General features: G+C 45.7%; 1 protein-coding gene across 1 annotated transcript; it reads right to left on the bottom strand.

Annotated features, from left to right (window-relative positions):
• Nucleotides 1-12,147: 12,147 nt before the first annotated feature.
• LOC119171580 (phospholipid-transporting ATPase ABCA3) lies at nucleotides 12,148-47,699 on the bottom strand. Its single transcript, XM_075885153.1, has 17 exons — nucleotides 47,595-47,699; nucleotides 42,538-42,786; nucleotides 41,606-42,029; nucleotides 39,937-40,205; nucleotides 38,182-38,482; nucleotides 37,141-37,441; nucleotides 35,344-35,497; nucleotides 32,134-32,418; nucleotides 30,152-30,433; nucleotides 24,933-25,490; nucleotides 24,017-24,584; nucleotides 22,709-22,837; nucleotides 20,068-20,407; nucleotides 16,935-17,187; nucleotides 15,216-15,568; nucleotides 14,104-14,455; nucleotides 12,148-12,381 (listed from the first exon to the last, which is right to left on the bottom strand). Exons 1-17 carry the CDS (start codon nucleotides 47,697-47,699, stop codon nucleotides 12,148-12,150), a joined length of 5,157 nt encoding a protein of 1,718 aa, XP_075741268.1.
• Nucleotides 47,700-60,948: the final 13,249 nt, after the last annotated feature.

Below are 60,948 nucleotides of genomic sequence, written 5' to 3'. Positions count from 1 at the left end.
AGGTAATAACCGCGGAGCCGAACTACGAGATTGAAGTAACTAGAAGAATAAGAATGGGGTGGAGCACATTTGGCAAGCACTCTCAAATTATGACAGGTAGATTGCCACTATCTCTTAAGAGGAAGGTATATAACAGTTGTATCTTGCCGGTACTTAGCCACGGAGCAGAAGCCTGGAGACTTACAAAGAGGGTTCAGCTTAAATTGAGGACGACGCAGCGAGCAATGGAAAGAAAAATTGTAGGTGTAACTTTAAAAGACAAGAAGAGAGCAGAGTGGATTAGGGAACAAACGGGGGTTAAGGATATCATAGTTGAAATCAAGAAGAGAATATGGACATGGGCCGGGCATGTAGCGCGTAGACAGGATAACCGCTGGTCATTAAGGGTAACTAACTGGATTCCCAGAGAATGCAAGCGGGTTAGGGTGAGACAGAAGGTTAGGTGGGCAGATAAGATTAAGAAGTTTGCGGGTATAAATTGGCAGCAGCAAGCACAGGGCCGAGTTAACTGGCGGAACATGGGAGAGGCCTTTGTCCTGCAGTGGACGTAGTCAGGCTGATGATGATGATGATGATGATGATGATGACCTCATTGCTCATTATGCACCAATCCACTAATGATAAAGAAGGAAATATACTGGGCAATCCTTTGGCCCTTTTCGCTTTTTTCATCACTTCCCTTCACTTTATTTCCTTAAAGACCCCCGAGGGGGTATTACATAAGGGGTGGGTTAACAAATAATTTTTTTTGATTGACACGGTTTTTCGTTGCGAAAGATGTGCAGACAGTTGGTCGAAAAATGTTGATGGACAGGAAATGGCCACGACGTCGTGGGGAAGATCATTCCAGTCGTTTGCAGTCCGTACAAAAAAGGACATAGAAAAAGTGGTCGTTCTAATGCGTGGACGGGCAACTTGAAGTGAATGTCAAGTGCGGTGAGATATGCGGGCTGGTGGAACAATGTAGGGATGACGAAATGGGCTGTGAAAAATTTTTTGAAACAGGCAGAGGCTGGAAATGCGACGGCGAACGTCAAGGTTTAAAAGAGCAGATTCTTTTTTGAGGGATGATACACTAATATTATAAGAATACGAAGAATGAATGAACCTAGTAGCACGGTTTTGAACTGCCTCAAGTGAGTCGATGAGATATGCTTGGTGTGGGTTCCAGATTGCAGAGGCATATTCCAATTTAGAGCGAATAAGGGATTTGTAGGCCTGTAACTTGACGTCCTGCGGGGGGCGTGCCGAAGGTAACGTTTCAGAAAACCTAGGGATTTGTTTGCAGATGATATAATGTTGGTAACATGCAGGTGCCAGTTAAGATCATTGCACAGGGTGACACCGAGATACTCATATGATTGAACGTTTTCGAGGGCGACGTTAGCGATTGAGTAAGGGAACAAAGAGGGGTTGCTACGGCGGTGGAAAGAGACTGTTTTACATTTGTTAGGGTTAAGTTTCACAAGCCAGCTTTCACACCAGTCCTGCACGTGGTTAAGGTCATCTTGAATAGCGGTTTGATCTGTCGGGTTAGTGATTGAGTGATAGATTACACAGTCGTCAGCAAACAAACGGATACTGGAGGAGACATGCGAAGCTAAATAATTAATATAAATTAAGAAGAGAAGGGGACCAAGAACGGAGCCTTGGGGGACACCTGATGTTACTGGAAGGGGGTTAGAGGGCACGTCATCAATTGAAACAAACTGGGAGCGGTTAGTTAGAAATTTCTCAATCCAAGCTAAAACATCGGGATGTATATTTAAAGATCTAAGCTTCATTAGCAGTCGCTTATGAGGTACCTTGTCGAACGCTTTCGAGAAATCCAGAAATATTACGTCAGTTGGTAGGTTAGTATCTAGACTTGCGTGCAGATCCTGGACAAAAAGGGCTAATTAGGTTTCGCAAGAGTAAGCGTTACGTTTCGTCCTTCTCTGATTTATTTTTTTATGTGGCATAGCATTTCAATTAGATTTAGAAGGTACAGTGTGGCCAATCCCCCTTGTGGGCAGAATAGGTGTCAGAACAAAACAAACCAATTAAGCTATAGTGCTCGAAACGCCAATCCCATGCAAAAAGCCAGACAAGACGATCATCTGCTTGACAAGTCAAAATTCTAATAAAAACGTCATTTGTAGTTATAGTGCAACCACAAACCGGGCAAAATATCGTGCAACGAGGTTTACCGTCTTCTGTTTAATTTTTCTTCTTCCTCGTGACGGCCCGTTCACACGACAGCCAGCAATCATCATCATCATCAGTCATCGTGCATTCGTCGCACGCGCACGCATTCTGAGGGGCGCTTGGGGCGGTTGACGCATCGACGCCATCGCTCACCTATTCGGCCTTCGGACGACGACCGTCGAAAGATCGTCGCTAAATTGCACCCCACACGGGATCCCCGTCATTCTAAATTTTTTTTTGCTTCGGCAGTGAACCTGAACGAGTACCGTCGCAATGGGTACCACAGTGAAGCCGGGATCAGTGTACTACTTGGATCCCGCGCAAGTCAAAATGCAGGAGGCCGTCGGCGGCATCAAGTGCGTCCCGGTCGAGGCCTACTCGGGGCGCTCGAGGAAGTCTGTGTACCGGATGGCCCCTTCGTCACTGCAGCCTGGTCGCATCCTGCAACCCGTGTCCGGGATGACATTGCCCGATGGCTTACAGTGCGACAGTTGCCTGCCGCAACGCCGTCTACAGCAGCTCTCCTCGGAAGACGCCAGGTACGCCACAGTCATCGGTACAAACGAGCCGCAGATCGTGCGCCTCGTGCCGCAGGGTAAGAACGTGTACCTCGAAGAAGTGAAGCCCTCGTCTCAGCTGCGACGCTCCAAGTCGGCTCGCCAGAAGCTGCCCAACGTGGTTGAAGTCGTGGAGAACCGAGACTGGTATGACAAGATTGCGGTGGCCGAAACCAGCGAGTCCGAGGCGCCTCTGGAACCTGACACTTGCCCCGAGTGCTTGGATGAACTGATGCGGCGAAATCGTGTGCCGTACCGGCAGCCGGCCTACGTGAAATCGGCCTACGTACCGGAAGCTGGCCGTCGGGAGTCGCCTGTCTACGTGAAGAAGGTGCCCACCTCCAAGCGGCTGTGTTCGCGACGGTCGCCCTCACCGCAGCGGGCGTTGTCTCGCGACCCTTCGCCATCGTCGTCCCCCCGCTGCCCCACTTGCACGGCGTGCAAGTCGTGCGGCACGGTGCAGAACGACTCCAGACCTGTCACGAGCAAATCTCGGTCGAGAAAGTGGTACGAGTAGCAGCAAACCGCAACAGACGTCTGCCAGGTGAACATGGGATCAATGCTTTGGGACATCTAGTCAAGTTAGGTAGATGCCCGTTGCCTTGCAGCTAACAAATTAAAAGAAAAAGCGCAGCAAATTACGAGCAAGAGCGTCTCCTGGGAAATATAATTTTTGTCTGTGCTTGAACAATTGCTTCGTGGTCTTTAATCGAACTCGTTTTCACTTTCCCGATAGCATGCATTATACTCATTACAATATCATCAGAATAAGCGGAAAGCGAGTTATATTAATAGGATCATACATTAATGTCTCTGAACTAGACTAATAATGGTGTACTCATTTCTACAAACATACTATATGGTACAAAATGCTATTCGACAAAGCCGATCAAACTGGTTTTCGTTTTCTTTTTTGTCCGGAGGCTGTCCGCACAAGCAAAGTGCTTGTCTTTGGCGCACCATGACCTGCTAGAATGTGGAGGTGGCGTTTAGATCTCTGTAGTAGTTGCTATACAGCTGTAGACATCTGCACAAGTATTCGAAGGCTGCGTTTGAAACTATATATAGTTGAAAAAAAAAAAGTCGCATCCCATGTACCATGGGAATTGATGTTCCATGAAGCATGCGGAGAGAAGGTGACTGTGGTGTAATTTTTTTTATAGAGCGAAACGTTACGAAATGACGCTAAAGATATCTCCAAATATTGTGGCACGTATTCATATGTTGATCAGTCGTATATGTTTTATGCAACAAGGTGTTTACAGTTGTGTAACGACTAAAAGCGGTAAGCTGACTAGACCAGACCAATACCAGAACAAAACTGTACCACGACCAGAAGCGGTAAGCTGATATTTGGTACTTGTGCTTGCGAGGAGGCAGCCCTGGCTATAGTCCTGCGTAGACCAACTTCAGTGGATGTCGCTTAAGTACATCACTGTAGTTAAGCCGACGTGGCACCTGTAATATAGGAGAGCGTATGCAATGTTTATAAAATAGATAGCCAGCACGGCAACCACATTTGACGTTTCACTAACATTAATGCGATTTTCCACAAAGCAGTTTGCAGAATACTTCATTGCCACGCAGGAAACAAATGACTCTGCGCGTAACATAGGCTGTTTCAAGGTGCTCTAGAATGCGTAAGTGCAGTTAAGTGCCCATAACGCCATAATTATTCCTTATGGGAATCAGCGAAGGGCCTCTAAACGCCTCCAGATGGCACCACGCGAAGCTACGCGGCAGTTCACTTTGTTGATGGTTTTTCTAATGTTGGTGAATATGTATGAGTGCTTTTTAATGGGTAGGCCTTCAAAATACGCACTCGTTGCGCTATTCACATTGTACACCTATCGCGATTTTGCATTTCTTCCACGCAGTATTGCATGCGTCAGGAGACTCGTTCCGTAAATAGATATTCAGTGTATTTTCTTCCGAAGCAGTTAAAGAAATTGCGCGGATCAAGAAAGGCTGAAATTTTTATTATTGAATGCGAAGCAATTTTTTTGCGTGCTATCTATCTATCTATCTATCTATCTATCTATCTATCTATCTATCTATCTATCTATCTATCTATCTATCTATCTATCTATCTATCTATCTATCTATCTATCTATCTATCTATCTATCTATCTATCTATCTATCTATCTATCTATCTATCTATCTATCTATCTATCTGTCTGTCTGTCTGTCTGTCTGTCTGTCTGTCTGTCTGTCTGTCTGTCTGTCTGTCTGTCTGTCTGTCTGTCTGTCTGTCTGTCTGTCTGTCTGATCACTACGCATATCCATTCGGAATGGGAGGGGCCTATGCTAAATAAAAAAAAATCAGTGTATCCATGGAGTGATGACGAGTGGGGCGAAGTGGCCGTCGGTTGTATGCATCTGTCCGTTCATGCGTGCGTACGTCTGCCTGTTCGTTCATGCATCCATAAATCCGTCCGTACGATAGTGCATACGCCCGTGCTTCAGTCCGTGTGTCCACCTATCCGTCGGGCTGTGTGTCTGTATTTTTGTCTATCTGGCGATGAGCGTGAGCCGCCGCGGCCACCCGCCCCGCTTCGTTCATTGCCCCACAAACGATGCAACGAGCACGAGCCGCTGTGGCGCTTCGAGCCCACCGCTATGCTTCATGCCGTTGTCAGATAGGAAAGAGACGCGGTGCCCAGAGGCACCCTGTTCCAGAGTCTCACGTAACTTATCAACCCACAATCATCCGCCTGTCTGTCCCGTACGTCTGTCCCCGCCAACGATCCGAGACGTGTGGCGACGATCCAGGAGACTGAGAGAGGCACTCGTTTCCCGCGCATCCAGGCACAGCCCGCGCAGCAGCCACTCGGAGTCTAGTGGTACAGCGCCACCTAGAATATCTTCACACAACTGCAGTTCTTATGCACTTGTATGAGACCACGCCATCTATTATACTGTTCGGACGATACTGCCTTACTTTTTTCTTGTTTTCGTCTTCTGCTGGTTACGCCTGACGCGGGACAATGTTCGACTAAGAAGAGCTTCGATTTTACTAAAAAAACAACAAAAAACTTACTACGCTCTAATATAACACAGGAGTGACCCCTTAGCAACAATATATATATATATATATATATATATATATATATATATATATATATATATATATATATATATATATATATATATATATTTGTGAAGCATTATACTGTGAAACACGCCCTAACCAATCACTACAGTTAGAGATAGTTCGGAGCAGGCCGTATAAAAAATCGCACGCACAGGTTTAGGAAGCTAAATGTGAACACAACCGGGTTTAACGAAAACACAAAGGAACATAAACAATAATCACGGGAACATTGCAGAAGTCGAGGCTTCTTGAGACGCTATAGTAAGCGTGCAGTTGTTCGCTTAAACAAAAATATGACGACGTTTAATTTGATTCCTTGCGTTTCACGTTAACGGCAGGGCACATCTATGTAAGCAATATATACAGGGTACTCCAGTTACCTCTAGCCAGTTTTAAAATATGCCGATACACGCAATGACGACGCGTTAAAATGCATGTTGCTGACTGTTGCCCGTAGTGAGTCAGACTATAGTGTTCTGAATAATTGCCTAGTAAGGTCACTTTTATTAACTAGAGGGAGATAAAGATGCAAGGAAAGGCAGGAAGGTTAACCAGACGCACATCCGGTTTGCTACCTTGCACTGGGGAAGGAATAAAGGGGAGAAAAGAGGTTGCAGAGATGAAAAGGCACACACAATCATGAGCACACTCGGAGAGCACAAACAGTCTACAGGCGGTCGCTCAGGTTTGTTGACTTTAGGTAAAGTAGCAGTGCTTTAGTCGCTTTCTGCGCAACTGAGGCAGGTGCCCAAGGTCCTAGTATCTCCTGCACACAAAATAACTTTTTAAGCAACGAATAGGGGCTAGACATTTCAATGATTAAGTTGTTCATCGGTTTGCAAAACCTCCAATTGGACAGTTTCCAGCTTTATATCTGTTAAATTTTAGTGTTTTTCTACTAACTGCAAATGCCCGCGAAATGCAAAAAAAAAATTATACGTGAAAAGCCCGCTAGCGCGAGTGTGCACGATGATTCTAGTGCTCCCTAATGTCCCGCGTACGAACGACCATAGCATTTGCCCGATTGTGCTGTCTCGACAGGGCCGCAACGATGGCGGTGGAATTGCGATGGACATGTTTCGCTATCGGCCACAAAAGTGATAACCGCTGTGACTACTTACCACTGTTACGAACCGGTGCGAAGGAAGCGTATCGCACGCGGAACGTTAGGGAGCACCAGAATCACGGCGCGGGTATACGCGCGCCAGTGGGCTTATCACGTGGTATTTTTTAAAGTGTGAATACTCTTTATAAGCGACCCCAAACCATCCACCGCCGTCGGCGGCGTCCGCAGTCTTCTCTCTATCTTTAAAAGAAAGAGGACTTGGCGGGCCGCAGCGCGACGCTCTACCGAATAAGCCACGGACGCGACGCTGATATCGGTGTCAGTAACGCGCCTTATACCCCCTCGCCCTTCGCTCGCTCCTCCACTCTCCTCGCTCGCTGCAACTGCGCGCGCACCCCTCTCTCTCGCGCGCCCGCCTTCTCTCTGTCTCCCGTCGAGAGCGGGTCGTGAGGGGGAGTAAAGTTAAAATCTGGTAGCATTCGCCAGTGAGTTAACGTAAACTCCCCCGTGTGATCAAATTGCGATTCCCAGGAACCATTACACCATAAAGGCACCATAGTGTGATTAATAAATATAATAGTGCGAATTAATAAATACCCCTCATAGCATCACCCCGTGTATTCGCACTTAACCATGTTCACCCTCGGGGAAATGCTTTGGAGTTTTTGTATTTTGCGGACATGTCTAGTTTGCAGAAAACCACTAATAATTAACAGAGAGAAAGTTTGAAACTGTCTAATCAGGCGTTGTGCAAACAAATCTAAAAGTGTCTCATTGAAACTTCTGACCCATCTGTGTTGTTTGAGAAGTTATTTAGTGTAAAGGGTCTGAATAAACAATTGATCAAAACACAAAAAATAGTCCGATTCACTCGAGACAATGGTCAGGTCAGCAACATGCATTTAGTGGTGTCGTAATTGCGCGTGTTGGTGTATTTTTAAACTCTGGCTAAATATAGCTGGGGCAATATATATATATATATATATATATATATATATATATATATATATATATATATATATATATATATATATATATATATATATATATATATATATATATATATATATATATATATATCTATCTATCTATATATCATATATATATATATATATATATATATATATATATATATATATATATATATATATATATATATATATATATATATATATATATATATATATATATATATATATATATATATCCTGATGAAGGCCAGACTCTATGCCGAAACGTCGAAATAAACCACGTTTGAGACCGCTTACGGAGGATCTACTGGACTATATATATATATATATATATATATATATATATATATATATAATTGACATCGTTGAGAGCACTCTGCATAAGTATAGGTTTGATTTAGAATAGGCATGCATGGGCACTTGTGTCCGGTTGAGCGGTCACCTATTTCTCGAAAAACGCGCGCATCGAGGAGAAAGAAATTCAGTTCAGTTCGAAAATTTGTTTCCTTTACAGGCAGCATTCAACGCCTCCTTGAAATCAGGCCCAGCAAGCGAATATTGATTCCAGAGAAGCGCCAACGTTCCGAATATATAGTAGCGGAAGGGTTAACAATACGGGCTGAACTGTTTCTTATATAGAAAACGTATGATCGTGTTTCGGTGCTAAGGAAACCAGAGAATTGCTTGGCTCCAAGGCACCTTTCTCTTTTTCTTTCACGATGACAAGTAATTTTCGGTCTCATTCATAGAAGACTGTGATAGGTGTAGTGATATACCTATCACAGTCTGCCAGTGTGTACATCGTCGGTGCGTCTTTGCAAAATGAATTTTCGCAGGAGTTTGGCGCATATCAATGAAAGAGTAATCGTACTGCGCTTGTGCTCTATGTAGCGGAATCTGCGGAATGGCTATAGCGTTATCTTATCAGTTCCTGTAATGTCCCTGACAACTCGGGTTTCATCGAAACCTATAAGACCAAGTGATTGATTGATTGATATGTGGGGTTTAACGTCCCAAAACCACTATATGATTATGAGAGACGCCGTAGTGGAGGGCTCCGGAAATTTCGACCACCTGGGGTTCTTTAACGTGCACCCAAATCTGAGCACACGGGCCTACAACATTTCCGCCTCCATCGGAAATGCAGCCGCCGCAGCCGGGATTTGAACCCGCGACCTGCGGGTCAGCAGCCGAGTACCTTAGCCACTAGACCACCACGGCGGGGCAAGACCAAGTGCCCTATCGTAAGAATGCCATCCTATTCTGTGTTATATAATTATGAAGACAACGCGCTCTTTGGCCAGAGCACTTGTATCTGTATTGTCGACGGTTTCAGTAATTGTCGTGCGTAACCCGTCTGAAGAAACCAGCTCCAACTGTTTTCGATTTAGCTTTTGAATAATTAATGTCCAAATGAATTCATATCCTCCGTTTACGTACCCAATAAGAAAAAAAAAACACAGGTGAGAGGTGATCTTTCTGAAGGCAGGTTTCTTTCTTTTTCACAGAATTTTGACCAAGTACTGTTATAACGGGCACAGCGTCGACATAACGTTAATTACCGGCTACGATTAACACAGGTCAAGGGGAGCAATTATGACCACCACATGCTTGGAGGCTTGTTTAGATTTTGAGTGAAATAACTCTATTATGCATTGTGATGCAAAGCAGGTCCTGGTACTTCAGGGAAAAAAATTAGTTTAAAGAGCAAATATATTACAAAAATAACTTTTGTAGAAATAAACATTGAGTCACATTAACGTACTTAGATGGTCCTGGACAAAACAAAATAATCATTTTTGTAACAGCCAATTTTTTTTTTACATGGCACGCTAAACTGCGTCTAAAAATAATGCCCGGAAATAATTTAGTGCCATTTTGTTTCAAGCTGTAATATGTCAAGATATGTTATGGGCCTCAACGACCTGTGATACTCTCAAAATAATGTTTGTGAGGATGATAACGTACGTCACATTTACTTTAGTGGTTGAAGGAGGAGGCCTGGGAGGGGAAAACGTGTTATTTCTGTTATGACTCAAATTTATTCACCACGCGTGCACCATGTGGTGTACATAATGCGCATGATTGATTGATTGATTGATTTGTGGGGTTTAACGTCCCAAAACCACCATATGATTATGAGAGACGCCGTAGTGGAGGGCTCCGGAAATTTTGACCACCTGGGGTTCTTTAACGTGCACCCAAATCTGAGCACACGGGCCTCGACATTTCCGCCTCCATCGGAAATGCAGCCGCCGCAGCCGGGATTTGAACCCGCGCCCTGCGGGTCAGCAGCCGAGTACCTTAGCCACTAGACCACTGCAGCGGGGCCATAATGTGCATGAAGTGGTAGCTTAAACGTCGCATTGCGAAAGCTCGAGCGGCTTCTCTCCTCCATGAAATCCGAGAGCAGAAAAAGGAAAATAGTGAATATAACATACACATTACAAGAAACCACGTACAACAAAGGGGAATCAAGTGTCCTATAAGGGACGATGACGAAATCACAAGGAAAACAAAGCTCTTGTAAAAACTCAATAATAAAGGCCTTTAGCAACGCTTTTCCGGATATCTTGCGCAGGGTATCATAGGTTAAGTTGTATTTATGGTGACTGAAACGCAGTAAGACAATGTTTGAAAGTTATAGTTTGCTCACCGGTGCTTCAAAAAGCCCAGCGTTCAACCCTGGGCTTTTTGAAAGAGACATAGACAATCCCCTAACGTAGACAAAGACAGAGACAACCCCCCAACGTAAGAAGCAAGCTACTAAAAGAGAGGACCAGTACTAACACTGGATCGCTGTCTAAAAAATGTCGGTGGGGATCCCTCGGGATATCGCAGCTTCCACTGCGCGACAGATGAGCTGGCATTGGTCTTCTGGCTCGGAGGCACGCAGGAGGGACTCCCACGACTCTGGGGTGTTTGTGTTGTCCGTGTTGTGGTGCGTGCAAGTCCACACCATCTGTACGAGTGTGGCTGGAGATGAGCAATGTTAACACTATCTGTTCCGTAAAAAAATTGCTGTATAAGAGAGGGTGTGGGAAGCGGCCCCTCTGTAGTTTACGCCATTGGATGGCCTTGCGCTTTATCGTATACGCATCTTCCGAGTCGGTATTGCTGGATGACGTCGGTATAAGTAGCGAGTGGAGAGCTCTGCGACATACTGTCAGGGGAAGCGGTGCGATAAAAAACTACACTCGGCTCAGCTAAAAATTAGGGCGAGTGTGTGCGCCTGGGCGTTTCCGTGGAGCGACTCGTGGGGTGGAGCCCATAGGCCAGAGTACATTATTCCGTCCCTAGGATGACGTGCACCAAAGCTACTTCCAGAAATAAACCTCCAGGTGCAAGGCAACCCCAACCATTGAACAGATCACGTCAAGATTCTGGGCACACACCTACAGGAAAACGGCAGCAACACTATTTCGCTCCAGCGCATCGACCAGTCGGTAGTGCAGATCGAATGCCTTGACAAGTGAATCTTTAACAAGCATCGAGGTATGCGAGTCTAACCTACTGCCGCCCCTCGTTCAAGTCTTCATCTGCTCTCGCATCACTTTTCTGCACATTACCTACGTCTCACCCGGACCGAAAGCGAATGGCTGGACACGTCACTTCGCAAAGTATACAAGACGGCCCTCGATCTTCCCATGTACCCAGCCACCCATGAGTTTTTGGTTCTCGGCATCACCAACACCATGAGCGAGCTGATAAACGTTACCCTCTTCACCCAACATGAACGGCTCTCGCGCACACGCACTGGCCGAGCTATAGTGCAGAAAGTTGGAATCTCACCAACGAGGGCAACCCCCAACTTTGTGGACCTTACACCGGAATACCATCGAAGTCTCCACATTTCCCCAATTACCAAGCAGACGCATACGGAAGACCACGCTGGGAGACGGGCCGAATGTCTATTCGAGAAACGCTTCAGCGGACGTCGTCACGTAAACGGACTGCTCGAAGCCAGCGATAGTGGTGGTAGAACTCATCCCACACTGTAGCTGGTACACAACATGCAGCATTACAAACAGAAGCAGTCACCATAGCAAAAGAAATTGCCATCATGCTTGCGCTAGCTGATCCGTTTACCAAAGACGTCATCAGTGACTCTCAGCAGGTGATCCGCAACTATACGATGTCGGCCGTGTCTCTCACCAGGCATTTCACACCCGAATTTCTGCTTCCCCCTCCTCTTCTACATTAGCAGCGAGACAAACTTGCTCATAAAGCGGCACCATCAGCCGGACAGGCATGCACTTTATTGCTGTTTCTCACGCGACGGCGACGGCCACCGGTTTGACGTCCTCGTACTTGGCCATCTTGAGAAGCACGTGCTCCATAGAGACGTCACTCAAGATGACGTCGATCGCGCTGTCGCTTAGTTGCTGCTTCAGGTTGTGGGCGGTTACCACGGCGGTGCTCCACGGCATCTTCAACTCGGTGGAGTACTCCAGCGCCATTGACAGACGGCCCATATACACCGAACCAGGAAATGCTGCCTGCACCTGCGCGTGGTAATACTTGACATTTGGTGACAATAATATACATAGCAAGCTGTTCTTGTTTCTGTTGTAGCAACGAAAGAAAAAAAAAGACATGGGGGGGGGGGAACTCATTCGGGCACCAATGACCGAGGTGGAAGAGCTTTTTAAGCCACACCTGTTTCAAGGACTACAGAGTGGTCTCTCTCACACCTTCATTATCCTTTTTACAAGCGCTATCTGGTCCTCGCCATTTATTTGCTAACAAAAAACGTGGACTAAGAGCTGATGCTATCAGGATTTCGAGCTTTTTCACTACACGCTTATCTCAGCATGCGTAGCCGAAAACAGCCAAATAAAAGCGAAATCAGTTGACCGCGCTCGACAGTCCTGCTCGAGCCAAAGCAGAGCGGGCATGCGACTGCATAGAAAATCACTGTGAAGAAAGCTTGCAGCCGATATAGTATGGTGCGATTGAGAGCTCATTTCCTCGTGCTGTCACGTTAAGGGATTGCTGGAATCACAAATTGTGTCAGCCGAATAGACTGAAAACGCTAGGAAAAATTGCGTGCTCGTTGACCAATTTCACAGATTCTTTAGGGGCTATTAAGTGTGCTATATTTCGTCGCATGGGTAATATATTTGGGGCTTTTCACAATGCACACTCGTGTCGCTAAAAAAAAAAGAATATAGTAGAAGGTTTATTCTAATCTACGTAGCTACGTTATCAGCCTTTACTGAGCCAAATGGCTCCTTAAAAGGCCTCATTGCGAATTTTGATTGCTCGCTTAGAGGAGGTGGGGCTATGGGAACTACGCATCAGGCTATTTCAGCCGGCAGTAGGGAGGTTTAGAATACCGTTTGTAAGCGCTGCGGGCGTTGCGGGCGAAGCGGGCGCCATAAGAGTTTTAGAATGGTGTTTGCACTGCTGCGAACCGCAACGCACGATCGCAGCGACACCGTAGCCTCGAAACCAGCGCTTGCGGGCCACATGTGGGCCGCCATCACCGCACGCAGCTTCGGATTTTTTGCGTGCGGTCCGCGATCGTGAACGCCTACTCGCGTCACGACGCATGCGCAGTGGCAGCGACCATACCGCAAGGGCTCGTGGTGCGCTATTCTAAAAATAGTGACTGCCCACTGGCCGCAGAAACGCGGAGCGTACGCAACCACATGCCTTTTTGGGACACTTCTAATATACTGTCGTGCGCGGGCCTACAGTATAGCACGCCTTCGCCACTTCAGAGCGAACAGTCTCCGTCGTGGTCGCTCTTCGGACAAGCAAGCGTGGATAAGAGGAGCTATTCCACCGAGTTGAACTAATCCACGAATTCACGAACCGTGGCCTGTTGTCGAATGAGCGCTTGCCACTTTTAATCACTCAATCAAAAATAGCGCGCGGATTCGTTTTAGATTTCGTACAAAGGGCGGATCCGAGACAAAATTGCGCGATGAACGTCCCAATAACGATGAAGTGAGAACGCGCTGCTCACTAGGCCCCGATTTTCGCCACAGGCTTTTAGGGGTCAAGACTGGGCAGTATATACAATTCTTCGAATGCGACATCAGGCTGTGGTCCTGTGCTTGGCCGCAATTATTGTCGAAAAACCTGCATAGCCGTAACATTGGATTTTAAACTACAATGGTACATGTCCAACTGAGCAATGGTATGAGGCAGACTTCCTCCCTCACCTCGGCGCCGATCTCCCCCCCCCCCTCTAAGCGCAAGCCTATGTATTAACAAACCTGGGTGTGTATGGTGCTAATGATAACGGTATTCTGGAACACCGATGGCTTCAGCTTGACGAGGATCATAGAGCCTTTGCAGTACCGCTTGCGGAGATCACCGATGCTGCCTAAACACTGGAACTGGCCATTCAGCATGATGGCCATGCGGTCCGAGATGACCACACAGTCCGACACACTTTGCGTCACGATCAAGATCGCCGACTTGGCCATCTGCTTCAAGATCTGTATGGAACGGTAGATCTTTCGCTTGGATATCGTGTCGAGTCCCGTGGCAGGGTCATTCATCAGCACGACTGGAGGAAGGCCGACGATGGCTATGGCCACAGCAAGTTTGCGGCGAGTCACTGCGCTGTAGTTGAAAAGCAAGCAGGGAATAAAAATATACGTCATTTTTATAAGTACCTAAATGACGTAACCACGAGTGAATTCACCCTGAGGACGAGCAGATATAGATGTTATCTTAAATTAAATGCATGACCCAACACGGTGGTCTAGCAGTTTTATATGGTGCTTAACAGCTCACAAAGATCACGAGATCTGAACTCGCCCGAGGTGACCGCATTTTCGATTAAGGCGAAAATGTCCGAGGCCCGTGTGCCTAGATTTGGGCGCACGTAAAGCAACACAAGGGTGCCGATATTTTCGGGGCCCCAACCACGGCGTCTTTCACTTGTTATTTAGGTAAATGAACGTGTTCTCGCCAAACTATATTTGCTGTCATGCTGGTCTGACCATGCGCTGAAAGCGACAGAGGAAATCGTTTGTTTTTATCCCATTTTTCGTACATACCATTGACTTCGGATGCATTTACAACTGGTAGAATATGTTGGTAATCTCAGTTTGTTTCCGAAATCTATACGAGTATTTTTTTTATGTTTCGCGTATACCATTCTTTATTCACCTCCCTCGTTGTGCAGTACACATGCTTCTTTTTTTTTAGCATTATTTTCCAAACTCCAGGTTTCTGCCCCACCTGTTAGTGCTGATGAAATGATCACGCGTTTTTCCTTCTTTTCATGGACAGCGGGAAGTTCTTGGTCATGGCTTGGTAGTACAAATGCCGTTTCGAAAGTGTACGCGCTTGTTAAATGGGGGAAAGAGCACAACACCTTGTCGAGTCTACGGTGTTGTCGACAACGGCGCCAAGGTTGAGCAGCGAGATCATGTGCTCGAGCATCTTGTTGATGGTGTCGCCCGTCATGCCACGCACGCGGGCGTACAGCGTCAGCGTCTGGCGCACCGTCAGCCGACCGAGCACTCCGTCGTAGTGAGGGCAGACGCCGATGCGCTGCTGCCAGGCGGACGTGTTGCTGAGCAGCGTGTGGCCAATCAGCGCGGTGCCCGATGTGGGCGGCAGCACGCCGGACAGGATGTCCAGGAGCGTCGTCTTGCCGCAGCCTCGCAGACCGAGCACCACGAACGTCTCGCCAGGATCCACGTGGAACGTCAATCCTCGAAGTACCTGTCACGGTAATCGATCCGCGTGCCAGCCGCAGTTCGCTAGTGGTTATGATGCGATGTGAACGTCAATCCTCGAAGTACCTGTCACGGTAATCGATCCGTGTACCAGCCGCAGTTTACTAGTGGTTATGATGCGATGTGAACGTCAACCCTCGAAGTACCTGTCACGGTAATCGATCCGCGTGCCAGCCGCAGTTTGCTAGTGGTTATGATGAGATGTGAACGTCAATCCTCGAAGTACCTGTCACGGTAATCGATCCGTGTGCCAGCCGCAGTTTGCTAGTGGTTATGATGATCGACTGCTGATACAAAGGTCGCGGGATCGAATACCTGCCGCTGCGGCTACATATCGATGGAGGCGAAATTCTAAAGGCCCATGTGCTTATATAGATTTAGGCGCATGTTGAAGAAGCAGTGGTGGTTGAAATTTTCGAATCCCTCTACTACGGCCTCCTTCATGATCACTTCGAGTTTAATTAGCCTACTAACAGATCTGTATACGCTTAGCAGACGTGTAATTTTTTAGTTTCGTGCTACTAGTGTCTCGTCAAAGTTTATTAGCAATGTAGAACTGCTCGAAGAGAACTCCAATAAATAGAATGTCGCTTGAGCCTACGTTTCGACGATAGGACTTGTTTTCGGTGGAGTGAGCGCAAGTTTCTTTGTTCAAATGGCTGAGCGGCGTTCCTTGTTTAACAACATGAAATCATTTAGAGCCTTGATCATCTTCCCAACTTCTGGATTGTTTAGACTAATACTGTTTGAACAGTGAGCCCAGATACTGCTGCCTATAAGAACCTGTTAATGTTAAAGACATACTCGCCGTTATTTTCACAGCTACTGGCATCGTGGTGTCTACTGTTTGCCTGCAATGGTTATGAAAAAGATATTGTTTGCCACTATATTTGTTAATATCGTTGAAAGCTGGAGAGTTGGTACGTAAGCATTGATGCAACTAGATGGGACGCAGTAAGAAAATAAAAGCTCTATGGAGGAGAAGCGTTTTTGCGACATGTTTATTTATACTTCTCGGTTTGCAATACTTAGGTTGATTCGACTAGAAGGTACTAAGCGAATGAGTTAAGGAATGTCCCTAATCGAATTTATGCAAGTGAAAACACGTAAACACCAGTGGCTGTACCGGTGTGATGAGTCTAAGAGCGAATTTGGGGCATCTTAAAAAATGTAGCTATATTATCACGAAAAGACGTTCGTGAAAGGTTTATTTTTCATGTCCTCACAGAACCTGATTCGCGAGTGAAGCACGTGTTGGAACGTCTGCGCCCATGACGTGTGCTGTATACGTCTTGTGGCACCTACGTATGTGAAAACTGAAAGACGAATGCCATTGCAGAACGCTTACATACCTGCCGGTTATTGGTGTTCTGGCGAATGTCGAGTATAACGAGCCTCGGTTTCGTGAAGTCATTGCCGGCGAGTATCTTCTCCACGACCTTCCTCTCCTCGGCCACTCCCTCGCGCAAACCCTGAGCCGGTGCTGCCGGTGTTTGGGAACCCGATCGGAACCACCGCAGCATGCCGTGCTCCAGCAAGCCAAGCAACACCAGCAGCAGAAAGCCTTCCACGAGCATGACGAGGAGCTCGACGAGAACGGCGTCCCTGCATTTTCCGCACAGACTTTTCGAACTCGTACAATGACATCACGATCGAGTGCGGCTCCCACTTAATCCGCATTTGGGTCCCTTAATCCCAATTTTCCTGAAATCCTACAAGCTCGGAGACCACAATTAAATATAATTATCCTGGATGACGGAATCGAGAAATTAAGGATTTGTGAGCTTAGCGTGTTTTCGAACTGTCGAATATAGGGCTGGACGATACACTTCAAAAGAGTTTTTTTTTTGCTTTTTTTTCTAAGCTTGGTTGCAGCGCGCGACTGGATCACGACCACTAGACAAAACCACATCGACGACTCGCTGCAAGTCGACTCTGCTCCACACAAACCAACCCCTTCTCCGCACCCATCCCTGAAGAAAAAAAAAACACTCATTTACATAATATTACGAATAAAGCACCCTATAGGCCGTTCTGTTCCTACAAAGTATGCAGTGTGGTGTCCTCTTAGCCGTTAATGCCCCGAAAACATATAGTTTCGCACTTAACTTAAAGCAGCTTGTCGTTATTTAGAACACTAGAAGTCACCTACAGGAAACAGAGAGGCAAGGGAAACACCAAAGCTCTTATCTGTGGATCTCTAATGTCTCCGTGTGCCAGGGGTACAATCGGCTCTCCGCTGCCGCGGACAGCCACTGTTGCATGTGGATACCACTTAACACTCTTATTCATCCTGCCGCCGTACTGGTAGGTCTATTCTGAATAGCGCCTAAAGGTTTGCCGTGCTGGATTGCCACCGTCACCAAGTTAACACACTTTGAAAGACCACAGGTAAACCCCATGTCTGTTTGTACAGATTTTCTTCCTCTTCCAGCCTGTTAAAAAAAAAAAAAAAAAACTTGCCTCCGCCTCCTCGAAAAGGAATCGTGAGTAAATGCAAATGCACTTCTTGCGCCGAGAGTACACGGCGTAGTAATTTTATAGGCGTAAATTAATGACGAGATAATGATTCGTAACGTAAACATTTATTTACACATTTCATCAGCCAGCGAACGGCCAAGAGTGAGGTGAGCGCTTCACTCCGCTTATATATACGTACGAGCGAGCGGACGGAATAGTGGGGCGCAGGGAGGAGAGAGAGCAAACGGCGAGAGGAGAGGCGAAGCACTGCACCTGTCATTGCTAAGGTCCCTAGATGAAACAAGTTTCCAAGGTAGCGACACCCTCCCTTTTTCTCCTCGCTTATGTGCCTGAAGCGCCCCCTAGAAGGTTTAAAACTTTCATTCAAAAGCGAATGTTTAGGTTCTGTTGCTACGGTGAATAGATGTAAATGAAACAAAATGGAACGAAATAAGACATAGAATAAACAGTTACCTTTATGAACATAAACGGCACAACACAAGAGCAAGTGGGATGTGCGTTACTCAACCGGCAACGTTGGGCAGTTCTATACTTTACACCACTAGCCATGGCGTCTCGCGTAGTACATTTTAGTTCCACGGCCGCGGTATTTCGTCCAGTTCTAACTAGTCCACTTCTCCGATTGTGTTTTGTTCGTGCTATGACACAGTGAACGTGCTTTTTGCTGGATCCTGTAAGTGGCCACAGGGCGTGACGTTGTGACGATTGATTACAACCGGCTTGTGCACACGCAAGAAAAAAAAAAAAAACTACGACCAGACTGGTACGAACACTCGTCCAGCAGCACTGCGATGACTTTTTTTTTTTTAAATGTGCCCATTTGGACAATCGTGATGCCAAGTGATTCTGATGCGGTGCTGGGAACTTCCTGAAAAGTGAGAGTTCTACTGGTGAGGTGTCTCGAAGCAGCGCGTTTCGGCTCAAGTGGGAACTGGTGAAGAGTGAAATGTTTCTGAAGGTGCGTTGATTACAACCTACAGCTGTTCTGTATACGTGCATACCCACATGTATTTGTACCAACTGGCATGCACTAGACACGCATTAGACGCGCGCCTGGCGTTTCAATAAAAACCAACAAGTGAACTCGCTTCGCAGATCCGCGTCGACATACGTTGACGGAGTTGCACGAAAGCATTCGCGTGAAATGGTTCATAGTTGCACTTCATGGTGCGCTTCATCTCGAAAAGCACGAGGTAAGTTGAAGAGAGCGAAACCATTTTCTGTTGTTTACGGCAACGCAGCATTGCTGAAAAACGCAGATGTTGCATTGAACGAGCATGGCGAAACAATCTTGGTCGACTTAGCGCACACCGAAACGCTCCTCCTCTTCAGTTTATGTTCTGGCTACGATTTTGTCTTTGGTCACGGCGAGAATCCGGCTGGAGCCATATGCGCATGCGTACTCGTTTTGAACCTTTTGCATAATAATAAATAACACCACCAGCCATTTGCAAGATCACGTGCAAGTAATGCACCAATTACAGACGCGGATATCAGAGAAAAAGAGGAGTAATCGAGAGAGTGAGGAGGACGGCTCGAGAACAATGAGTGACGCTACCTTGTTTCATCTAGGGACCTTAGTCATTGCTCCTGACGGCCATAATGTCAGCGTCTTATTAACACAAACGCTACACAAACGCTGGCAGCACAAACGCTACAAACGCGTTTCAAACGCACTGCATGCATTGAGGCGGTGGCAAGTCACGTTCTAGTCATAGAGGGGGGGGGGGGGGAGGGGCTCCGGTTGCTAGGGGTGAGGATAAGTGCGCGTGTCCAGAGCTGTTGCTATGGGAGAGGGCGGTGGACGGATCCCGACGGACGCCTGACATAGCCCGACTAATGCATTCGCATTTAAAAGGGTGTTAACTCAGTAATACGGATGGAGAAATTGGAATAAAAAACACCTACAGACTGGTACAGGCTTTCGCGTGACCGTCTATTAAGTTTTGGGTGTCGCTGTAGCAGATGTCTGCGTAAACTAAAACATCGACGGGTATTCCATACCTGTGAAATGCAAATGGGCTGAGGTGGCTGACTGTCCTTCCGTTGCTGGCGTAGAAGGTAGCGCAGCAGTATCGCAGATTCGTCAGAAGTACGGCGCCTTCGTCAGGGCTGTTGTGCAGGTAGGCGCACACGTCGTGCACCATCTGCGTCGTGCCCTGGCAGTAGCGATCTTCGCTCACCTTTTGTGCAACCTTGGTGATTGCCCAAGTGTAGGAGAATGGAGGCAGTAGGTACAGGGCCATCAACAGTGGGTCCCATGGCTGGGTGAGCGAAATCAAGTGCTTGGAACCTTGTTCTTGCGCGATCATCACCAACTGGTAGCCCATGGTGCTCACGGTTCCTGTGCCAGCCACAAAGTGATACATTTCATACCAAGTGATTAATGGCGTGGCTACTGTTTGCAGAAAGTTTAAAGCACATTCGGCGCCTGCTAAAACGCGGGCTTCAAATTGTTGAGTGGATTTCAACAGACATTTTCGCAATTTATGGAAGGTAATTTTAATAGCTCTCTCGATTTTTTCCGGAGCAAAATTTATATGGCCACTTCGTAAAATGTATCTTTTATGGGTATTACCGATAATATTTTTAGGCTGCCAAGAACTTTTATGTTCATGTAGCTGGAGAATAGCACATTCGAGAGTTCACTAACCATAAGTTTTGTGTACAAGTTTCCACAAGGTCTACACATGCTCTTGCAATACTGTTATGAGGTAAGGTCTTCTACAGGATGCTTTGATTGTGAGGATTCATGTAAGAATACCATTATGTGATTGTGACGCACGCCGTAGTAGGGAATGAGATCAATCGCCCCTTCGAAATGTGGTCATGGCGGACGGGATTCGAACCTACGCCCTTATGACTGTCAGCGTAGCGGGCTCCTCAAGCGCCCTCTTCGGCACAAAGATAACGCACCACATTCACGAAGTTGTACTGTAGTCTGTTGCAACCTCAAAAGAAATAAGAAACGGCAGGTCATAGTGATTCTTTGGTATTCCCTTCTTGATGCTTCGAGTCTCATTTTCCTTAGGCCACACTTATAAATGCTACCAGCATTTATAACCAAATACTCAAATGCGCTACCAAAAATAAATAATATCCTTCGTAAGTATTATACAACATTGGCAACCAACGAGTGCTTTAGAAAAGCGTTTCCCGAAATACCAAAGTTTGTGTATCGCCGCAACAGTAATATTAAGGACATGTTTGTGCATGCAAAAGTAAACTCTCATTCTACTCTCCAAGGAACACCTTGCTCCCGTTCAAGATACAAGACTTACAAACACCTTCAAGATCACATGATAGTTAAACGCAGTAGTAGTGATTGTGTTCATCTTATAAAATCTAGTTTTGCCTGCTCTAGGGAAAACCTTACATACAGATCCAATGTTCATGTTGTCATAAACAGTACATTGACGAAACAGGACAACCTGTTAATGTTAGATTAAATGGTCATCGCAAGGACACAGCAAAAAAATTACCCAAAGTAGTGGCACATCATTTTAATGTAGCAGGACACAACTCTCAAATTATACATCTCACACTGTACATTCTTCATTCAAACTTACAGTCCGCAAAAATACAGCCAATATACAGAGTCATACCTTAATAACAAGTTTAATACACTCCAGCCAGTCTGTATAAACGTTTGTATAGGGACTCTTGAATACATTCGTACATATGGTACATACGAAAAAAAAAAAAACACACAGTGAGTTAAGCCCTCTGTACAGGAATTCAAATCTGCCATTGTTAACTCCTGACGACCAGTTCGACAACCGGGACACATGTACATCCTCACCTTCCTACCACTTCCTTATTTTCTTTTTATTCGGGCAATACCTGTTCCTTCTTCACTCATAAAATTCGTCACAAAACCCCTCCCTCCTTTGTTGGAATGAAGGAGAGGGCACGAAGCGTAGACAAGCTAGCGCTAAAGAAATCAGTTCTGTTCTAGCCTTAAGGAAGACAAGTTCGCTTGTCGCAACGGCGGCTCGACACAACCCTGCAGCTTACGGGTTTTTTCATCTCAAGCTTCTTTTTTCCCCTCGCTATCATTGGTTACAATGAGAACAAGTGTTTCATGTTTTTGTTCAAGAGTAACTATACACCGGAGTGGCATAATTCTATTTTTTGCTTGTGACGTCTAAAGTCTACTGTAGTGTCTGCGAGAATTCCGATGTGATTTTGGGCATGGTATACGTAAATATCGCCTTCTACGAACCTCTTAACTAATTCAGCTTATATCGGTTAGCAATGCTCGCTCAACAATTAGTAATCCTCTGCTAGTAATTGTAAAGTAACATTTAAAGGGAGTCGATAGACGCATTTTCAACGCGCAGCACACACACATGAACGTTAATTATTTGACTATTTATATTCTTGCGTGCATTTGTATTCTGTACTTTGAGAAAAATGGCCACTAAACACGGGCAAAGGGGAGTAAGCATTAAAAATGATTATTACGCCTTTTTATGTCTACTAAAATGATTGCGTTTGCACGGCAATGAGGGAGTGCGGGTATGCACGTGTGTGCAAAGTTTCTCCGCAACAACTTTACGGATAATGAGTTTTTACCATCAGCCGGACGTGCAATGTCACTTGTGTCGTGATTTCCGCTTGCTTAGCGGCGCGCTTTGTTTACCTGAGAGGGCGTTGATTGCATTCACAATCAGAAAGCCGCTGATCACGGAGTCAGTGACGAAGGAGAACCAGTAGGTGAGAGCCAGTATGCTGTGGACGTAGCTGAGGAAGACCATTACCATGGTTATCGCTGAAAAAAAAAAATAAAAAGAAGTACAGCGTTTGATTAGAAAAAAAAAGTGCGAGCTTGCTTTCATGTTCTCATATAGGAAGGACTTGGCCGAGGGCAAAGGTGGGATGCAGTATTCAGGTAAAGTATGGGAACCAAATAAATATGAACATGAAAGCATGAGAGAGATAGAATCATCACTCAAATAACACTGCTTCACCTCACTGCGATGAAAGTGGTTGTTCGGGTGCGCTGATCTTCAAGAACATAAGGAGTTATTTTTCTATATCCCACACCTACTCACAGGTAATGAACAGAAAGTAAGGGCCAGTTAAACAGGGGTATCGAAATTTCTCGAGGAAAAAAAAAAGAACATGTCAAGTTTGAAATATACTAGTTTGTTTCTGTGGCTGCTATTTGGACTTCTTGGTTTGTTCTTAATACCTGCAACGTAGGTACGCTGTGTATGCATATTTATTTCTTACTTCATTCCGTGTATAATTACGCGCAGCGTTAGACATACTATAGCTAGTCTTGGTGCGCAGCATTTACAGCACAAAAAAAAAATCCTAAGGGCTGTGGTGTGTGAAATGTTTACTGAAATAATTGACACAAGTCGACTTTAGTTATCAGATATTGACTTTAGCCTACATTAGCCAAAAGTTAGCCAGTGCTACCATAGAGATGGTGCTGATATTAGGCGAGTAAATACGGTATGCTTCATCCGAATTATTGATTGGTCAGCAGCGTTTTTTTTGTGTTCAGTTGACAATGTTTTTTTTTAAAGCTGGCTCGAAAGCTGTTTATTGATTCTCATTTTATTTCACACGGAATTCTCAGAACTAAAGACAAGTACACAATGCTTGTGGCGGAATAATTATGTTATTGTTTGGATGCCGTTGATGACTCCTGATGACAACCAGACTGCATGAAAGGCGTGGAGAGCTATTACATCCACTTTCCGTAAGTCAACTCGGGTGTCTGCTTATGGCCTGTTTAACAGCTATCTCGAGCATAAATGATCCCATTTCGTCTTACATTCCGCTTTAGCTACAATTAATTCTCACTCTAGTGAATCGCCAACCCCCATGGTTTGACCAGAGCGGTAAAGCACTCGTATCATTACGTCTGATTTGAAGTTAATTCAGGGTTAATCTTTCCAATGACCGAGATAACAACCGAGTGAAACGAAGCGCTCACCGATGCTCATGAATTCCGAGTGGCAGATGAACATGGGAATGAAAAGCACGAGGAGCGCCCCTAGGGAGAGCACCATGTCCCAGACGTAGTTGCCCAGCCAGTAGATGAACGGGTGCACGCCCGAGACTAGTTGCATTGTCTTGGAATTGGTGACGCGGTCTTCGATCGGGAAAAGGACGAAGCTGGCGGCCACCACCGAAGTTGTGGCCGGCAGCAGGACCATGCGAAGCACGCGCGATGACAGCAGGGCCGACAGCTCGTCGGCGTAGCGAAGGTTTTGCGCGCCGTGTGAAGCGACCGTGTCGTTGTCCGTCCTGAGGGGCCGCAGAACGGTCACCATCATGGCGTCGTCGTCACCCGAGATCTTCCTGAGAAGCGCAGTGCCGACGGCCGCCAGGGACGCCGACTGTGTGTGGTAGGAGTCGCCGTTGTACCACGCAACGGCCTTGCCCGCCGTGTTGTTGTCAGGGCCCGCCTGGAACTCGGCGCCGGCCATGTACTCGCGGAAGGCGGTGCGCGACTTCTTGAACTCCATCATGAGACCTTGCACGTTGGTGACGTCCTTGACCTTTCGAAAGAGAGGGGGCATTCGTTTGGGGAAGGCAGGCGTCAGAGAGAACTCAAACATTGCGAGTACGTCCTCTTATAGTTAACTGAATACCATTTCCAGTGGGGTAAATTCTATATATGTGCTAAAATATAATTATGATGAAGCGCGACTGGTTAGGTGCTGTGAAAGAATGAATTTTATCATGGTCAGAAATTTTTTTTCTTCGAGTCATAGTCTACTCTATTTCTGGAGCACGTTCATGACACCAGTTTTTGACAACAAGGTGTGAAGCTGGTTCAATCGAAATATTCGTCTACGCGTCAATACCGACGGCAAAAGGGGAGAGACGCAATGCATGTCACATACCTCTGTGTCCTGCCTGTCCAGGTACCGCCGATATTCTCGCTTGAAAGGCTCAGACGCTTTGTCGGCCGAGACGAACACAGTGGATCCCGGGTGCAGCAAGGGCAAGTCGTACGTCATCCGGTCGCCCGCAAAACTGACCGCCAGCTGGTTGCCGAGGCGTTTCTCCGACTGACACTCGACGAACATGAGGGCGGCCGGCAGCAGCCAGCAAAGGACGGGCAACGCGAACGTCTGCCACGTGTAGTTGCGACGCTTCTCGATCATGGCGGCCAGCGTCTGCACGAACGTCGGCGTGCTGGCCTTCAGGTCGAAGATGCTTTTCAAGTGCTGCTCGATCTGCACCGACGACTCGTACTCCTCGACTTCGGACACGCCGCCCAGGTTTTCGGTGGGGATGATGTCTCGTTGCGAGTACTCGAACTCGGTGGCTGCGCCCGTGTGTGACTTCAGAGAGCTGCGCCGCGCCAAGGACGCTGCGCGGCGCCTAGACTCGACGTTCGCCGCGTCCAGCTCCAGAATCAACCGAGTGAAAACGTCCTGCATGGTGACCACGTTCACCTGCGAAAGGGTACCGAGCACGCAGTACAAGTAAGTAGATCTCTTTTCTAGGGATAGCTACAAGCCTACTATGTATACCGCCCCCAAGAACTCTTGAACAAAGGTAAAAGAAGCGGTGCGTTCAGGCGGAAGCAGAACGCAACGAATTAGTCCAGTGCAGTAACATCGTCTGCTTCAGTTTCTTTCATTTTACTAAACCAGTAATTAGCAGCACATGATTTCACAATCGTCCAAGACATAGCGACCTCTGTAGAGGGGTGAATATTAGGGCGCTTTTTTTTCTTGCACTTTAAATTGAAGTAACGCGAACAAAAGAGACAAAGTTAAAAGCGGACACAACCAGAAATTAGAAGAACACTAAAGTAAAACGATGAAAGAGTTTGCATTTATAAATGGTGTTCTGAGAACTCCACTTTCAAAATTTCGCTAAGATGTTTATTAATGCAGAAGGAAATCAAGGACAATTGAACGCCGTAATCTAGACGCGGGACGCCACGCATATCAAACAGCTTGTTTTCTTATTTTGGTGACATTGACGCAACGAAATTTCCTGAAACTTTATATTTTAAGTCTGTGCCTTCTCAGATGACAATTTATTTAATTTCTGTTGATTAGAATCTACGTAGAACCTAGTAGACCTCCCCCCCCCCCCTATGTTCACTTACCGAGCGTCATCTCACGGCAAGAGCACTTATTTCGCAATTGTGAAAGTAATTAACTAATATGAGAAAAATCAGCGTGTTCTCTTAACCATACAAGATGGTCTTGACAGACAGCCTTAAGAATAATGACATCATTGTAGATTTTCTTTATAAGCCTATCTAAACTTTCATTAGTTTGACAAGCATGTCCCACACGAGAAAGAATGTGCATTCTGCCCACACTGCGGGATCAAGAAGAATGAGTGAAATGTTTATATATCTACAACTGTGCGCCAACACATATCTTGGTTTTGTTGATTGCACCTTTTAGATCGCCTCAACCAGCTAAACGTTCGCATAATCATTCCCTTTGAAAAATTAATTGCTCACGAGGAGGCTAAAGGAAATCCTGTTTACAAAGCAAGCTTTACATTTTCGATTGTCGTATAACATGAAAGTATTGATAATTGATTGATTGATATGTGGGATTTAACGTCCCAAAACCACCACACGATTATGAGAGACGCCGTAGTGGAGGGCTCCGGGAATTTCGACCACCTGGGGTTCTTTAACGTGCACCCAAATCTGAGCACACGGGCCCACAACATTACCGCCTCCATCGGAAATGCAGCCGCCGCAGCCGGGATTCGAACCCGCGACCTGCGGGTCAGCAGCCGAGTACCTTAGCCACTAGACCACCGTGGCGGGGCGACATGAAAGTATTGTTCATATCAGATACACCATTCGGTGCACCTTGTATATTCTTGTAGCATTGCGATGTACTGGCCTAATTAGCTTTTTTTTTCAGGGTAGTAAACATTATTTCGGTGCTTTTCTGATATTAGGGAACAATAGAGAGAAACTTGTTACCGGAGTAACCTGCCTCAAGTCAACATTATTTAACCGTTTGCCTTTGAATGCAATATATCCAGTTCAAGTTAGAGTGGTGATAACCATTACACCAGTTTCTTTATTCTCATCCCCCCTTCTGCGGCAAGCATAGACGAGTGCTCAGCAAGTTTTACTATAACTATCATGCACTCTATAATGTGTGCCTATTTTCTGTGATTATCAGTAAATATTGTACGTTTATCTAAGCATGTGATGAGTCCTGTCGGTCTAATTTTTTCCCCAGATACTTAAGTGGATTTTGTTTATTTTTCAAGCACACGTGTTAACACTTCTATCCACATTGAATAATTCATTTCATAGCACATAACTTTACAGGGGGAGTAGGGTTGAGAGCTGGGCTAGTTGGTGAGACATCATTTAACCATATGGTGTAGTAGCGCAAATTTGACGGGGACGAAGAGGACAAGAAAACACGACACTCGCTACACTCGCAACTAATTTTTATTTCAGAAGCAGCACTTCATATATAACCCAAAACCCTAGCGACACAGAAAAGAACTACGAACACTGAATCATTGCCAACAGAAGCTTTTGCGCAGACTCAAACGATAGTATACGGCAGTTAAGCTTAGACACTTTTAGATGACATAACTAAAACAGCCCTGGGTAACATCAAATCAAAAACAAAAAACAAAAGATTATGCGGGAATTCACACGTGTTGAAACAAAATTTTTGAAACGACAAGAAGGAGAGTATGACACATGCAAACACTGATCTCAATTAAGTCCTTCGAGGTAGCTGGCTTCTCGGTTACTTAACGAAACCGATGACTTACTAATGCATCCTTCTTTTCTTTTTTTTTTAATGTGAAAGGCTTCGACAATTTTTCTGGTTAATTGGTTTCCATGACGGAAGACTACGGTTGTGTCACTGTACAGTGGTGAGCAGCCACACTGGGAACAGTGTCTCTTTATGTGAGAATGAATGTCAGTTCCTAATGATCGCTTGTGTTCTAAAAGTCGGGTGTTCAAACAACGACCCGTCTGGCCGATGTATACCTTTCCACACGTTAGCGGCAAGCAATACACGACTGATAGGCTACACTTAACAAACTTTGTTGTGTGATTTACCGTACAACTACCAGCATTAGTGTTTACTGCTATGGAAACTTTACGGTCTAGTTTGGAACATATTTTACTAAGCTTGTTGGGTGCCGAAAAAACTAATTCTAGGCTATAGCGATTACCTACGTTTTTTAAGTTATGGGCAATCTTGTGCGCATATGGAACTGACACTATCTTCTTCCTGTTTTCATTACTTGTCATTTTTTTATGAAAGTTGTTGCGTACGTGACTAATCAGCTTGTTAGCTGATCTACACAACACGTGTTTTTCGTACCCAGCATTTTTTAGCCTGATAATTTGTTGGTTGAAGCTTTTGCTAATTTTTTCTGGACATGACTTTGTTAAGGCTGCTCTCAAACATAAAAAGGCTATGCCACTCTTTACAACTTTAGAATGTGCCGATCGGTAGCTAAGAAAGGGTTTTTCCGTTCGCGGATTGTATGACCAGCATACATGTTCTGCTGTGGCATCTAACTCAATATCCAAAAACTGCAGTTTGTCATTGACTGGTAATTCATGAGTAAATTCAAGCCCTCTACTATTTTTTTTGAAGACTTTCAAAACTTCTGCGACCATTTTATCCCGACCATCCGATTCAATAAAAACCAAAAAGTCATCTACAAACCGAAACACTTTGAGTGCAAGCCCTTTAAGGTTTAAATCTATTGCCTTGTCCATTTTTGCTAAATAAAATGTGCTTAAAACCGGGGCTACTTTCAAGCCCATTGTGATACCGGATTTTTGTCGGTACATAGCCTCTTTACAGGGGGAGTGGGATACATAAAATAAACTATAAACAAGACCAAACAAAGTAATGTCTCTTCTGTAAGGCAGAAAATTCGCCACAGGTAAAAAAAAAAAAACAGGTCACAAAGGAAACCCTTCTGTCATGAATATGTCGAAAAAGACGTCACTGTATAAGATAAGAATATCAACGCGTTAAAATTCACCTAAAAAATTAAAGCGAAATATCTGGTTCGTTTAACCGACCGTCATAGATTCGATGTTCATTCCTCGCATGTCGTTTTCAAGATATTGAAGCGCTGCTGACACAGGCGTGCATCCATTGCGCATGCCCAGAAAGTAGACGACCGAGTGGCGGTGTTCTTGAAGCACTCGGCTCTCCGGCACTCTGGCCTGTGGTCGATGTTGAATGCACATGCGGCAAAGGCGAGAATCGGTTAAGATGAATATTGAAATGGACTCAGAATAGAGTGGGAATTGGTTTAAATGAGACTATAGTTGAAGGAAGAACTTAAGGTTGTGTGAATTGGTGACAGATGCGAGAGACAAGCCCACATGCCATTAGGTTAAGCAGGTCTCACGCAATAATAGTTCTCATTATTATTCGCGAGGAATGTCACTAATAAGGAATACGTAAATCACACAGAAGTTAAACACATTTTCACGGGGCATAGTAAAATTATGGTGGAGCTCGCAGCACTTAGTAGTTGTGCATACTTCAGTGCCTATTACTTTTCCGTCATATAGCTTGATACGCATTCCTTTAACTGCTCCTCGAGTTTCTTTTTATCCTGAGGGTTTGTCTCGTGAGCTCACAGGCCAGGTGAATTCCCACTACGTTTCATACGCAAGGTGTAACACTGTGGATATTATGCAAGAAGTTCGGTCACTAAAGTGCGTAAGTCAGCGCGCTTCGCGCTTGTGTTTTGTCGTTGTACGTAATCATGGCCTCCGCGATGGGTGCCGGCTGCATACCAACGTGACTGATCGCAGAGGCCGTGATACAAAAGCAAAGAAATGCTAAGCCATCCAGAACAACCTACTAGCAAGCATACAAATCACGAGGTTTGTTTCATTACAAAGCAACATGCATCTGTATTTACTACTCGGTCTAAAATTATTGAAAAAATCACACTATGGGTAGTAAAATTAATAAACCATTTCTCGGTGTGGACACTTCTACTGAAACAAATTGCATTGGTTTACATAGCATTTTGTTTTGATGGTGTCCTTTCAACGCTTTCTCATCAACACCGCTTCCATTTCATCGCTGTAGCAAATGATCAAACGCTCTCGCACCTGAAGGGCCTGTAAGGTACGCTTTGTTTCGAACTTGGGGCCCTTTTGAATGGTAACGTTGTATCCGGTGCCATAGCGCCGTTGCAGGAACCCAGTGCGGCCGCAGCACTTGAGAGCCCCGTAGCCCAGGACGGCGATGCGGTCGGCGATCACTTCGACAGCCTCGACCTCGGGCGTTGTGATGATGATGCACGTTGTTGGCCTCAGCTTGTCCAGCACCTGCCACACGTTCATGCGCGAGGCCGCATCCATGCCACGCACAGGCTCGTCCAGAATCAGAACCTGTATGTTGGCAAGATGGTTGATCGGGCGAGTTGGTCAGTCATGATGATACGTAGACAGGAACAGAAATAAAATGTACTCACTAGGCGCAAAAAAAAAAAAACATTCCCTCGCATGTTTTCTCCTCAGTCTCACTTCTATTTTCTACCTCCTAGCTATACTGTACTTAATCAGGGTTATTCTATGCTTTACCCTTCCCTTCCTCCTCACCCTCATAATAATTTCACGCCCCATTGCTTTACTATGCTATACATGACCATGCTTAACATTGCTGTTTCATATACGATTTTGCTTACGTGACGCCATGCATGCTATGCTGTGCTTTACGCGCTTTACGCCTTCCCTCCTTTCCCTTCTTATCCTCAAATAACTCCTCAAAACCGTCATTTACGTTACCTCTCCCTCGTCATGCTATACTTTACCTGGATATGCTGTACATGACATATGTTATACATGGTGTGGCCTGCATGGCACCAAGCGACAACATGAGAAGACAGCATACCACGTCCTAGGCCACTAAAGTGCGTCGCACTGAAATATTCAAGTGCACCGCATGTTAGCGTCCTTGAACACGGGGTGTCGCTGGAGCCAATGTTTCGACAAATGGTGTTGTCTTCCACTGTTTCCCTGAAGAAGACAAGACCGCTCGTCGAAACGTTGGCTCCAGCGACATCCCATGTTCAAGCATACTTCGTATCTTGATTATGGTTCACACTGAACAAAGCATTTTACGAATGCATGTTCCTAAGTTGTCGGCGCTACTTCTATATAAGAATAATAAGTGCATCATATATTTTTAGGGCACACAAAACGCACGCAGAGAAATTGCTGATAAGATTGAATGAACTTGCTAGGTGCAAAAGCATTCCTGGGCAGGGTGATCAATACAGTTGACTGAAAATAAAAAGATCGTTTCCGCCTTTGAGTGATCATAGGCGAATTCTTAAAGGCCAACTCCGGCGATTTTTCGACCATGTCAAGGTTATGCTGTTTCTATGTTCCTGAGACACTCTTGTCACGAGCCCAATTGCTGAAATGCTCAGGAAATTTGAAAATAGTTTTTAATAGGTAAAAATGTGCAATACCGAAACCGAAACCCAACCGAGAGCCCTGTCTGCGTATGACGTACTATTTGGTAGAGTCGGAGGCCGTATGCTGGTTCCGCCGGCATGGAGTATGAAAACTGTGAACGCCAGTCCAGCGAAGCACCGGCCAAACACAGAGGAAGGAAGAAAGCATTCCCGTGCTATACCCGTGCTAAACACCGCGGCTGTCGCCTTGTGGAAAGCACAATAAATGCTGTAGTGGCCAAAATAGCAATGCCATCGGCTGCGTCACTTCCGTTAACATGCCAAACATGACGTCACACAGACAGTGTTGCCAATATTTCTGGCAAGTGAGGTGACCTTTTCGAGGCAATCTTTAAAATTTATTTGCAAACGATCATTGCATCACTCAAACCTGTGATTTGGCATAAAGGACTAAAATGTGCAAAGGAACATGCCCAGCCAATTTCATTGCGATTCTTTGACCTCGAAAAATCGCCGGAGTTGGCCTTTAAGGGACCTCGCGAGTTTTTATGGATGCACCATCTCCGCAGTTTTCAACACTTGTGATTGTGTCGATCATCCGGTGTGTTCTCCGTCTGCACGTTGACCACGCTGAAATTAGAGCCCAAATGTGGGTCATGTCAGTAATACCTTGCGTGGGACCACTATGGCTATGGCGATGGCCAAGCGTCGTTTCTGGGCCTCCGCAAGTAGGTTGGTTCGCACTTCGGCGATGTCGACCAGCGAGAACATGTCTTGAAGCTCGACGCAGCGGCGTAGCAGGGCCTCGCCGGAGAGTCCCGCCAGTGCACCGAAGAAAACCAAGTGCTCGGCCACGGTCAGGTCGTAGAAGAGCACGTCACGCTGCTGCACTACGCCCATCGTCTGGCGTGCGCGCGCAGTCTGCACGGCCACGTCGTAGCCGTTCACGATAACCTGCGCGCCCACCAGGAAGAGAGCTAACGTCATTCATTCACTTATGAAGGCGGAAATGCTGTAGGCCAGTGTGCTCAGATTTGTGTGCACGTTAAAGAGCCCCAGGTGGTCGAAGTTTCCGGAGCCCTCCACTATGGCGTCTCTCATAATCATATGGTGGTTTCGGGGCGTTAAACCCCACATATCAATCAATCAATCAATCAAATCAATCAATCAATCAATCAATCAATCAATCAATCAACCAATCAACCAATCAATCAATCAATCGCTTATGACGAATTTCAGTCACCGTGGTTGTTTAGCAGCTAAGCTCGAACACGCCAGTTTGATCGCAGGCCACGGCGGCCGCATTTTGCAATGGTGAAATGCAAGATAACGCGGGCACACGCATTAAGGTGCACGTTAAAAAAAACTCCATATGGCCAATACCAATATATAGTCCCCACCACGGTGTGTCTCAGAATTCTAAAGTTTTGACATGTCATACTCTGAACGTTAAATTAAACTAAGAAAAACTCGTGTGTCATTCGACTCTGTGATGATGTATGGTGATAAAAAACTGGGTAGCACATGACACAGAGGGACTCGGAGTTTTCGCGGACAGTACAGAAAGACGCAGACTATAAACGCGTTAGTGTGGAAGAGCTTGTTTCACGGAAATGCTGGGGCCTGCACCGTTGGTCGCAAGCGAAAATTCAGCGTTTCCTGCCTGTGAGCGAGAATTCGAGAGAGTAGTTTGAGTGGGAATTCAACCCACGACTTCAGCGTGGCGAGCAGATGTTATACCACAGACATACGACGATGCTTGAAGCGGTGTCGGAAAAGATATACATATATAGGTTTATCATGTAGTGCAAGGAGTCTTCTTAGCGCATGTAATATCACGTAGCAGATCAGTTGAATCGTACCAGGAGTCGAAAAAGCTGGCCCCGCCGTGGTGGTCTAGTGGCGAAGGTACTCGACTGCTGACGCGCAGGTCACGGGATCGAATCCCGACTGCGGCGGTGGAATTTCCAATGGAGGCGGAAATGTTGTAGACCCCTGTTGCTCAAATTAAAGTGCATGTTAAAGAACCCCAGGTGGTCGAACTTTCCGGAGTCCTCCGCTACGGCGTCTCTCATAATCACGTGGTTTTGGGACGTTAATCCCCACATATCAATCAGTAAGAACAGCTGAATATCGCAATGAGTGGTCGGTTTAAAGACCCCCTCCCCCCAAAAAAACACACAGGAATAACCGATCGTAATTACCAGCAACTGCATAAAAAAAGTGCGCAGCTGCGCAGACATGTTGCCTTACGGACGCGAAGCGAATACTTCGCCCATTTGCACAAGGACTAATTATTACGTAGTGGTGACTTCAACAGTGTAATAGGAGTAGGCATACTTCGATAGGATAGCGAAGCGAGGCTGACGATTGATAGGGCGACGCACATTAAGCACGATTACGGTAACGCTGAAGAAGAAGCGTCCTCAAACATTCCCCAAGTTTTTTCTTTCTAACTTGGCGCATGCTCAAAGCACTTCCACCTGGATTAGCGTGAGCCACAAGTTCAGTGCGCAGATTATTTATTTACTTTTTTCAATTATTTCTAGTGTACAAGTGGTGTTTAGTGTGGTTCACCGAACTTCTTAGGCACATACCTGAGGGGTTTTCAATTGAATAGGTAATTGTTGAGAAGGAAACTGGGCAAGGTTCCTTTTGGCGTTGCATAAGTGGTTGCCAGACTGGAAGGGTGGTTGTTGCCAAACTGTCGCTAAATTTGGCAGAAAATTTTCATTTTGTAGTTGTGGCTTCTCCGTAAGAATTTGGTGCTATCCGCGGTGCATTTTTTGGCTGAAAATGCGCTGCTGCGCAATTAAGAGGCCGTTTTAATTCCGTTTTAATTAACGGAATGAACCGCGCATACAGAATTCGTTTTATTTACCGAATGAACCGCGCCCAGCAGAAGTTGAGGCGCGTTCTCTTGCTGTGTGCGCAGCTGTGCGATTGAGATATCGCGTCTCAGTATTAGGGATTACGGGGAAAACTGAATAGAGTCGCAAGAGGTGATGCGTTGCACCCCTGCCCCCTTACTTTTTTTTTATCAGCTGATCGTGTCGCGTCGACCGCGCGCTACGACGGGGAACGCTACGTTTCCCCTAGCTGTGTCAGCACAAGACATATCGTTCGGACTCGTATATACATGTGATGAATAAGCGTTCCAAGGCTGGTTAATCGGGGTACGTCGGATATGCTTCAGCTATGTACGCCTGGAAGGCTGCTTTATCGAAGCAGATGGAGCGAATTAAGCGCGAACCGACCCTAGCAGAAGTCGAGCACCACGCTCGACTTCCGCTAGGCTCGGTTAATTTCGTTAATAAAAACGGCCAGCGTCGCTCATGCACTCGCAAAATGCACCGCGGATAGCACCAAACTCTTACGGAGAAGCCACAACTACAGGAGAAAACGTTTCAGCCAAATTTAGCGGCTGTCTGGCAACAACCACCCCAAAGTCTCGCAACAGATTTATGCAACGCCAAAAAAAACCTTGCCGGAAACTGTTCGTGGAGGGACGAATCGTTTAGTTACATGAGGTTTTACTGTGAAAGACTCGCAATAATAATAATATGTGGAGTTGAACGTCCCAAAACCACCATATGATTATAAGAGACGCCACAGTGAAGGGTTTTGGAAATTTTGACTACCTGGGGTTCATTAACGTGCACCCAAATATGAGCGCATGGATCTACAACATTGTTGCCTCCACCGAAAATGCAGCCGCCGCAGCCAGGATTCGATCCTGCGACCTGCGTGTCAGCAGGCGAGTGCCTTAACCAGCAGAGCACCACAGCGGGGCTTTAAAATACTCATTCCTCCTGTGTAAGGTCCCCTTTAGAATTTTAACATGTAAAAACCAGAAATCCTACGAGATTCACCACCCACCTGACCCTGGGTAGCCACCGCACTCCCGCTGATTATATTCACCAGCGCTGTCTTTCCGGCACCGCTGGGGCCCAAAATGACCATGATTTCCCCCTGGTACGCCTTGAAGCTCGTGTCTCGCAGAACGTGCTTTTGCTTCTTCTCATATTCCAGCCTGCTCAGGTTCACGCGGTGGAACAAGCACGAAAAATTATGACAATAACAAATATTCGCTTATTTTCATTGCACGTTATAGAAGTTTCCCCAAGTTTCCAGGATAGCTGTCGTAGATTATTATGCATGGAATGTTGTTAGATACCATTGTCGACGGCCCTATAGTGACCGTGAGCCAAATGCCAGCCTCGTAATCCGGGCACTCAAGACGAGACATCCGTGGAGCTCAACGAGAACATATGGGTACACTTCGGCACAAGAAACACGCATTGGTCGAAACACTAACGACGATGACGAGCGCGATGAACTTTTAACCATTTTTACTGAAAAATTGCGCGTATAATATTGCGATAGCAATTATATGGACACTCTCAGCTGGGCTGTGCCACCGGCGTCACTCACCGTATATGTATAAGCATCTATATATATGTAAACGCAAGAAAAAAGAATAATTAAAGACTCCGGCGCGTGGAATCGAACGTGGAACCTTTGAGTCGTGAGTGCGAGGCGTTAGCCACTGAACCATGGAGGAGCATCCCCTTCAACGTTCAAACGGCAAGTTATTTATATCTACCACTTACCGTTGGTGACGGGTATCTTGGGGGGGAACTACTATCGTGTTTCGGCATTACCAGCGAGATGGCGCCATGAGCGTGCGTTGCCAGACTGTCACGACATTGCAGCGCGCTCTCATTTTCCACGCGTACTTTGCCCGCGAAGAGGAGAAGCTCTCGCTTATCTCGCGGTGGGCACAATCATACGCTTAGGGCTTTCACCGGAACGATTCTGTTTTAGTTACCGGGCGCACAATGGTCCCTGCACTCGTAGCACAATCTCTGTTTGCGAAAAGGGCGTGCTTTTCAGACACGGCGAAGTAACAACCAGATACACTTATATTCGTGTTCATCTGTACCTGTGAGTACGTTTCGTGCGTCATTTATGCGTGAGAAACGCGGGGCAAGTTTCAATCTACTTGCCATTCCACGGGTGGCATTCCGATTGGTTGCTATCGTGTTCATTGCTTCGCCTTTAAGGCAAAGCTGTGACTTTTTTTTTTTTAAATACTGACCAACACAGATGTAATCCACCACACATGCGTAAATACTTCATGTCTTTATCAATACGTTGTTCGGATAGCACGCTTAAACAACTCCCCCTAGATATTAAATGTCTTCTGCTTTTACGGAAGTGTTGTTTGCGCTGTGCAAATATGTCGATTCAAAATCACAAACTAACTTAAGGTACTGTTCTGTCTAGACATCAATGAGCCACCCGGGCAAGCACACAAACGTTAAAAAAATAAGGACAGTCTTTGACAATCGACCTTGAATCCCTATAGGTTTGCATTACATACCCCAGCTGCAGTTGAAACATTTTTTTTTCAAGTATCAGCAATTGAGGGTCATGCAATTTCGTGCTCCCTGACTGCCAATTCACCAACACTGGTTCTTAAGTGGGCTAGTTGGTTCATGAATACTCTTGCAAAACAACAACACAAAACGAAAATCGGAACAGCTGACACACAGAACACAGCGCTGTCTCATTTGTGTTCACTGCTGTTTTTTGCGCTGTTTTGCTTCACTGTTCGCTAACTAGTACGAAGTTTTGACGTATTGGTTTGGCAACGGCAAAAGAGAGACACACTTGTTGACAAAGACGGCCTCTTCCTTGTCCACTGGATACGTCTCGAAGTGCACTCCATCGGGAATGGATGGCTGAATCGGCTGGAACTTGCCCTTCGGTGTGGCGAACCAGTATTGGTACGTGAGAGGGAACCAGGGCACGTACGGCACGCCAATGTACCAGGTGAGAACGTGGCTGAGGTACCAGCCCAGGATGATGTTGACGATGCTGTCAATCAGCATGACACTCCAGATCTCGACCATCGTGACGTTGTCCAGTTCCAGTACAGAAGATGTAGTAGAGGTGAATGCATACTGCTCCCCTGCATGTGCACATGACCTCATGGGCTGTCGGCTCAGAAATTAAATGCGATAGGCCCTAAATAGTAAGCGTAAACCGAGGGCTAAAACCGGCACTACGGCCTCTGCCGAACAATCGCAATGCGTGGGTCTGACTCGTGGCCTAGTGCATTCATGTTGTTGACTGCACGTAACTAGCGCTAGTTAAATCTGTGAATTAATTCTGTGAATTAATTAAATCTGTGAAGTAATTTCAGAGATAGCATCATGAAGCAATAAACGAATACATAAATAAACAGGTTGCAGGATAGCCAGAAGCATTCTTTACTGTCCTGTAAAGGCTACTTGAAGGTGAAAGCCTTCATTTTTTCATCTCAGCCCATGTGTCAATCATTCCTTCGCTCCCCCGCTACCTTTCTAGGCTTTCTGACCATAACGTGGTGTTACACTGCCACCGTGAACGGCCTACCTTCAACCATTTGACAATGTAATGTGCTGAAGTCATGCTACGTCGCAGTGACGCCATGGTGACGTAAATTCGGTCCATTGGTACATTAACACGTGATGTTTCTCGCATCATTTGTGTTGACCATGAGGACAAATATCGTTTTATGAAGCATCTGAGACCTTCTATGTCTTCACCACTCGAGAGGATTGTCATGGTATACCACTTGGATAGGTGCCTTCTTGTGTCTACCGATGTAATGTAATGCGTGCAAAAGAGATGTCATTAAAAAATAAAACTAATAAAACGTCTTCTTACCGACAACGTTAGCACAGCCTATGATGCGGAAGCACCAGTGCATGCCAACGCATGGCAGCGTTGAGGTGAGGAGCTTTGTCCAGCGATCCAAGAGAATATAGTGGGCCGCGCGACCTTGCATATCTTCTAGAAGTATGCATGGCATGACGTAGCTGATGTGCCAGTACACCACGGCGAACACCACGCCCAGTACTGTGTCTCTAAAGAAGAGCGCGATAAGCATCGCCTTCGAAATGTATTGAGCCGTGAAGAGGGCGAAGCAGATGAGAACCACCGGCTTGCTTGTGTCGTCCAGGGAAGCCTTAAAGCAAGAGAGCGCACAAGTTCACCTTTGTAATATACTGGTAGTGCGCACTTATCGATCACAGGCCAATGACATTTAGACTAGCCTTAAAAGGCAATTAAAGCTACAGCAATGCTGCAATAATGAAAAGCATATTCCAGAGTTGCGGCTGATGAGTCAGCGTTCCTAAAGAATATGTATGAACGTTGACCAAAAAAATCCTCATGCTATTTATTTCATTGTGACCCGGTACAACTGGATACGCTCGAAGTTTAAGCGTTCAATAATAATGACTAACAGCCACAGCCAACCCTTACGTATCAAATAGTTGTAGCGCCGAAGGAGTCTTGATCCAGGATTCTTGTTCCAAAAGAAACAGGAAATTGAATGCATGATGCAGGCATAAGAGACATTCGAAACCGTGGCTGAACCTCATTCGCGTTACTTGAGCTGACTCTAAATAAACAAAAAAAGCACTTGCGATCGGTATGCCCGTTTTGAAGCACACTTTTATAGTTTTATTTTTTCAAGGTCACCGGAATGTGAAGATGTGGGCTTCTGTAAATATAACGGATGTCTGATTCTACAACAGAAGGGGTAATATTCGAAGGCTTGTTTTTTTTTGTTAGACGTATCCCAATGAAACGGACAAACAATAAGCTTAGAGGCTACCTTCATTGTCTGCCTGTTTCATTATGTTAAATATTCAAATTGGTGGAAGGCTGAGTGAATTTCTTGTATTAAATCTTTATAATACTACCTTACAGCAACGCTATTGATAATAGCTTTGAGCGTGCTGGGGTAAACCGTGCTTGGTTTCTCGACAACTTTCAGCTAGATGAATTTGCTCCTTTCGATCAGCATTGTGTTCACGCAGTTCTTCTGGTGTCTGATTTCCATGGTCCACCCAGGGCTGTCTTAAAATGAAGTGAAAAAGTTTCTAGACAAGGTTTCCTTTTACGTATGAAAGTGGGAAACGCAAGCGAAGAGAAGGAAGGGCCGTTTGACGTCATTTGAAGCCGTCGTGTGAAGTGCAAAACAGCTGCAAACTAATCCTTACCGGGAACGCATGGGAGAGCGTTTCCATTGCTCACGGGTGCCTCATCATCCATCACGTGTTTCTGATGCTCGTTTGGTGGTTTTATTTACTGAAATGAATTCTGAGCCTTGTGCTGTATGCCTGATTATAAAGGAAGTACCCTGTGTGCCTGTAATCGTTAAAGGACCCCAAGCCACTTAGAGGTCGAAATTTCATAGTGCCATTGCACTTGTGCACGTGTTTACGGCAAATGCATTCATCGGCTCGTCTATTCACCTCTACGAATGCTATTTCTCATCATACGAAGTGAAAACGCAAGAGACAAACTCGCCTCCTCTGCCCCTCCTCCCCTTCTACCTGGTGCGCATGCCCACGGACTCAAGCCAGCACGTCTACATCGTAGAAGTCTGTCTCGACAGAGCAATGCACTCACCTGCGAGCCGTTATCACCGGTGTTCTCTACGGCAGTCATGTACGCCATGACCATGACGACGCTCACGAGGCCAGAGAAGAAGCCGGCCATCCAATGACCCAGGCGATATACGGGGGCACGGAGGCCGACCAAGCGCAGCTTCTCGCGCATTCCCTGCTGCGTCTCCTCCACCACGCGTGACAGAATCAAGCAGAAAGGCACCAAGTAGCCGACGCCCAGCCGGATCAGCATCAGCCACCGGTGCGAAGGCATGTCGAGCGGGTAAGGACCTGACGTGTAAGGAAACGAGTATTTCACAGTGTCTTGTATTAAAAGGCTCTGTAGCTCCCAGAAACAGCAAGAGATAATGTACGATCAGTGTAGCATGATATTCGTCAGGGAAGAGACAATTCATCTTCGCGTACAAATAGGAAAACATAGTGAGCAACAGCTTTCTATGCAATTTATTCATTTCGTTGGAATTAAAGCTTTCAAATGCCTTCTAAAACATCTTATAGCCATCATTACCAGTCATTAGGTCAATATTATTCATATGTAGTAAGCACGAAACAGGATTACTAACGAATGCTGCAACTGAATTCACATGACTTTGGTGCTCTATTATGGTTCATTTGCTGGTCGTTTTCGAGCGTTATAATTTTAAATAAATTAGGCTGAAACTTTCAGAATATGCTCCAGCACAGTGTTCTGAGGCGCTTTCATCTCTAACATTGGAGCGTGACCGAGATCTGGTCACGTGTATCCTCCGGCCTACATTGTGACGTGACGTAAGCCACGGCACCTGGACGTCTTAGTTGGTTAGAAAAAGAAGACGTGGTGCGTCGTGTATCTTCTTCTGACCCCCTGATTGCTCTGGTGTGGGGGGACACACTCTGCTCGGACTGGCGTTTTCTCACTCGGATCAAGAGCGGCTCCACATTCATTTTTGCAGTCCGAGTTAGTGCACTACAGCACCCAGCCTAATCCACCCTTAGTCACACAGATTTTTTTGTAGTTATACTTTCGGTCTGACAATCGACATTGCAAACTGTCTCACCGTGCTACCTAAACGTTGTGGAAGAGCGTTAGGAGGGCAAAGTACCTTCAAGGATTCTGCGTTGTGGGACTTACGGTAGTAGGAGTCATAATCTCAGTGCAATAGCCGACATCGGCAAACTCAGTAAATCCTCTTTCGGTTACACATGCTGTCTTCCCCTTCAGAATGAACGTTTTACCGTTATATGACCAATTACCGAAGCCATCGACGTCCCAATGCCTCATTCAGCAAGCAGCAAAAGCTGCCGCCGAAGACGCTCATAGGGTTCAGTGCTTGATGCGACTCCTCCCAAATTCTGCAGACATCGCGGGCGACACGCCGCACTACGAGGACTACAGCGCCAACGCCGATGGCTTTTTAGTCCTCATACCGGGGCGTATCCAGAATATTTTTCTGGGGCAAGGAACCTTTTTGATTTCGGAGGGGGGGGGGGGTGAACACCTTTTTAAAAATGCCATTTTTGGCTGTATATGCTAGGGCGAAAACATTTCGTGGAGGGGAGGGCATGAACCTGTTGTGCCACTCTCTGGCTATACGCCACTGCCTCGTACTACTCGTATTTGTTAAACGCCTATGTTTTATGTGGTTGCTATCAGCACAGGCTTCGTGCCAAGCACGAGATCAAGTACGTACCCTCGGTGGTTCGGTGCGTCACTATGTTGTACGGCTTCTCGGCGTACGTCGTTTCGGCGGCCACAGATGCGAGGTGCGCCTGGCCCAGAGCGAGCTGTAGGCAAGCGACACTCTCGCGCTGCGTCACCGGGTTGGGCAGCGGCTCGAACAGCGCGTACCCGTTGAGCCGCTTCGACATGAACTCGAACTCGTCGTAGAAGCTGACGCTGAAAGCGAGCCCGAGCTTGGAGCCAGCCTCGCCACTCTGATCGAGCGTGACGGCCACGACGCGCTGCTCGGGTCCGCGGTTGGGCTTCGGCGACACCTTGTGGAAGGCGCTCAGCATGTGGCCCGCCGTTTCGAAGCCCACCACGCGCACCTTTTTATTGTCCTTGAAGGCCGCGTGGAACAGCTTGTCGCCGATCTTGCGTGGCGCGTACAGTACCTGCAATAGTGCGTCTCATATACACGACATGTCTTGACGGCCGTGGTCGAGAAAATGTGGTGCATAGGTGGGCTCTTTAGCGTTGAACTTTGAACGAGTTAGTTTAAAACGTCATTTCCGGAGTTACTGAGTTATGTTGCGTTACTGACGGCACTACCCTTTCCTACCTATGGTAAGCGAAGTCTAGCGAAAGTTGGACACCATTCCAGCGCACTGGAAAGGGCAAGCAAAGTTGAAAGGACGTATTGATTTGAGCCTGACGTAGGCCGCAGTGTCACAAAATGATGTGTACAGTTGGCGTTTTGTTCTAAACACCGTAAAACACCCCAAAGTTTACTTCAAAGAAACAGCGCAGGACGAAGAAACACGAGGACCCAGCAGGTCCTCTGCCACCGCACGCCGTTTGTTAGTTCTAAACATTAGAATCTAAACTACCATCATTTACTGTAAAGTTTATTATTAATAATCTTATTAACACCTTAAAATCACCCTAAAACTGCCTTATTACCAATTGCGGGCAGCTGAAGTTTACAAGGTCTCGCTCGTGGTACTCGCGTGGCTCGGAGTAGTGCAGGCACGGAGGCTTGTCGCAGTGTTTGGTCGGCAGTATGGGCCGGTCGTGCTCGACGGCGAAGAACGAGAGGATGATGAGGACCACCTCGAGGGCGGTCACGTAGTAGTGGCGCTTGATCGCCTGCACGTACACGTCCTTCCACACGATCGTGTACAGCTGATTAACCACGCCCATGCTGATCCCCTGCGTCCACATGATGCATCATCACGAGGTACTGAATATGCCTCCACATAGCGAGACTGCAGACACTCTACTTTGAGCATTGTACATGTTGTCTTCTTCAAAGCAACGCCAACCTCTGGACATGCCACGGAAAAAGACACAAAGATGAAACTTTATTTTTATCCTTTCTGGGGCCAAGAGAGGCGGGGGCCGGAAGACTATCCATGCTGTAGCCCCCCCCCCCTCCTCATGTGGAAGCCCGACCTTAAGTCCCAGTGGTGCCTTCGGCCAGTCGCACCTCTCATTGTGAAGGTCCTGGGGGGGGGGGGCACGGTGCTGAGCTATAGCGCGACAGTCATATCAGAAAGTCATTTGAATATCATGGTCTGAAACCTCGCTTTCCTTAGACTACTTCCTGTCTTATGTTGATAGCATTTCATGCTACGAAGGATGCACGGAGAAAACCAGCGTATTCTAGAAGCTCGTTTGCCTCGTGATCTCGAATAATATCGGGGATTTTACGTTCCAAAACCATGACATTTTAATGAGGCACGCCGGTGTAGAGGGCTCCGGAAATTTCGACCATCTGGTGTTCTTTAACGGGCCCTGACATCGCAGAACACACGGGCCTGTAGAATATTCCTTCGTCTGAAGGTTATACCTACGACAGGGATCGAATCCGCCAGCTTTGGGCCAGTAGCCGATCCCCGCTGTACCGCCAAAGGGCACTGTCCTCGCGAAACAAATTATTTTTTTTTTTTAGTAAAGAATAACACTCCCAAGTTTCTGTTCTACGGACTTGTTTAAAGCTTACGTAAAGGTCTCTAATAGAAAAATCACATTTGCCCACCGCACGTTTATTTTGCGCGAAACAGTGCACATGAAAATACACATGATTTTATCTGAAATTCACCGTGAACGCTGATGTACATCAGGCCAGTTCGCAAATAAAGACTTGGCGACGTAGATCGAATGGGCTACCCTTCATTTTCGAAAAAAAAAAAGACATCTTGTTTAGAATTGTATTGACCTTTCAGTTTAAAATTACAGCTGCCTTCGCCTAATATTTGATTCAAGATGCCCTCACGGCATGTGCGTGATGTTTCATTGCTGTTCCCTAAGCAGGGTTTGAACAGGACAGAACAGAACAGGAGGGAAAGGAAAGGCAGAGATGTTAACCAGTCTATAGAGCGGCTGGTATGCTACCCTGCACTGGAGACAGGGATAAAGGGAGCTTGAAAGATGGAGAGATGGAGAGAGAGGAGAGCACGTGCACTCAAAGTCGCACGTCGCAGTAATTCTAAGGCTAGCTGAGCCTGGCCTCAAGGCTCGACCGCCAAGATGGGCAAGCAAAGTGCGCTGCGCTATAGTGAAGGTCAAATGTGAAGGATCGATTGTACTTAGAAGTTCACACTGAGGGCTGTACCATGTGTTGAAATATTACTCAACTCGCATACCTCGACCTATTCTGAGCTTTGAGCGAGCTCGCTTGAAGTAACTGAGCTTGCGTAGACAAGTACGTTATAAAGTAATCAAGCACTGCTGGAAAAGCCAATGTAAGTGAAAGGAGCAAAAAAAAAAAAAATTCATTAACTCGAAGCTTTCGTTTAATGGACAAAAAACGTGGGTAAGTTTGGAAGCACGAAATTAGTTTATGTAGTGCCTTACTCCAAGGGTGTGTGGACGAAGCTACCACTATGTGGTTGCCTCAGTACGAATGTTTTCGTAATTGACGCAACACTGCCTAACCATAATGCAAAGTTCCGTATTAAGTCATAGAATATTTTGGAATTCGGGCCGCAAACTTCGTTACCTGCAGTTAAGTGTGAAAAACTGTGAGCACAATTAACTATTGAATGAAAGAGACGTTGAAGTGAAAAGGTTATATGGCCTCAGTTATATTACACGGCTTCAGTTATACGGCTTCAGTTATTATAACCAATTCAGTTTTCGAAACTCGCCTCTCCTCGGGAAGGACAATGAAAGCGATGAAAGTTTATTTTCTGTTGAATCAATCATACGAAAACCAGAAAGACGCCGAAAAGGAATGTAAGTGTTTTCAGTGATTTCTGAAATAACTATGTCAGTGGTTACGTTTTTATCCACATATTTTTTCTTTCACCAGTGAAATAACTGAAGATACAGTCCATAGGTGCAGTAAGGCTCTCCTTTGCCGTAGCCAAGATACGGAGCCGTTCACCCTTCACCCGACATCTTTCCAGTGAAGCTCTTACGGCTAGAGCGCAGTGAAAAGAGTAAATGGGGCAGAGGAGGCACCCCCCTGCCCTTTTTTTTGTATTCTATGGTACCGGGACAATTATTTATGGTTTAGTTTTTGGGTTGCCACCCTGTAAGGGCCCAAGAACCGGTTCCAAAACCAAAGCCCCGGGGTCACATGTTCGCTTATGACCACACGTATATTTCTGCAAACAGCAAATTGGAGAAAAGTGCAAGCAGCGTAGATTCAGTGTGACTGAGGTCTCATACTAATCGTAGACGTTGATGGTCACTAAAAAATCCTTGCGACATCACGCGTCTCAAATAAAAAATAAAGATACGCTAGAAAAAGGTGCACCGTTGATCTGAAGCGACTCGGTACCACATCTTAAGTGGGAACACTCTTTGAAAATTAAGGCATGCGCCAGTGAAAGAAAAAAACAACAACATCACAGCCATTGTCTCTACGTAACTCCAGTAAATCAGCAATTAAATGCGAATGCTCAGTGCGGGACATTTGGGAAAAAAGAACAACTCGCCTCGGATTGTCGTTCGATGGCGACCGGACGGCTTTGCTGGCTTCTTCTTTTAAAGACACGCGCGCCGCGCACCCATCTCGTGCATTCCGTAGCTTCCCGTGGGGGAACTGGTAAACGTGAACGTAATAAAAAGTATTTTAAAAAATGGGCATTATTTTACATCGCCTGTAGAAAACACTTTAATTGGCTCTATAGCTTACTTTTTGTAGAGTAGCACGAACAACTAAAAAAAAAAAAACTTACCACTGTGAGAAATTGGCCATGAATCGGGTGGTCAAGATAACTAGGGACAAGAAAATACGCATTTCTCTTTATAATAATAATAATAATAATAATAATAATAATAATAATAATAATAATAATAATAATAATAATAATAATAATAATAATAATAATAATAATATAATAATACACTAAGCAACAGGTGCCAGTTTATGCGCACACCACACGTGGAGCGCTTCAAGCGGTCAGGACATCAGCGCCACCACTCGTCTAATCCGCCCAAGCGACAACGCTTTGAAGCTTGCCCCAAAATTGCATTTCGATCGACGATGCTAATTGCCTAAATTTCTTTCGGCACGATGCAGCTTTAGTGAACTGGACAGGACGACGCCTCTTCAAGTAGGCTGACGAGCACCATGTGTAGCAAAGCAAGGCGAGGTTCTAAAAACGTCAGCTATTTTGATTCAACGCAAGTTGACGATGGCGGCATGGTATGCGTGCCCGTCAGGGGTAGTGCATCTGGGAACACCGCGTACCACATCGCACCTTCAAAATTTTAAGGTGGCCACTGTAGTGTTGTGGCGTCATCCTTGAGAAGGATGCGCACTGTGTGTCGTGTGGTCGTGTGCTTTATATATAGATGTCGTTGCAGACCGGCACACGTGATTGTCAGAAGCCAATTACGTGTGTACGCGTTGCTTCGTGGTGTGGTTTTAATAAACGGCTGCTAGTCAGTCGAGTCGGCTACCATAGTGCTTCATAAAGAAAGTGATAGAATACCAATGAAGAAGGGTGTAAGGCAGGGGGACACAATCTCTCCAATGCTATTTACCGCATACTTACAGGAGGTTTTCAGAAGCCTAGAATGGGAACAGTTAGGGATAAGAGTTAATGGAGAGCACCTTAGTAACCTGAGCTTCGCCAACGACATTGCATTACTGAGTAACTCAGGCGACGAATTGCAACTCATGATTGCGGAGTTAGACAAGGAGAGCAGAAAGGTGGGTCTTAAAATTACTCCGCAGAAAACGAAAGTAATGTACAACAACCTCGGAAGAGAGCAGCGCTTGGAGATAGGTAATAGTGCACTTCAAGTTGTAAAAGACTATGTCTACTTAAGGCAGGTAATAACCGCGGAGCCGAACCACGAGGTTGAAGTAACTAGAAAAATTAGAATGGGGTGGAGCACATTTGGCAAGCACTCTCAAATTATGACAGGTAGATTGCCACTATCCCTCAAGAGGAAGGTATATAACAGCTGTATCTTGCCGGTACTTAGCTACGGAGCAGAAACCTGGAGACTTACAAAGAGGGTTCAGCTTAAATTGAAGACGACGCAGTGAGCAATGAAAAAAAAAATGTTAGGTGTAACCTTAAGAGACAAGAAGAGAGCAGAGTGGATTAGGGGACAAATGGGAGTTAAGGATATCATAGCTGAAATCAAGAAGAGAAAATGGACATGGGGCGGGCATGTAGCGCGTAGACAGGATAACCACTGGTCATTAAGGGTAACTAACTGGATTCCCAGAGAAGGCAAGCGGGTTAGGGGGAGACAGAAGATTAGGTGGGCAGATGAGATTAAGAAGTTTGCGGGTGTATATTGGCAGCAGCAAGCACAGGACCAGGTTAACTGGCGGAACATGGGAGAGGCCTTTGTCCTGCAGTAGACGTAGTCAGGCTGATGATGATGATGATGATGATGATGAGTTAGTCGAGTCCTTGTTGAACTTCCGTGGAGTTCGTTTGACACGCTCGTGTTGGTTGGCCGATTGCCGGCGCGCGCCAAGTTCCGCGTCCAGTCGTCGGGCCCAGTGCCGTCGTTCGGACGCCACCCGCCGACACAACACCCACCTGCTGCAACCTGCGTCTGGAACGACCCTCGCCGGTGACGTGTGGCACGACAGTATCTTGCCAGCATACCGCCTGCAGTAGGTGTCCCTGGAAGATGCTAGGCATGGTGGAGTGGCATCTAATGTTACGCTTCATTTTACGCGAACCCCTTTGGGCCCAAATGCAAGACCACGGACAGCGTGCGAACGCTCCCGGGCCTGTAAACGTATCGGGGGTAGAGGCGCAGAAGTGTATGCCCAGACGCCGAGGAACCTGAGACGCTGCTGCCGCGAAGGTCGTCATGTGCTGTGCGCGAGAACGCGGTGAGCTCATGGCTCATTCGCACCTGGCTCTTGAGTGTGGGAACGCCGGTGGTGTGATCCGTGGCGCGATCAGTCGCGTGATCGGTGGCGTGACCAGTGGCGTGGTAGGTGGTGCGAACACAAGGTGTTCCATATTTGGTCATGTCTGGAGGCGCCTGACGTCACACAAGCGTCTGGAACCCTTTAAAAACGCGCAGGGAGAGACTGGGTGAAGCAGTCTGGATTGAGACTCTGCCGGAGCTCTGCTCCTCGGCTTCTTACCTTTGTTTGTAAACTTGAATGTCCACTTTGGTCTAACTATGTAGTATTAAACTCTTTTGATTTGCTGTTCTGCGCCGTCTCGCCGGTACTTCCCTTCTCGTCGGTCCTGATGCAAGTTGCGAGCACAACCTGCTGACGGCGGCGGTCAAGAGACACCCTTAACACTAAGAAGAAGCCTGAAATGGTGCTCGTTGTGCCAACAGGCAGGAACATAGTTTTAGGGGAAGTGAGACCCTAATCGCAACGAAAGTCTTAAAAATCGGCCTGCCAGAAGGCGAAGATTGCAAAGCGCCGCAGTTGGTACGACACGGTGGTGGAGGCGGACACCAGCTACCCAGAGGACGCATACGAACCCGAGGCGTGCCCCAACTGTATCGAGGAGATGGTTCAGCGCAGGCGTTCGCCTGACCATGAGCCGGCCGTAGTCGCGTCTCCCGTCTACGTGGCAAAAGTGGCCAAGTGGGCTCGGCGGCTGTGCCACGGGACAGTTGCCTAAGCTGCTACTTTTCAATATGCAGGTCGTCGCCATCGCAGTGATCTGCGCAGCTCTGCCCGCTACCATACTGGCCATCCCGCACGCACCCTCAACCTGTGTGGAACCATGCATTGGCCGTATATCGGTTGCTTTCTCATATGATAAGCTAACCGCCCCTGACACGGATTTCGTCACCATTGCCACCTGGGATACGCCTATGTCAGCAACATCAATCGCCTCTTCGGCTATAAAGGAGCGACACCCTCGCGCGCCCAACTGTGGGCTCGGCGGCTGTGCCACGGGACAGTTGCCTAAGCTGCTACTTTTCAATATGCAGGTCGTCGCCATCGCAGTGATCTGCGCAGCTCTGCCCGCTACCATACTGGCCATCCCGCACGCACCCTCAACCTGTGTGGAACCATGCATTGGCCGTATATCGGTTGCTTTCTCATATGATAAGCTAACCGCCCCTGACACGGATTTCGTCACCATTGCCACCTGGGATACGCCTATGTCAGCAACATCAATCGCCTCTTCGGCTATAAAGGAGCGACACCCTCGCGCGCCCAACTGTGGGCTCGGCGGCTGTGCCACGGGACAGTTGCCTAAGCTGCTACTTTTCAATATGCAGGTCGTCGCCATCGCAGTGATCTGCGCAGCTCTGCCCGCTACCATACTGGCCATCCCGCACGCACCCTCAACCTGTGTGGAACCATGCATTGGCCGTATATCGGTTGCTTTCTCATATGATAAGCTAACCGCCCCTGACACGGATTTCGTCACCATTGCCACCTGGGATACGCCTATGTCAGCAACATCAATCGCCTCTTCGGCTATAAAGGAGCGACACCCTCGCGCGCCCAACTGTGGGCTCGGCGGCTGTGCCACGGGACAGTTGCCTAAGCTGCTACTTTTCAATATGCAGGTTAGTCGACCTTTGAGTCTTTACGCTAAGAAATCGAGCGACTTGTTTCTGGTACTGCTGCCGAGCCCCCAGTGTTTGTTATCCATTATTGTAGAGTGTATTGATGTCTTGTGTGCCTTGCTATTGCTGTCAGGCGACATTGAAACTAACCCCGGCCCTGAATCTAACGCTATACTAACCGAATTGCAAAAACTGTCAGCAGGGCAATCACAGCTAATAATCGAACTGAAGGGTTTAAAAACCGAACTCGCCGAAAATAGCAGCATAATAGGTGAACTTAGCAGAAGAATCAATATCGTTGAGAGCCACTGTCAACGCATCGAATCCCTGCAACAACAGGTCAAAACCATCACGTCTACTACTGCCGAGACAACCCAGGCAATCTCAGACATAGAAGCACGAATTGATGACGCCGAAAATCGAGCCCGCCGTAACAATCTAATCTTTTTCGGTATTCCCGACCCTGGCGCATCGGAATCTGCCTCTCAGATAGAAGAAAAAATCATTCGCCTTTGCTCAGATCAGTTGGGCTTAACTGTGAATCCCGACGAGATTGAGCGTGCGCATCGTCTCGGCCGCCACAATACTAGCCGTAACCGCCCCATAATTGCGAAATTTGCTCGCTTTAAAACCAAAGAAAAAATCCTGTCTAATGGACCCAAGCTCAAAGGCAGTAACTGCAGAATTGGTCAGGACTACTCCCGCGCAGTACAAAATGCCCGGAAACACCTTCTTGCTTTTGCAAAGGCGAAAGCTGTCGCCTTTTCTCTACGTTATAAAACCCTGTACATAGGATCCGCGAAGTATATGTACGATGACGCAGCGAAGCGTGTTAAAGAAATCAGATAGCAATTGCCACATCATCGACAGCCATCACAGCGCTCGATAACAATACGCCCAAGCACTGCTATTTCAGCAATTTTTACTAACATACGGAGTTTTCTTCCTAAACGCGACGTCGTATGTAATATTGCCCTATCGTCTGGGTGTAATTTGTTAATACTTACCGAAACATGGCTTACTGCCGACGTATCCGACGCAGAGGTTATGGATGACCTACCGGGCTTTCATGTTTTCCGCAGAGATCGTCAGAACTCCAGAGGTGGTGGTGTGCTCATTGCCGTCAGTGATACCTTGCCTTGCACCATTGTTCATACACCCAGTGATCTTGAAATACTATGGCTACTTTTCCGTTCCTCTCCTCATACTATTTTACTTGGTGTATGCTACCGCCCGCCGCGAACAGATACGGACTTCATTGAAAAGCTTAGCTGCGTCTTGAACACACTCACGACAAAATACATTAACGCTCAGATATTGTTCTTTGGGGATTTTAACTTCCCTCACATAAATTGGAATAGTAATCCGCCTTCATCACTGAGTAAAGCCGATAATGATTTCCTCGATCTCTGTTTTAACTTCAATTTAAGTCAGCTTGTGTTACAACCAACACGCGTTGCGCATGGCTCAGCCAGCGTTTTAGATCTTATACTAACCAATAGTCCAAATAGCCTATCTTCGATGTCTTACCTCCGCGAAATTAGCGACCATAAAATAATCCACGCAGTCTTTAGCTTTACCTTGCTGAAACGAGAATCGTGGAGAAAAACAATACGCTTATACGGCAAAGGCAACTACGATGCCATAAACAACGAACTTATCGCTTTTTACTCGACTTTTTGCACCGATTTTCACAGCCGCACACTTCATGCAAACTGGTCGATCTTCCAACAAAAGTTTACTGAGCTCGCCACCAACCACATTCCAGTTACTTCAGTACAAGCTAACCGCAATAAACCTTGGTTCAATAGGAAATTAAAATCTCTAGAAAATAAGAAAAAACGACTTTACCGATTCGCAAGGCAACAAAATTGTACCACGGCCTGGGAAAAATATTACGTAGCTGAGAAAGTTTACTTATCAGCTATACGTCATGACAAGCACTCCTTCTTTTATGACACCTTACCCTGTGTACTCAAGAGCAACCCCCAAAAATTCTGGCAAATTTTAAACCCCAAGCCACCTACTGCTGTTGTCATTACCGACCATAACGACATTGCGATTCCTGAGCAAGAATGTGCTGATGTATTTAACCTTGCTTTTTCATCTGTATTTACCACTGAACCTGATGCTCCTCTACCAGTGCCCCCACCCCCTGTCCAAGGTGTCATGCCAGCAATCCAATTCAGCGAACAAGGAATAATTGCCATAATTCAAAATCTTAAACTTTCATCAACTTCAGGGGCAGATGAGATCAATACAAAACTGTTAAAAAACACCAAGAACATCTGCGCAGCCTATTTCAGAATTATTTTCGAGCAGTCCTTATCATCCGGTAGCATCCCCCTCTCCTGGAAGGAAGGGCAGGTCGTTCCAATCTTCAAATCAGGCAACAAAAGCTCTCCTCTCAACTATCGACCGATTTCCCTGACTAGTGTACCTTGCAAGATAATGGAGCACGTCATCTACACGCAAATCATGCAGTTTCTTGACAGGCACAACTTTTTTCACGCATCTCAACATGGATTCCGGAAGGGCCTCTCATGCGAAACGCAACTTGCCATGTTCATCCACGACTTGCACATCAACCTCGATACTAACAAACAGGTAGATGCCATTTTTCTTGATTACGCAAAAGCTTTTGATAAGTTACCCCACCAACGGCTGTTACTTAAGCTCTCTCAGTTGAATCTACATCCCGATATTTTCCATTGGATTAAGGAATTTCTTGCTAGCCGATCACAGTCAGTACATATCAATAATTCCATTTCCGCCCCCCTCCCTGTAACATCTGGCGTTCCACAGGGCAGCGTCTTAGGCCCTCTGCTGTTTCTTATTTATATAAATGACCTCCCTCTACATGTTTCCTCTCAAATCCGAATGTTCGCAGATGATTGTGTCATCTACCGTACAATCACTAACAATGCTGACCACGCTATTCTGCAAGAAGATCTCAACAATATTCAGGATTGGTGCAACGAATGGCTGATGACCCTCAACCCCAACAAATGCAAGGTAGTATGTTTCACTCGCCGTCTTCAGCCATTATACACACCTTACACTATTGCTAACACTTCATTAGAAACAGTGGATACATTCAAGTACCTTGGTGTCACACTCTCACATGACTTAAACTGGTCGCCTCATATAGCATGCATTACCGCCTCGGCCAACCAAACCCTGGGATTTCTAAAACGCCACCTGCGTCATGCACCACGCCACGTAAAACTTCTAGCATATAAGTCACTCGTACTCCCGAAACTAGAATACGCTTCTCCCATATGGTCACCTCATCAAGCATGTCTTATCAATACCCTAGAAGCCATTCAGAATCGCGCAGTAAGGTTTATTCAATCGTCATATTCCTATAACATCAGCATATCATTACTAAAAACACAGTCTGGTTTAAACACGCTATCATACCGGCGCCGCATTGATTCATTAATCCTTTTTCACAAGTTTTTCTACAGCTCGCTTCATCATGCCCCATATATTTTGGCCCCGCCACCGCGCACATCGCTGCGCACAGGGCACCACTTGCAAGTTTCTCGTCCACGCAGCCGCACTACAACATTTTCTGCATCTTTCTTTTGTCGATCATCAGTTGACTGGAACGGCCTGCCCCGCCATATCGTCGAAACCACCTGCTCATCATCATTTTCGGTAAAACTAAAATCTGCTGTTTTTCAATAAATGTATGTAGCCACTATTTTGTAAAAAAAAAAAAAAAATGTGTGTTAACCCCACCCCTTATGTAATACCTCCAGTGCGGGGTCTTTAAGGAAAATAAAGTGAAGTGAAGTGAGTGAAGTCGAAGAAGTCGCGCTCACGGCGCTTGACGCCGTCACTCCAGCGCACACTGTCCCGTGGTCCATCATCGTCCTCATCATCCCGCTGCCCCACTTGCACGGCGTGGAAGTCGTGCGGTATGATTCGAACCGTCTCAAAGACCAAGACGAGCCCCGACGCGGTGGTCTAGTGGATAAGGTACTCGGCTGCTGACCCGCACGTCGCGGGATCGAATCCCGGCTGCGGCGGCTGCATTTCCGATGGAGGCAGAACTGTTGTAGACCCGTGTCCTCAGATTTGGGTGAACGTTAAAGAACCCCAGGTGGTCGAAATTTTCGGAGTCCTCCACTACGGCGTCTTTCATATTCATATGGTGGTTTCGGGACGTTAAGCCCCACATATCAAAGTCCCAGACGAGTAGATCTCGCTCAAATAATTGGTGCGAGTAGCAGCCACTCTTCCCGGGTCTAGAGAATAGGCTAGCACTTTTTCAAAATATGTTAGAGCGAGATGCGCTGCGTCAAAACTGACAAACTATCATTTATAGCCTTCTGTACTAGACATTTTATCGAAGCACGCCTTCTGTAAAGTAAAATTTCTGGCTTCGCATGTATATTGAGAGCACATCGCGCAATTGTGTCCGAAAATATGTGTATATTAGTGTCACATGGTCACGTTTTATCCTGATCATTTTTTATCCGAGAAGAATTTGTTGATCGTGATAGGCCACTAGACACAAGCTACAGAAGGGAACCAGATACGGTCAACAGAGACAGAGAAAGGCTTTAATGAAATGCTGGAGAATTGTGGCGAAGAAACTCGATCCCGATTAACCTAATTCTTACCAGGAATACACTATGTGATACCGGCAAAAAATTTAATACAATTCCTTAAAGTTTGTTTGGTGGGCTAGTTGGTTGAGTTCAGCGGTTGTGTGTTTCTTTCGTGTTCCGCGTCGACCTTTCATCTCGCGTGTGCTGCCATATGCGGTAATTTTATCGCCAAAGCGCTAAAGAGCTCGTTTGGCAGAAATTCTGGTGCTGGGCTTGGAGTCGGCGAGTGAGTCGTTGCGTTGGTTGTGAGCGGAAAATCTTGTCCATGACCGAAAAACTAGGGTAGATGCACATAAAAAATAAAAAAAATTACTGGGTCTGAATGGGGGTCAAACCCAGGCTTTTTGCGTAGCAAGCAGGTGTTGTACCACACAGTCCTTTTTTTTTGCTTCATCACCTGTTTTTTTACAAGTAAACGATACAAGCATATGGTAGTAACGATAACAAGCTATGTCAGTCCTACTTGACAAACAATAGTTTAAAATTCCCGGAGTGCTGTCAAGGATTCTACCCTCGACATCCACTCGGGTGCAGCCTCTCATGCTTTCTGATGTTCAAAAAACTCGGCTGTATTATCTCGAAAATACATTCGTGCTTCTGGATCGCAATAAAACCCCGCCATTCGAGCCCGCCATGAAGAGTGAAGGCCATTTAGCATGATCAAGCCGAAAGGCCATCATTCTTCATCATATAATGGCAGGAATCTTATACCTTAGGGGTTCACAGGCAAATAGTGCTTGGAAATACAGTTAAGTAACTTCCTCTGCTTGAAAATGCACTAAAAATAACCTTCATCCTTTACAAACACGTGCGTCCTGTGTACAGGCGTCACAATACAACATGTAATGTTGCAGTAGTATTGCGTGGTACAAGCGCGTATTGCGATAAGGCGTCAGAAGACATGATTATCATTACTTCTTTAATGACCGGCCATTCATTGCAAAAGGCACTCACGTTACTGAGCGTATTCCCTTAAGACAATGTAGTGGGTGCATAGAAAGTTCGAAAATATTTCACGCGCATAATTACTCGTGGTTTGAATGATGACCATTACACAGGATGCAGCCATACGCGAAATAGGACGCCGCTATCACGTTTAACTCTTAAAGGCGAAGCTTAAGGATCCCCCAACTTTGTACCCACTTAATCAAAGGAACATATTTGACTTGACCGGCTTCTGTCAAAATTTAGATGCGGGATACTCGGTACTCATATAAGCCTGTAACACGGTAAATTCATTTGTCTGTAGTTATTTCATTACACAAAGTTTCAGGGATTATTTATTAAGTTTATTCATTTATTTTATGGTAAATTGTCCGAGTTAAAGGAGAATTTTATTGCTGCTATATATAGGCTGGTCGGTTGGTTGTTACTTAGTAGTAAGGCTCAACCCATTGCGGGGTATCGACCGTAAAATAATAGGACCATATTTTAGCGACAGAATTGTTCTATAACCTAAATATATTTAGTAGATCGTGCGTATTTGCCGCGTGCTACAATAAGAGTAAAGAAGAAGAGGTGCGGAAGAGGACAACATGACTCCAGCTGAGGTCCTAGAGATGTTCTCTGAGGCAGGTGCTATTGCAGTTTATAGATGCTCACGAGTTGTAGAACAGACAAAGATCCCTACTGAGTCTGTAATTGTCACATTTGCCGGGTCGATTCGCCCCACTGAAATCAAGGCGTGGCCTTTAATATTCAGAGTCGAACAACTGTCACCTCGTCCCCTCCAGTGTCAGAAATGTTGGCGCTATGGACACACTTTAAAAGGATGTAGGTCAGCTCCCAGATGCCGAAAATGTGGTGAGGCACATACTGCAAATGAATGCAATTGTACTGAAGAAAAGTGTTGTCTTTGTCATGAGCAGCACTGCGCAGATAACGCTAATTGCTCAGCCAAAGCGCGGGAGACTCAAATTATGGAAATTGTTGATCGCAGACGCTGTTCACGAAAAGACGCCATCGCTGAAATTCAGGCAAGAACCCAGGGATATGCTGGTGTTGCAGCCCGACATAATGCAACTTTAGAAGCTTCTCTTTCAGTGTCCATTGCAGACATGATTGAAAAAGCGATGGAGAAAGCTATAGATCGCCTGGCCACCACCCTTTGTGACTCCTTATCTCATATTGTAGCCACTCAGTTGCCGCAAATATATGGGACACCAAGAGATATGAAGGATACTTCCCAAGACAACGTAACTCTCCCACCAAGTGAAGCAGACGCAGAGTCATCTCCTTCAGGGGTACAGGCTGCAGGGCCCTCTTGTACAGACAACCAGAGGATAGGTGAAGACATACTAGAGGATGGTCAGGATTATGATGATATGGACATGGACATCAAATCACTAAAGCGCACTCGATCCCCTGTCTCCAAAAATACTGGCTCTTCAAAACATTCAAAAAACAAAAAATACCAGAAGGAGAACCTATCGAAGAGCGATTTTCTTAAAGACAGCATTTTAGATAAGGTAGTTGCCGAAACAATTCTGTCAAAATGATAGGTTCTATCAAAATTCTTCATTGGAACTGCCGATCTATTCATTCAGCTAGTACAGATTTATTGTATTTATCTTGTAAATTCAATCCAGACATTATTGCACTGCAAGAAACGTGGCTGTCAGCACATAATTCGTTTTACCTACCTAATTTCCGGTCTTTTCGCCTGGATCGCCCATCCAAAGGTGGAGGTTTAGCGTTCTTTGTCAATAATAAAATTAGTTCAAAGATCAAAACTTCGTACAAAAGTATATCCCCCGAATGTGAAATTTTCGCTTTAGACATCACCTTGCCTGGATGCTCTCCCTTCTCTCTGGTAAATCTTTACTTTCCTCTGGGTGTACAAGACACGCGATGTTTAGACATGGCTGTTAATTCGTGGTGCACAAAAAAAATTATGGTTGGAGATTTTAATTCTCACCACACTAGTTGGGGTTTTAGGACTGATCAATGTGGACAACGCTTGTGGGACTGGTCTATAGACCATAATTTATCATGCCTCAACGCTAGAACTCCCACATTTATCCGAGACCGATCCCGCTCTGCCTTAGATTTGAGTTTTATAAGCTCGGGTATTTCTAGCGTATCTTGGACTACTCTAGACTGCGCCACCAACAGTGACCACTTACCAGTACTGTTTGAAATTTCTTGCCCCATTATTCCATCTTACTCCCAAGCTCGAACCTTTATCAATTATTCCAAATTTAAAAATGACCTAGAAGTTGCTTTGACTACCACCACTGAAGACAACGATGAAAATAAAGCCATGAAATTAAGTGCGGTAATTAAAAGAACGTTCAAAAAAGCAGAATTTTCTATTGAGTCTGATACGAGAAAGCCTTGTAGTCAGTGGTGGAATTCTGAGTGCTCTCGTGATCATAGACGACGACAAGCGGCTTGGAAGCAGCTAATTCATAATCAGTCCCCCAAAAATTGGGCAGATTACAAGTTTATTGCTGCTACATTTAAGCGCACCGTGGCTAAAGCTAAAGAAGACTATGACAAAAAACATTTCGACTTTCTTTCCAAACCTAGAAATAAGAAAGCGTTATTCCGATATATGAGATCGCGCAAAATTCTGCCGTCTCTAGCTAACTCTGATTATGACAGGTTATCGACGGAAGAAATGACTAATTCGTTAGAGGCAATCGGAAGAGGTTTAGCTAACAGATTTTCGTCGACTTTGACAATCAACTGGCAAAAGTCCTCTATAAAGACTGACTACGAAAAAGTGACATTGTCCGAAATGTCAAGCGTAATTAGAAACTTACCCTCTTCGGCTCCTGGTCCTGACGGTATAACAGTTCCTATGATTAAAATTTTATTCCAGATATCACCCGGCGACGTCCTCAACCTTATAAACTATTCCTTAAGCAATGCCTGGATACCACATGACTGGAAAATAGCTAGAGTGATTCCCATATTAAAAAAACAAGGGTCAGGTTTTAACATTGACAACATCAGACCAATCTCTCTAACATCTCACCTGATCAAAATTATAGAGAGAGTTCTCAATAATAGATTAAAAGTTTGGATGGCTGACAAGCTAATATTGAAACCATTTCAAATAGGTTTTCGTAGCGAATGCTCAATTTGGTGTGCTCATGCCGACTTAGAGAGCCGAATACAGCTTGCCCGAAAAAGACGACAATACGCGGTACTAGTAACACTAGACATAGCTAAAGCTTATGATAGCGTTGAGCACTCAATTTTATTGAATTCTTTACACGAATGTGACTTTCCGCGATATATTGTTGATTGGGTAGCAGAGTTTCTAAAATCGAGAGAATTTTATTGTGCAAAGGATGGATGTCACTCATCTAAATTCAAACAGCAACGTGGAGTACCTCAAGGGGCGGTCCTATCTCCGCTGTTATTCAATGTGTTGATGAGCTCAATTCCCATTGAACGAGATATCACTGTCTACATTTATGCAGACGACATTGCATTTTTCGTTGCAGACAGTGACATTTATTCTTTGCATCAAAAATTGCAAAAGTACATGTATTCTCTTGAAATTTGGCTGCATTCAATTTCATTGTCTCTAAACATCAGTAAAAGTGCGCTCCTGGTGTTCCCTATAGCAGATTCTATTCAAATTTCAGTACTTTATAATCAGGAACCGATTCCACAAGTAGAGTCTATCAAATATTTGGGCATTATTTATAACGAGAAACTTAACTGGAGCCCTCACATAGACTATATCGTGGCAAAGGCACAACGAGCTTCAGGTTTATTGCGAAGGTTGAGCAACAGAAAATATGGGTTACGTAGACACACCTTATTAATGATATATAAAATGTACATGCGCCCAATACTCGAATTTGGGTGTATATTATTTTCGGGTGGCCCTACGTACAAAATTAAACCGTTAGTTCTATTAGAGCGAGAAGCGTTACGGTTGTGTTTGCGACTCCCCAGGTATGTCGCTATTAATGTACTATATCAGGAAGCTCGCATACCAACTATTCTTTGCCGATTCCGTATCTTAACAGTACAAACATACTTGAAATTTTATGGCTTATCAGCGAGACGGTCTGCATATGCCTTTATTAGTGACCCCGACGCCTTCTTCCTCGCTCACTGGCCACGCTTTCGTACTCCCCAGATTATTTTTGTACAAAAGAAACTTGAAAGCATAAAGGTGGATATCAGATCGGTAATTGGAACCAAAGCATTAAATCACAATATTACGATAGAATGTGATGAAATTTTTCCCCCACTATCTAAGTTTCAATCTTCGAGTTACTTAAATGACAGGTTAGAAGACTACATAGCTCATGCGGAAATAAAGAACATAATAGCCACAGACGCTTCTGTGAATAAAGAAAAGGCAGCAGTAGGAATCGTCTCAGATTACCTCGGTTGGTCATTCTCGGTAAGACTACCAGACTTCACTCCGGTTTTCGAAGCTGAGCTCCTGGCTATTATTTTAGCGCTACGAAAACTTCCTTCAAACGAAGAGAGTGCAATGATAATTACTGATTCTCTTTCGCTGTGTACTACTCTCACAGCTTCAGAACAATCAAGAGCTCTAGCGACATTACAAACATTAGTTCCACCTCATGTGAAGTTCCTGAAGTTAGTCTGGGTCCCGGGACACTGTGGCATACGGTTGAATGAAATAGCCGATTCACTATCTCGAGCCACACTTGATGGCCCTGTGATCTCGGTACTACCAGAATCGGAACACATAGTGTCGATCAGATATAGAAAATGGGCTATTTATACGGATATTATGGAAAATATTACTAAACATACGGACTATCAGCACCTAACATACCCCTGGAAACCTCAGTGGAGTCAATCTAAAAAGTTAGAAGTTATTTTAACCAAATTTCGATGCCGTGTCCCTCCATTAAACTTTTACTTGCACAGAGCTGGTCTGGCGATATCCCCCCTGTGTCCATTCTGTGAAGAAACGGAAACAATAGAGCATTACTTTATAACATGTAAAAACTATTCATTAATTAGGAAAAGACTTTTAATTGTTCCTTTTCAAGCAGTAGGTTTAAATTTAACTGCAGATAATGTTCTAAGTTTCGGTGCCTTTAGCTTGGGACATTGCCACAGGAGCGTATTCGATGCTGTATGCAATTTCATTCGAGAATCAAAGCGCATGTCATAATAATGCCTGCTTAAATATATTTCTGACGACACTTGTCTAATTTTGAATGAAATTTGCATATTCATTTGATTGTGACCGGGTGAGATAAGCTCGATTGTCTGGTCTACTCAAAATTTCTGTCTTCCACTGTAGTATTACCTCACCTTTTCTCTTCTTGATTCAATCTTTAATTATTTGTTTAGTTTAATATTCCTTTTTAGTTAATTATTTTTTTCTATTACATCATTAGTTTTTTGATTAAGGATAAACCTTTTAATATATATCATTTAGGATACTTCTAGATTTCATGGCCAATCCCCCATAGTGGGTATGTGCCAGTGCGAAGGGGCAACAACAACAACAACGACAAGCCACCATTTTAAGAGGCAAGAACGGTGACCATTTGCGCACGGGTTACTTTCCCAGGCAATGGCCACATCACCAGGTGTCAAGAAGAACGTGTCGATATTGGAAGTGTTAGAGCTCGACTACAGTGATGGCGGTTCGAGCCCATGGTTCAACAGGAAGGGTCGCTCGGTACTTGCCGGCTTGACCACGCGGCCGCAAGACGCCGACCTTTTCGTGGAGCTTGCACGCGATGGAAGCATGAGTACGTTGATAGACTTTCTGGATACAGGCCAGCCATCCGTTAGTCGTGTGGCGCTC

This window comes from Rhipicephalus microplus, unplaced genomic scaffold, assembly GCF_043290135.1.
Source record: "Rhipicephalus microplus isolate Deutch F79 unplaced genomic scaffold, USDA_Rmic scaffold_74, whole genome shotgun sequence".
Taxonomy (NCBI): Eukaryota; Metazoa; Arthropoda; class Arachnida; order Ixodida; family Ixodidae; genus Rhipicephalus; species Rhipicephalus microplus.
The sequence above is the reverse complement of the archived record's forward strand: the minus strand, read 5'-3'. Positions and strand labels throughout refer to the sequence as shown.

Excerpts from the sequence above, each read along its gene's own strand:
- LOC119171580 (XM_075885153.1), bottom strand. The coding sequence starts at position 47,699 with ATGCCTAGCATCTTCCAGGGACACCTACTGCAGGCGGTATGCTGGCAA. Across the intron at positions 38,483-39,936 it reads CCGGTGATAACGGCTCGCAG|GCTTCCCTGGACGACACAAG; the intron begins GTGAGTGCATTG and ends TCTTGCTTTAAG. Across the intron at positions 30,434-32,133 it reads CCATAGTGGTCCCACGCAAG|GTTCTGATTCTGGACGAGCC; the intron begins GTATTACTGACA and ends GCCAACATACAG.